General features: G+C 40.2%; 1 protein-coding gene across 1 annotated transcript; it reads left to right on the top strand.

The window, feature by feature from the left end:
* The first annotated feature begins 5,329 nt into the window (after positions 1-5,329).
* LOC106980926 (zinc finger protein 420-like) lies at positions 5,330-36,066 on the top strand. The gene is made up of 4 exons (XM_053213972.1): positions 5,330-6,286; positions 9,040-9,166; positions 9,668-9,760; positions 33,479-36,066. The coding sequence occupies exons 1-4, from the start codon at positions 6,272-6,274 to the stop codon at positions 35,893-35,895; spliced, it is 2,652 nt and encodes an 883-aa protein (XP_053069947.1). The 5' UTR covers positions 5,330-6,271; the 3' UTR covers positions 35,896-36,066.
* The last annotated feature ends 16,011 nt before the right edge of the window (positions 36,067-52,077 follow it).

Below are 52,077 nucleotides of genomic sequence, written 5' to 3'. Positions count from 1 at the left end.
TTAAGTGTCCCTCCTTGGCTTAGGTCATGAACTAGCAGCTGGTTAGTTTGAGCCCCACATCGGGCTCTCTGCTGTCAGCACAGGGCCCACTTTAGATCCTCTGTCTCCCTATCTGCTCCAACCCTGCTCGTTCTCTCTCTGTCTCTCTCTCAAAATAAATCAATAAAATTTACAATAAATAAAAATTAAAGGTTCATCTCTGCTATTAACTCCTTCCTAGTAGAGGTCCTTCATCTAATTTATTCTTGGTATATGTATCAGCCTCAGAAAAGAAGGACATTTTTCCATTGCCAGCAACTTAGAGGATGCTAGAGGATATTTTGTTAAGTTAAATAAGCCACATACAGAAAAATATATATACTGTATGAAATCACATACATGCAAATCTTTAAAAAGGCAAAATTATTAAAGATTAGCATGTTTGTTGCCAGGGGCTGAGGATGGGGGAAATGTTTAGATGTTGGACAACTGGCAAAAGGCACTACTAATGCAGGATGTGTGAGTAGTGAATGTTTAAACCTCGGTGAGTGTGCTCAATACTAGTGTATTGTACCCTTGAGATCTGCTAAGAGAGGCTATTGGAAGTGTTCTCGGCACACACACGTACACACACACACACGTATTAACAATGGTAGATGAGGGATATGTTTATTGGATAGATTGTGGTAATGACTTTGTAAGCAGGACCCAAGGGTACAGGAGCACCTGGTTCCAGTGGCCCCAGACAGACCCAGTTCTGCCACTCATGGCTGACCAAATCCAAGGGCAAGACAGAGGACTTTTGCTGCCTCAATTTTGACCTCAAACTTCCTCACTGGGTTCCTTCCAGCTTGTCTCCTGGCTCAGGAGGAAGGCCCTGAGGACGAAGTATCCCTCAGGGGAACTGGAACTACCCCTCACGCCTCAAAGACTGCCCTGAGCCAGAAAGACCCCACCCTGGATTGACTCCAGGACAATGACAGACTTCACTGTCTACCTGCAGGTCCTGACTCCTTTTGCCCCTCCACCCACCTCTCCCCTTTTCCCTTCCATACACCTGGAAGTGTATCCAGCACTTTGGAGACAGTCCTTGAGACGTTATTCAGCCATCTTTGCAGTGTCAGCCTCCCTGAAATAACTTCCTCTCGTGTTTCGCCACCTCTCATCTCTCTGCCTTTGGATTTTGTCAGTGGTAAGTGGCCAAACCCGGTCTGTGTGGGACCCCCGGAGTCGGCAAGAACACCGGCGAGATGAATGGTGATAAAACAAGAAGGAGATTTTCTTCACGGAGGCCAACACTGAGAAGAGAGGTGACCAACATCTCAAACACTGTCCCCAACCTGCTGAAAATCCTTCCAGGTTTATATAAAGAAAATGTAGGACGAAGGGTGGTGGTGCATGAAGGTGGTGAAGGCCAGGCCAATCACTGCACTGCTGTCAGTCATGTGGGGTCTTGCTGGCTCAGGGCAGTGCCTGTTGCTGGAGGGGGTAGTTTCCTTTCCCATCCTGGGATGCTTTGCCTGCTGGGGCTTCTTCCTGAGCTAAATGTTGACCTGGAGAGAAGAATGGAATCAGTTAGAAAGTACAGACCAAGGTCAAAATAGCAACAGTTGAAGGCACTGCTGGGTCCTCTTTCCATTTCACAAAGTCTATGTCTATTTACTTTTTAACACTTGACTGACCTCTAGATGCTCAGAAATGGAAAGCAGGGTGATGAATGGGTTGGCTCCTGAAACTCCCATGGAGCAAGAATGTCCTATCCCCTTTTGGGGGTGTCAGAATTCCTGTCCCTTTCCAGTTGTTCAGGCTGAACTAAGAAATTGACATGAGACTGGGTGGCTCAGTTGGTTGAGGGTCTCTTGATTTTGTTTATGAGATCAGGGTTTGTGAGATCAAGCCGCACATCAGGCTCTGCTCTGACAGCACAGAGCCTGTTTGGGATTCTCTTTGTCCCTCTCTCTCTGCCCCTCCCTGGTTCTCACTTGTCTCTCTCTCTCTCTCTCTCTCTCTCTCTCTCTCAGTCTCCCATTCTCTCTCTCTCAAAATCAATACACTGACGTTTGTAAGAAAATTGAGACTGGCAAAGACTATCCTTGTAAGCTGTTTCTTTTCAAAAGAGTCAATTGACATCAAAGCTCAATATAGACCAAGTGAACTTCAGCACATCTATCCATTTCAGTTCCTCAGGCTGGAAATGTCTATTCATTATTGACTACCACCAGCTTTCTTTTTATGTGTATCAGCTGACACATCCACCTGCATTTTCTTCTGTCCTAGGCAGTTCACTATTACACTTATGACTGAAAATACTTGAACATGCTAATGGATTTCCTTGAGTATTTCATCTGTCAAGACATCAACATTTCTCCTAGGATACAAGACACAATGTTCACCACTTGATCTGCAATGTCTGCATTCCCTAAATCCTAGCTTTCCCTACAGCTTCACCTGTGGTCAGTTGCATTACAATTCAGAAACAATTTCCCTTACCCCTGTTTCTTGAAGGACCTTCTAACCTTTAAACTGTCTTTGTGCAACAGTCTTCAAACTCCGCACCCAGATAAGTTGGGAAACTATAATGTCTCATATTGAAAGATACACATTCAAAGATAATTTCAAGTGTTTCTTCATTATTACAGGGAAAACTGTTATATTACTGCTAAGACTCTGGCCTTATTGCTGGAACCATTAACAACATAATTGTTAATAACAAGCTGCTTATATGATAATTATGAAAGGTTTCATTTTATGCCTGTAATTTATTATTTTTTACTAGATAGATTACATTTTTTCTTACTTTAATTAATTTATTTTGAGAGAGAGAGACTTCCAGCACAAGAAGGGGAGGGGACAGGGAAGGGAAGACTGAATCCCAAGGAGGCTTCACGTCATTAATGCACAGCCTGATTGGGGCTGAACCTCAAACCATGAAATCACCTTAGCCAAGATCAAAACTCAGAGGCTTAACCGCTTGGGCCACCCAGGATTCCCTAGAATACATTACTTTATTCACGATTTTACTTACAACGTCACTGACATGTAATTGAACATAACACTCCTGGAGACATGAACATATAAATGACTGACAGGAAGAACAACAGACTACATTTTTCTCATGAGATGGGGAGTTTGGGTATAAAGTTTACAAAGATGCTCCCTAGGACAAGGATGCTTGGGGTAGCTGTTATTTCAGGAGACGATCTACTTGTGGTACTACTCCTACAATAGGTTGGCCCCTCAGCTTGCACATGCATAGCAGGAAAACCATAAATGAGTCCTAAACACAAAATATCTGAGGTGTGAGGATCATCATCCTGTCTAGAGGATGTGCGAGTCTGCAAAAGAAGTCTTAGGAAGTTTAGGAAGAGTAAAATCATACAAGTATCTTATTTTGGCCACCATGGGCAGAAACTAAGTTATTCTTTGCTTTTAATGTGTATTTATTTGAGCGATAGAGACTGAACAAGTGTGAGTGGTGGAGGGGGAGAGAGGCTCCATACTCACTGTGGAGCCCCATGTGGAGCTTGACCCATGCCCATGAGATCAAGACCTGAGCACAATCAAGAGTTAGACACCCCACCAAGTGAGGTACCCAAGCACCTCTAATTCCATTTTTAGTTATTTTAAAACCTCATCTACTGTTCTCCTGAATGGCTCCTGCACCACTTTGCATTCCCACCTACAGTGCAACACGGTTCCCCTTCTCTTCATCCTCACCAACACCTGTGGTTTCTTGTGTTGTCAATTTTACCCATTCTGACACATCTCATCAGTGGAAAGTGATATCTCATTTGTGTTTCCCTGGTGATGAGTGATATTGAGCATCTTTTCATGTGTCTGTTAGCCATCTGCCTATCTTTCTCCCAAAAGTGTCTATTCATGTCTTCTGCCCATTTCTTAACTGGGTTGCTTGTTTTTTTGGGTGTTGACTTTGAGAAGTTTTTTATAGATTTAGACTTTTCATTCAAGTCTCAATTACTATGTCATCCCCATCTTTCCAAATGATAGGGTTAAGTTTGTCCTTTTTTGGTAAAGTACATACACTTTGAGCTAGAAGAGAGAATTTTGGAATTGAATTTTGGCAAAAACCAAACAGTCCCAGAAAGCCTCAGAATTGGTACTTAGTGGTAGGTTTTTGATTTTCAGGATGCCTTGAAACCTAGTCCTTGTTCTGACAGCAAGTGCCTTAAATACCCATGCTGGTTTTGAGCAAACTGCAATTTTTCTTTGGACACTTGATGTCTCTTTAAAAACCACAAGTTTTCACAGGTGTATGCTGGTGTCATGCAAAGAATCTTGAGAAGGGGAGCAGAGAACAAAATTATGTACATACTATAACAAAGGAGAGCCTGCAGAAAACTTACTATCATCCAATAGCCTGAAGATTGTCATCCATAGGATGAACCCTCTGTGGGACCCTGAGGCATTACTGCCCAGGTGTATTGACTTTCCTCCCAAGTAAAGGTAAAAAGATACTGGATATCCCTGTCAAATGGACTATTTTGAAAAGGACTACATGGGCCAGTTTCAGGGAAAAATTGGTTTTCAGTAGGAATCGATGTCATTAGGGCATGAATGTTGGGAAAAACAGGACACAGACAGATACGAATGTTATTTATTGCTCAGGGGTCCTAATCAAACTTCCATCCTCAGCCTTCGGGTTTTCTCACAGGTACAATAGGGGTGACACAGGACTGGAACAACTCCCCTCCTGATATACCCTTCCCTTGCCAGGACTCTCCTTCCCAGGAACCCCCTTTCCCCCAGGACCCCTCCTCTTCCCCAAAGGAGCTCCTCCACCCCCTGCTCTCTGCCCCCTCACCCAAGGCTACCATGGTCCCAGGTCCTGGCCTTCATAGCAGCAGTGGCCCAATATGGCTTGAGCATGACCATTGATCTAGGGCCTAAGCCTTGTAATCCACTATAATGTGCTTGATGCCTCGTTCTGTTTCTTTATTTATAGGGTAATAATTCCAGGCATAGATTTTGAGGGATCTATTTGAAACTCAATGAGTGATGCCCTGTGGACTGTGCCAATATCCATTGAACATTTTCCTCACAAGAAGGTTGGTAGCTCATCCAATAGGACTAAATGATCAGTTCCACTAACCTCACCTCAAGTGCCATCAGAGACAGAGCATAGAAAACACGTTGAAATGTCATTTATCTCCCCTTGTTTCCAAATGTGGTTACTACTGTCAAATCCTAGATTTTCCCCCTTTTTGGGAAAAAGAAATTTTGGCATGACATTTTCCAAAGAAATCTCAGTCCAGTAAAGGAACTGCAGCAAGTGAATAAGGAGAAATGGATGTGTAATGCTCCAAAGGCTTAGACACAAAGGAATAAGTTCATAGACAGGGACCCATTGGTATTTATTGAAGACCTGTATTCTTTGAATTGTTTTAGTTCTCTGAGGCAGGAGCTGTTGATAGCATTGGGTTGGAGCATTAAGAGTGTAGCTCAGGTGTCAGTAAGGACAAAGACAGGTTTATTCCCAGGGCACAGAGTAGTTTCTCCAAGCCAACTGACAGGGAGGTCTAGGAAGACACCTGTGGTTCCTTGGAGCCCTGTCTTTGGGAATTAGGAAGACATGGAAAAGGCTGGCTAAAAAGCTGAAGGTGTGTTTGGCTCTTAATTTTGTAACTCTCTTTTTTCCAATGTCCAGAAACTCTGATCACTGGGGAAGAAATGGGTTTAAACCTGGACAATAACCAAAGCCTTCCTTACTGCTCCCAATGGTTCCCAATGGGATCGCGTGTGGAGTTTCAAAACTGACCCTTGCTGTTGGCCCCCTCCTCAGATTCTGTCGATTGTTGTGGTGGGAAACAACAGTGTTGACTTAATTAAGGGCTCCAGGTGATTCTCCCTGAGGCCAGAGTATGTCGGCAAGGCTTCCCATTAATTTATGAGATTTGAGTGCAGGCTTTTGCTCAAGGAGAGGTAATGGGGTCTCGTCTACGTGAGTGTCAGAGGATTAGGTCTGCGCAGCACACTGTTCCTATGCTGTAGCAGAATTTGTGGGTGTCTGCGGGAGTGGAAGCCACTGAAAGTATACAAGGAAAACTCAAGAGATTGGGCTCCAAGTACGTAGTCTCCGTTTCTGAAAAGCTCCTGACACAAAAAGCTCGGAAGTTTTGCTCCTTGTGCATTTCAAGGTCCCGCCTGCCAGTGAGCACTTTTCTGTTGAAGACGTTCTATTGGTGCCTTTAAAGGCATTTTCTCTTGATGTAGCTGAGATTTGTCCACAAATACCTTCTGAGAAAGAAATCTAGAGGACAAGGGGAAAGAAGAAATGGCCAGCTCTCAGGTAAGCTTGGTGTCCCAGGTCAGAGGCTGTGTCACCTTTTCCCCCTAAAATTCCATGCATTTAGAAATCACAAATGTTGATTGCTCTGTGTTTGGTGTTTCTGCCGTAGGTTTTCACCAAAGCTTTAAAACCTTCTCAGGAAAGATAGTCAAGGTTAGGTCTTTAGAACTTTTCCCCCATATAAGCATGAATCTTCTCTACATTCTCAAACAAGGCTTTCACTAGGACATCAAGACTTGTCACTTTGAAGTAAAGTCCTGCAAGTATTGCAAACATTCCCTTTAGGACAGATCCAAAGGGGAAGTTGTTGAGTCCAAGATTCCAGTTGCTGATGGGGTCTGGTGCTGGGATTTCAGTCGAGGAAACTGTTCCCCTTTAGTTCCCCATTTAGTACGTCTCTGTAGAGCAGGATGAAGAAAATGAAAAATACAAGGCCCCAGTATCTTAGGAGTCCTCTTGAGCATATGAGAGTCCTTCTGGAGACCACCCTTTTGTTTTTCCCTCCCACAGCTGTATAGTATATAACCAGTCACTCTTCACAACCCCACTGTGGCACGTGGTGCCCACAGGTCCTCTCCTTGTGCCATAATAAAGCCACTTTTTCGCAGTAAAAAATTGATACAAATATACACAGCCTTGATATAAGGTCCAGAACAACTTGGAAAGTTAAAAAAGCGGGGGGGGGGGGGTTGTCTTGGTTTGTAAAATGTGAAAAAGATACTCCGTTTAAATATACTAGACATTACAGGACAGGGAAACAGCCATCTAAATGTGGTGTTTCTCTCATTCAGATGGGGGCTCCCAAATGCGTGTCAATGATCCTGTGGAAGCCGAGGGCATGAGCAGTGAAAAGAATTCACCTATGGCAGAATAGGGTGATAGATTTGTGAATACACCTCAAGGGAGTGGTGGGCAGGGCAGCAGAGGGGAGGCTCCTGCCTTGAGGCAGTGACTTGGGGCTAATTTTGCAGGGGAAAGATGCGTATGTATGCTAACTTACAGAATTTGCCCTCATGTGGTAATTCTGCCTGGGTTGTAATGGGTTACAAATGGTTTGTAAGTACCCATTTGTTAGTTCGTTAGGGCCTATAGATATTTTAAGGCAGGTCACCTGTTGGGCCTGCCTCTCTTCAGCCAGGTGGGCCCTGTGGACTCCTCTACAATCTGGTGCTCAAGCCTGTTTGCCTCAAAGCAGCCTCTACTGAAAGTATATGTGATTGAAGTTTGCATAAATCCACTGTATTCTCTCATAATTAGACTGACATTCAGATTTACTGTTTGGGGGCCAACAGAACACACCAGGGATCATGTGTCCTTTGGTATGTCTTAGGCACTGATACCAATTTGTTTCCTTACACTTCGTGTTCACTTCTTTAACTGGCCTGGTTCACTCTGCCAGATTTCTCCCCTATAACGTTGATCTTTCCCCCCCATCTTTGCTAAGGATCTTAGATTTACTGAGTGATGTGCAGAAGTATCACATTTCAGCTGGAAACTTCTTTCTTCTGGGTTTCTCTTTGCTTGTAGTTTCTGGTGAGGAGAACCAAGTCAAAACAAATGTAGCTTCAATTAAATTTCCTTACACCTTGAAGCCCATTGATAAAGGAATGTCATACTCTGCCTGTCTCAAGTATTTAATAAAAATTAAACATTGAGGCATGAAAGCAGCTATGATTTCCTTGAGGAAGGGCATATCCTGCATGTCTCAGGTGCCTATCATTGGCTGCAAGGTGTAAGTAAATTTAATTGAAGCTACATTTCCCCACGTGAACGAATTACAGCCTTACATCTTTAAGGTTGTTAAAGATGGAAGGTCTCCTCTTCAGTAGCTTCTTCCTGCTGAATCAGTTCCTACCGATGAGTGGAGGTTGGCCAGTTGAGAATTTAGTAGGAGTTGGAAAGGCAAGGCAGCTGTCTTTAGAGTTGATGACATGTGGGAGTTTCTATGAGTAGAAAGTCATCTGTCCCCTTGATGTTCTGCCACCAAAAGAGTCTCATCACCAGGTGGTGATGCTTTATATTTTCAGAAGATGAAAACAAGATTCACATACTTGACATGTTTGTGTGTTAAAATCCTCAAATGTAATAGAGTCGTAGATAGAAAGTGCAGCACGTGAGGTCGTCACACACAGGAACCTTGATTTGCAGCCAATAAGCAGATCAGAGGGAATAACTTCCAAAGGAGAGTTGCACAGAGCAAGAGGGAGGGGCGTGATTACTTCCTTTTATTTAAGATTTTGGTGGACAATTAGGAAGTGGAGCCATGTCATTTTCTCTGAACTGGGCATAGGGCGGCACACGTGCCTTAAGAGAACACTTCTGTACATACGCTGTGTGTTATGCAAATGAGGTTTGTGCTCCCCCTTAGGTGGAGATTTTGGTATTACACGGGGGTCAAGGTAACTGTCCTCACTCCATGAGTTAACCCAGTCGTCCATCTGCATAGGTATGAGTCGGGTTAAGCGCAAAGTTGCCATGCCCAAGCTCTTCCTTAGGGCAGTCGTTACATTTTGTTGTATGTTTTCTGTTTCCATGACAGGAGACTCTGCCCATAGGGTGTTTTGCCAGAAGTAAAAGATAAGGTAGAAAAAAGAGGTGAAGTAAAATGGTGGAGTATGGTCCGTGGGTACAAGTAGGTAAGCAGTGAAGAAGAACTCTTGGAGTCTAGCTGGTGACATTAACTCCCTCTTGCATCTTAGGTACCATTATGAACTCTGCCAATGGCCACTTCGTAACTGTGGTTTTTATTGCAGACACTGCTGACCTTCAGGGACGTGGCCATCGAATTCTCTCAGGAGGAGTGGGGATGCCTGAATCACAGTCAGAGGGAACTCTTCAGGGATGTGATGTTAGAGACCTATGGACACCTCCTCTTCTTGGGTGAGGATATCTGCTTCTAGATTTCCCAAACCCCACTCGGGTTTTGTTCCTTCCCTTGAAGAGTCTCTCTTGGAAGCTCCCCCTTTATATGACTGGGATTCAGATCCCTGCAGCAAGGGATAGAAATGGGGATTTGTAGACCTAGAGAAATATCTTCATGATATTTCCCTTTCAGCTTTAGCCTCCTATCTTTTAAAGGTACCATCATCATTTTTGTAGATAAATGGCAATTCTAAACATTGAGTGGCATAAGACGGTATGGCCCACATCTTAAACTCCAACTTTTACTCCTTATTGTATTGGTAGCACTGGGAAGGCAGGTCATGATGTGAATGTTTGAAAGTCCTCCTGCATGTTGTAAAGGGACTTTTTCTTGTGCAACAGTGTTTGGGAAATCATCTTTTAGAATTCTCCCATGTCCCTTGTTGTCTGCTGAGTACATTACCAGGTCAAAAGGTAGAAACTCCAGCAATAATTATATTCCTTCGTTCTGATAAACAGGTCTTGTGTCAAAACCAGACCTGGTCATCGTTCTGGAGCAAAAGAAGGAGCTGTGGGGTGTGAAGAGAAAAGAGACAGTAGCCTCACACCCAGGTAGGTGGGAGTGATGCACACAACACAGGTGAGGTCCAAATGTGAAGGAGGAAGATGGATCTTACAATGTTGTTCAGGTAGCTCTCCTTGAATGGAAATTCATTTGCAAAGCCGAGTTTTATGTCTTTCCCTCTCACAGAGGGACATCTGCTCTCTGACACATCATGTCTTTGATTCTCCGAAGAGTCTCCTTCAGCTCCAGGGAAGGTCCATCATATCCATGGTGAGGACCTCCATAATCTGAGAGCTTCTCCATTGCTGTGAGAGCCCTAGAAGATCTCTCTGTATTTCTGAGGAACTCTATGCTAAGTCATTTCTAAATTCTGTTTTGCTGCTTGCGATAAGTGTGTGAGGGTAGTGGTGGGCACATTGGGTTTGAGGCAGACGTCTTGAGAACACTGGAGACAGAGATCTCATGTTTTCTGGTTTAGGATTTCGAAAGTTACAGAGGATTTAGTCTTAAGTGTGCAAAATTGAGGCTCAGTAATTTCATAAGATCACAGAACACCTCCCTCAAATGAGAAAATCTAATCCTTTATTTCACATCAAAAGTTTATGTGTCTTTGTAGTAATTAAAATTTGAAAAATCCACTCTGTGTTCCACTGCTCAATGGTGAAATAATTTAATGTATCTATGTGTTTCATAATTACCTATATATTAATGCCATAAAGGAGCTAGAACATTTACAAGTTAGAACCCACAACCTGTAATAAAGTTTCCATCATTACCTTTATTTCCTAATAATTGCATTATTTTATAATTTTGTATAGTTGAAAGTTCCTGTGACTTTTTCACATGTGTCTTCACTTTCTAAAAACTTGTATATGAGACGCATCTCTGATTTTTTAAATCAGAAGTTCTCTATGACCTGGGTATGTGCCTTATAGGAAATAGAGGGTGCCTGAGTGGCTCAGTCAATTGAACATTGGACTTGGGCTCAGTTCATGATCTCACAGTTGGGGAATTGGAAGCTAGCATGGGGCTGTCTGCTGTCCATGTGGAGCCTGCTCTAGATCATCTGTCCCCTCTCCCTTTGCCCCTCCACTGTTTGTGTGATCTCTCTCAGTAATAAATAAACTTTAAAAACAAAAGGAATTGATGTAAATAAATACTTAAGTCCATATTAAAGAAATAAAACAGGATTGTTCATAAATGTAATCTTACCTCAGGAAAAATTAATCACGAGATAATTCTCCCACTTTCCTCAGCATGTATCTGAATGTCATCCCAAATATTTATTTGATTATGAAGTGATTGTCACTATATATTCCAACTTTGGCAGTGTTTGTTGATGTAAAAGGAAAGGTTTTTTTTAGTCAGCTTGGTTCTAAAGAATGGATTATACCCTTACACTCTGTGTAAGAAGAGGAATATCTTAAGAAAATAATACCTTTTGTAATGTCTTTTACGTGCTTATTTGTAAAAATTTTCAGTAGTTGATTTTAATGAATATCTTTCCTGTGAACTGCCAATGAAGACATGACAACAATTCAAAAGCTTCTTTTTCATGGGTCCGTAGTCGCAGTTTAAAATTATAGTTACATAGTACATTTCCTTTGAAAGGATTAATCTATTTCTTTCATGTAGACTGGTTGGAGTTAAATTTTGTCTGATTCTGGCTTTGCATTCTATAATAATGTGCTTTCTTTTGTATGCAACATTCCACACATGAGTTCGTTGTAGTTTCATTTACTTGTATATCTTGTTACAGGATGTCAGTGTTCATCAAGTACATTTTAAGACCATGTGAGTTGAAGTCAAGTATGAATCAGCCATGCCTTTTACCAGTAAAATTATGTATGTACTTCTTTGTATAAATATGACCCATACATAATTTGGGACTCATCATGTTTCTCTCTTTCTTTTGTTAGTGGTCAGTGAATGTTTTATCATGTCTCGGTGAATTGTCATAATAATAGACAACTAATGTCTTGGTCAGTTGTCATAATAGACCATTAATTTCATCTTATATTTATTGGTGACTTTATATTCTCCTTGCATGAGAGAATCTCTTTTATGAATTGAAAGTAATTGTCCAACATTCTATATCTCCAGAGTACCTGGGTGACTCAGTCTGTTAAACGTCTGCGTCTTGAATTGGGTTCGGGTCATGAACTCAGGGTCATGCGATTGAGTCCCATGTCAGGCTATGAGCTGAGAATGGAACCTGCTTGGGATTCTCTCTCCCTCTCCTCCTGCCCTTCCCCTGCTCTCTCTCTCAAAAATTAATTAATTAACAAGTAATAATAATAATAGTAATTCTCTACCACTGTATCAAGTTTAGATTTTTTTTTATTATGCTCTTTTCCATAACTTTTATTATGAGGATTTTTTTCTTATAGTTTATTTGAATTTTATTTTTTTTTACTTACATCCAAATTAGTTAGCGTATATTGCAACAATGATTTCACGAGTAGATTCCTTAATGCCCCTTACCCATTTAGCCCACCCTCCTCAACACTCCCTCCAGTAACCCTCTGTCTGTTCTCCATATTTATGAGTCTCTTATGCTTTGTCCCCCTCCCTGTTTTTATATTATTTTGTTTCCCTTCCTTTATGTTCATCTGTTTTGTCTATTGAAGTCCTCATATGAGTGACGTCATTTGATATTTGTCTTTCTCTGACTAATTTCGCTTAGTGTAATACCCTCCAGTTTTATCCACGTAGTTGCAAATGGCAAGATTTCATTCTTTTTGATTGCCGAGTAATACTCCATTGTATAGATATACCACTTCTTCTTTATCCATTCACATCATGGACATTTGGGCTCTTTCCATACTTTGGCTATTGTTGATAGTGCTGCTGTAAACATTGGGTGTATGTGTCCCTTCAAAACAGCACACCTGTATCCCTTGGATAAATACCTAGTAGTGCAATTGGTGGGTCATAGGGTAGTTCTATTTTTAGTTTTTTGAGGAACCTCCATGCTGTTTTCCAGAGTGGCTGCACCAGCTTGCATTCCCACCAACAATGCAAAAGAGATCCTCTTTCTCTGCATCCTTGCCAACATCTGATGTTGCCTGAGTTGTTAATATTAGCCATTCTGACCGGTGTAAGGTGGTATCTCATGGTGGTTTTCATTCATATTTCCCTGATGATGAGTGATGCTGAGCATTTTTTCATGTGTCCGTTGGCCATCTGGATGTCTTCTTTGGAGAAGTGTCTATTCATGTCTCTGCCCATTTCTTCACTGGATTATTTGTTTTTTTCGGTGTTGAGTTTGATAAGTTCTTTGTAGATTTTGGATACTAACCCTTTATCTGATATGTCGTTTGCAAATATCGTCTCCCATTCTGTCCGTTGCCTTTTAGTTTTGTTGATTGTTTCTTTCGCTGTGCAGAAGCTTTTTATTTTGACAAGGTCCCAGTAGTTCATTTTTGCTTTTGTTTCCCTTGCCTCCGGAGACTTGTTGAGTAAGAAGTTACTGCAGCCAAGATCAAAGAGGTTTTTGCCTGCTTTCTTCTCGAGGATTTTGATGGCTTCCTGTCTTACATTGAAGTCTTTCATCCATTTGAGTTTATTTTTGTGTATGGTGTAAGAAAATGGTCCAGGTTCATTCTTCTGCATGTCGCTGTCCAGTTTTCCCAGCACCACTTGCTGAAGAGAAAGTCTTTATTCCATTGCATGTTCTTTCCTGCTTTGTTAAAGATTAGTTGGCCACACATTTCTGGGTCCATTTCTGGGTTCTCTATTCTGTTCCTGCGTGTCTGTTCTTGTGCCAGTACCAAACTGTCTTCAGGATTACAGCTTTGTAGTATAGCTTGAAGCTCTGGGATTCTGATGGCTCCTGCTTTGGTTTTCTTTCTCAAGATTGCTTTAGCTCTTTGGGGTCTTTTCTGGTTCCATACAAATTTTAGGATTGTTTGTTCTAGCTCTGTGAAGAATGCTGGTGTTATTTTGATACAGATTGCATTGAATATGTAGGTTGCTTTGGGTACTATTGACATTTTAACAATATTTGTTCTTCCATCCAGGAGCATAAATCTTTTTCCATTTTTTTGTGTCGTCTTCAATTTTTTTCATAAGCTTTCTATAGTGATTTTCAGTGTATAGCTTTTTCACCTCTTTGGTTAGATTTATTCCTAGGTATTTTATGATTTTTGCTGCAAATGTAATTGAGATCAATTCCTTGATTACTCTTCCTGTTGCTTCATTGTTGATGTATAAGAATGCAACCGATTTCTGTGCATTGATTTTATATCCTGCAACTTTGCTGAACTCATGAACCAGTTCTAGCAATTTTTGGTGGAATCTTTAGGGTTTTCCATATAGAGTGTCATGTCATCTGCAAAGAGTGAAAGTTTGACCTCCTCCTGGTCGATTTGGATGCCTTTTATTTCTTTCTATTGTCTGATTGCAGAGGCTAAGTCTTCCAATACTATGTTGAATAACAGTGGTGAGAGTGGACATCCCTGTCTCATTCCTGACCTTTGGGGGAAAGCTCTCAGTTTTTCCCCATTGAGGATAATATTAGCATTGGGCCATTCATATATGGCTTTTATGATCTTGAGGTGTGATCCTTCTATCCCTACTTTCCTGAGGGTTTTTTATCAAAAAAAAGGATGCTGTATTTTGTCAAATGCTTTCTCTGCATTTATTGAGAGGATCGCATGGTTTTTGTCCTTTCTTTTATTGATGTGATGAATCACGTTACTTGTTTTGCAGATATTGAACCAGCCCTGCATCCCAGGTGTAAATCCCACTTGGTTGTGGTGAATAATTTTTCTAATGTATTGTTGGAGCTGGATGGCTAATAACTTCTTGAGGATTTTTGCATCCATGTTCATCAGGGAAATTGGTCTATAGTTCTTTTTAGTAGGGTCTCTCTCTGATTTTGGAATCAAGGTAATGGTGGCTTCATAGAATGAGTTTGGAAGTTTTCCCTCCATGTCTATCTTTTGGAACAGCTTCAAGAGAATAGGTGTTAACTCTTGCTTAAATGTTTGGTAGAATTCCCCTGGAAAGCCATCTGGCCCTGGAATGTTGGTTTTGGGAAGATTTTTGATTACTAGTTTGATTCCCTTAGTAGTTATGTGTGTGGTTCAAATTTTCTATTTCTTCCTGTTTGAGTTTTGGTAGTGTATATGTTTCTAGGAGTTTGTCCATTTCTTCCACATTGCCCATTTTATTGGCATATAATTGCTCATAATATTCTCTTATGATTGTTCCTATTTGTGCTGTGTTGAGATCTCTCCTCTTTCATTCTTGATTTTATTTATTGGGGTCCCTTCCTTTTTCTTTTTGATCAAACTGGCTGATTTATCAATTTTGTTAATTCTTTCCAAGAACCAGCTTCTGGTTTCATTGATCTGTTCTACTTGATTTTTGGTTCTGGTAGCATTAATTTCTGCTCTAATCTTTATTATTTCCTGTCTTCTGCTGGTTTGGGGTTTATTTGCTGTTCTTTTTCCAGCTCCTTAAGGCATAAGGCTATGTTGTGTATCTGAGATCTTTCTTCCTTCTTTAGGAATGCCTGGATTGCTATAAAGTTTCCTCTTATGACCACCTTTGCTGTGTGCCAGAGGTTTGGGTTGTGATGTTATCATTTTCATTGGCTTCCATATACTTTTTAATTTCCTCCTTATCTTCTTGGTTAGCCCATTCATTCTTTAGTAGGATGTTCTTCAGTTTCCAAGTATTTGTTACCTTTCCAAATGTTTTCTTGTGGTTGATTTGGATCAAATTTAGAATTTTTATCCTTAATTGTGGTGCTATTCCCATGACATGATTTGACACCATTCTCATTAACTTGTGTGTCCTCTGTAGTATTTGTGGCTTAATAAAGATTACTTAAAGCAACTTCAAGGTATAAAAACTCGTTTTTTAAACTGATACTCTAAGTTGTATACACAATCATTCTACTTTTCATCTCCACCCCTGTGCCCACCTTAACTTACTGATGCCACAAATTCTATCTTTTCATAAGTACTTTATTACCTACACTTATGATTTTTATACTCTTTTTTTAAGTTTGTTTCTTTTTTTTATTTATTTAGAGCAAAGGATCAGGGAAGGGTCAGAGAGAGAGTGGGACAGAGGATTGAAAGAAGGCTCTGATAGCACAGAGCCCGATATGGGGCTCAAACTCATGAGCGGCGAGATCATGATCTGCGCTGCAGTTTGATGCTTAACTGACTGAGCCACCCAGGCACCCCTGATTTTTTTATACTCTTACTGAAAAAAGTATTGTAGCAGAAATTAAAATGACTTGTTCTACCTCATTACAATGCGACAGGTTTCTATAATTGTGTAGTTTTTTTAGATTTTGTAATATGTTTTTATTTTTGAGAGAGAGAGACAGAGAGTGCAAATGGGGGAAAGGTAGAGAGAGACAGACACACAGAATCTGAAGAAGACTCCAGGTTCTGACTACAGCACAGAGCCCGACATGGGGGTAGAACTCATGGACCTTGAGATCATGACCTGAGCAGAAGTCAGTCACTTAATCAACTGAGTCACCCAGGCGCCCCAATTGTGTATTTTTTATATTTAGCAGAGAGCTTTATGTTCTTATGTGGTTTTAGTTACTGGTTACAATCCTCTTATTTCAACCAGAAGGATTTGCTTAATATTTCCTGTAGGACAGGTCTACTTGGAAACTTAGACTGGTTTTTACTTGGGAAAGTCTCCATTTCTACATTCATGGAAAACAGTTTGGCCAGGTAGGGTATTCTTAGTGGACATGTTTTGAACTTGCAATACTTAAATACTCAGGCACTTTTTCCTATAAGATCTACTAATCATCCCACTACTAATCTTACAGGAGATCTCTTGGACGAGACAAGTTGCTTTTGTCATGCTGGTTCAAATTTCTCTTCTTGCCTGTGAGTTTGATAGGGTTAATTATAAGGTGTCACTGTGTCCTTTGATTCTTAGCAGGTATTGAACACAAGAGTACTTTAGGTTGTCTGATTCTTTATTCCACTTGATCAAGTCTGTTGTTGGCCCCTTAGTGTATTTTTAAATTCATCAATTGTACTCTTCATCTCCCAATTTCTTGTTCATTGTTGGTGATATGTTCTGTTTCCTTGGCTTTACATTTTGGTCATGAATAGTTTTCGTGCTATCATTTAGTTACCTATCTATTTTTCTTCTTCCTCCATGAGCATCCTTATGGTGGTTACTTTGAATTCCTTGTCAGGCAATTAATACTATTTTATTAATTTAGGACCAGTTTTGGAGATATATTTTGTTCCTGTAATTGGAACGTGATTTCCTCTTTCTTTGCATCCCTTGATATCTTTGGGTGACATTTGGTAATTAACAAACAAACAAAAACAACCCAAACAAACCATAAAAACATAAAACAAAACAACACAAACGAAGCCTCTGGGCCCTGGATGATGGACTTGATTTGTAAAGAGGAACACAAAATATAGTAATTCTGGGGGCAGTGACACACATTCTGGGCATTTGTCATGTCTGAATTTCTGTTAACTGCCAAGTTTAGAAATGCGGTTACTTTTTAGAGCCCGTGATACCTTCCTGTCTCGGTTTGTCTTCAGCTCTGTAGTCTCTCCCGTGTTTGAACAAATGCTCCCCTTCTGTCTGAGCAGCCAACACAGAGTATCCAGAGGATGCTCTCATTCCTTCTGATTTCCGTGTCATGAATGACAGAAGGGAACCCCTCAGGACAGCGAAGAAGCCAGATCGTCGAACATACATTTGTTTCTGTCCTCAACAGAGGGAATACTTTTCTCACTGTATTGCCATGGAGTGTCAGGGAGGGTGAGCAGATGTTGTAGGCAAGTGTCCATGTGACTCTTCTTCATTTGTACTTGACTGTGTGTGCTGTATTCTCCTAATGGGCTTCTGGAGCCCTCAAAAAGGTCCTTTGGTCTATTTTTGTCTCCATGGAGGAGCAAAGTCCTGGTGCTTCCTATTTCTCCATGCTGGTCATATCCTATCATGGGTATTTTTGCACATTTCCATACTTACATATATGCATGTCAGTGTAGTAAGTGTGATGACTGCTTTTGTATCTGTTAGTTGTATCTTTCCATAACACCCTAGGCTTGTTGGTAGACAAACCAACAAGAGTCCTTTGGTACAGTGATATGAGAAGAAGTGGACACTGTGGTCGTGACTATATATACTTAAGGGATGATGGGCAAGGTGATGGGGTGCAGTGAAATGCAGAATGTTTACTATAATGGGTATAACCAAACAGGAACAATTACCTGTAATGAAATGCTACTGCTAGAAGAGATCAAGGATAGAAAACCTTCTGGGGAAAACCCCACCTTAAGTCAGTTATTTGCAGAACAGTGTCTTTGAAGCAGTAGTCAAAAATCCATTTTTAAACAAACATATTCTCTGGAAGGACGTTTCAAAATGCTGAAAAGTCATCTCGTCCATACTGAAAATAGTCACTGGAAGTATTTCAAATATAAAGTTGGATTAGCCATTCCCTGAAATATTCTGAGAGTTAGGCATTTGGAAAGGAAGATAAAAATTCTAAATGTGATTGATTTGAGAAGCCCTGTTTGGAGGGTTCATTATACTTCCACCAACACGTAATCCCCCTGTTCCCAAGGCTCTGATTTTGATAAACACAGGAGGGTTTAATCCATACATCACTGTTCAATAGTTACAATAAAAGACTTAATTTGGAGCAAGTATTTGTGTGCTGTGATCTTAGGAAGGCCTTGAGTTGAGCCCTCTAGCTTCTATAATTACTGTGTGTTTATAGTGGAGATAGAAGGTACCAAGGCACTGAGTGTGGGAGAAATATGGATCCAGGGTGAAATGTTAATAGACATGAGAGAACTCCATCTCCAGAAAACCAGTATAAGATTAAGAAATGTGGAAAAGTCTTCTATGTAAGCTCAAATCTGATTGTACATGATTGTATCCACACTGAAGAGAAGACTTACAAATATAATCACTCTGGACAGCTTTTAACTAGTCTTCGAAACTCACTCAACAGCAGAGATGTATTTCATAATGGGAAGAAATCTAACAAATTTATACAATGAGGCAAAGTCTTTACCACTCAATACGCTTCTACCTAAGGAGGTACATACTGGGGAGAACGCTAAATAAATGTATTTAAATATATATAAACACACACACACACGCTCGGCAAAGTTGTTAAGCCCAACTACAAAATTTCTGAACATCAGCGAGAGTACACTGAATGAAACCCTACAAATGTAGAGAATGTGGTGAAGCACTTAGTTTGTAAGCAAAACTGTTCAAAATGAGATAATACATCCTGGGGAGGTAACTTACAAATGTCAAGAATATTGGCAACCTCTTTCCCTGGAACTGAACCCTTCCTCAGCATCAGAGAAAACATACTGGATAGAAACCTTAGAAATGTAATGAACGAGGAAGTATTTTGGGTTTTAATATACACCTCAGGAAAAACCAAAGCCTTTATAAAGGATAAAAACTTTACTAAGATGTAGACATTTGGCAAAGTATGGAATGAAAAGGCAAATCTAAATAAAATGAGAGAATTCACCCCAGGACGCAGTAAGTCAATACCACTTTTCAGACATGATTCTAAATCAGAGTGTTTATGGAGAGGAAAATCCAAAGTTGAAACCTGGATATCACTTCCATCAGTGTAGGCATAAGGGGCACTAACCCCTCCATCGTGGAAAATCTGAGCATCTCTTGAGTCCTTGGAACTTAAAACCATACCTACTATTCCATGGAAATAGCCTATTGTTGACCCCAAGGCTTACCTACAACATTACCAGTCAATCATCCGATTCTTAGTTGTCTGTGGTATAAATGGTATTGTTAGAATTAAGGAAGCTTGAGAAAACAAAAGATTAAGAAAACTATAATGAAAACACATTTACAGTAGTGAACGGGTTTATATTTTTTGAAAACCTGTGTATAAATGGACACACACAGTTCAGATGCATGCTATTGAATGGTCAGGTGTATTTTTAAGATGTCTGAAAGGATCGAGGCAGAATGGATGTCTGGAGAAGGACAATCATTCTCAGTCTGTCTCCTTTTTTCTATTGTCCATTTTTGAGGGTTTATTTAACATGGCATATGTTACTAATTTTACCCATAAATCATCTCATGCTATGGCTTTAGTGCTTCTGTGCATGGAAAATGATTTGATTTTTGTTGTCCCTCAGACATGAGGGACTCTTTTATGATAGGAAATTCATGTTTACCTATTTTTTCCTGGGAAGATTAAGGACTCTGGTATGTCCTACATAGGAAGGAATCTTACATGCGGATGCTGTTTGTGATGGATATATAAGAGTGACATCAGCCACCAAGAAGTGTTCAAGGCATCATGTTTTGCAAAAAATGCTTGACAGAGAAACGTTCTGAATTTAAATATTTTGCCAATTCGTGTGTAGAAAAAATACGGTGGTAGCTCATAAACACCTGAGTATAGCGTCATAATAGCAATTGTTACAAGTCAAGAATATTAGTTATGTATCTGAAATCAAGAGATTTTCACGGATATCTGAGGAAAGTATAGCTAACTCTTCTCTAAAGGGGTGAAAGATGATTGTCGATCTACTTTTACTCAATAATTAGCCTTAGTTTGAACAACATGGAAAGTACAACTCACAAATGAATACATTAGAGGAAAAAGAGTGGTTCTTGAAAGATTGTAATGTGTATTTTGACCAAGGATCACACAGTGATTTTGTAGTGGTTTGTTAAAAGTCTATTTGAAGTTAATATATATTCATTAATCATCCTGAATGGATTTGAATATGTTAACACGGATTTATACTGAAAGAAGTGGTATCCTAATGCAACCTTAGCCTGCCCCATCTTCATCAAGGTTGCAGGTAAACAGGAACACAAAGTACGCTTGACTCTTGTACAAGATGAGTTTGAGCTGTGTGGGTCCAACTTATAGGCAGTTTTATTTATAGTACAGTACTGTAAATATAACTTCTCTTCCTTTGAATTGTCTTAATATTTTCTTTTCTTGGGCTTCCTTGGTGGTAGGAATACCATAATAAACACCTATAACATACAAAGTATATTTTGATTGACTGATTTTCTTGTCAGTAGTAGGCTATTAAAATGACGTGTTGGGGAGTCAAACTTGTACACAGATTTTCAACTGCATGGGTGGTGGGTACACCAAACCCCTGCCTTATTCATGGGTCACTTGTACTTGTTTAAGCAGTGCGGTGCTATCACTAATAATTTTTTTTCCAGTGGCCTTAAACCTCAAATTCTTTGAACTTAATTTTCCCAAAGTTTACATATTATATCTTTTCTTCCTTTTTTAAGTGCTGGGGCATTAGGTGCTTTTAATAAGGATGCTATAGGAGTATTATTGAGAATGTAGCTGAACAGTTTCCTGATACTGCTGCCTTGCAGTCCATTTTGTATAACCAGGCTGACTGCAGGGGTTTCAACTGACTCTAGCTTCACCCAATAGCAAACTCACTAAATAATAGCCCCACAGTCACAAGCAAACAGAAGTTCCTGATAGGAGTTCCCAATCATCATTTGTGTAAGAGTGCCCACTCTCAGTATATTTGCCTGTCACATCCTTTAGAGAAGGCCCCTACAGAGAGCGTCTGCCATTCTCCACTCATTTTGATGTGAATTGTGCATTCTAGACTTAGCCCAGGAGCTCCACAGCTGTCCAACCACGCACTCCAAAAAAGACATCTGTCCCAATTCCTGCCATTCCCTCTGCCTGTGCTCATCCTTGACCTCTACATCTTGCTCCCCATGACATATTATATACATACTCCATGGTCTATCAGTAGTCATTTATTTCTCTTTGGTTTATTGATACTTGGCTCACGAAATGATTCACAGTTTCTACTTAACAAGGGCTAACTGAACAAAGTTACTACAAATATAAGACCTCTCTACCGAACTCAATCACTATTTAAAGTCTTAACCTACATGTTTAGTTTAGTTTTTTCCTTCTGTGGTTTCTGTGAGCATATGGAACACAGATGTTTATGGTTTTGATAGGCACAGAAGGCAATATTTTATATTAAGTTAAAGAATGATTTTGGAATAACAGTCAATCGAGATTAAGGTGTAAGTATGTATGCAAACTAGATCGCGTGTGCATATGTGTGTACGCAAACCTAGATCTTCAGAAGGAATGGGAATATTTGTTCAAATGAGGATATTCCAAATCTCAAAATTGATGATTTCCTTACAACCAAAAATGTTACGAATTAAAAAAAAAAAAAGGAATGCTTCTCTACATTGTTTGTATTGACTGTATGTGTCCTATATCTCTATGCATCTTGGTTTGAGAATTTCCCCATGCAAATCCTGTCGTGCCTGCCTGGCTATTACTCATGTAGGATGTACTCTGTTTCCATGTTCCAGAGTTTATAAACTGTTGCTTCTATGACTTGTGCAGTGATTTTAAGATTAGTTTGCATGAAATGACATGGTGTTCAGATGTTATTTGAATATGGCAGTAATTCTACAGGGAGTATATTAAATTCCATGTAGTTTATTTGATACATTTCCTTCCTTCTTGATTGGAGAAGAACACTGAAGAAAACTTCTTTAGATACTATTCTTTTCCCTTCTCAGGAGTGACCTCATCGAAGTTACTCCCTTTAGTGGAACAATTTGATGAGGTGAAAACTTGGAGAACAGTGAGTCATGGGTCATTTTCACATTTATTTGAAAGGAAACATGGACAGTGCTGAGAGTTTAGTAGATGTTCTAACTGTAGGAAGAAAACAGTATTGCATTAAGAGTGATGCTGCAGCTCAAGATAAGAGATAAAAAAAATCTAGGCTGAAGCATTGGCATGAATTCTTCATGTGGGGAAGGACATTTGTCCTAGGCTGCACGAGTGACTCTGAATTATAGAAGGGTAAATTTTATTCATTTTCTTTCCAAATCCTCTCTAGTTCTTCTGTCTCCTCATCTCCATTCCAGTGATGTAGCCATCACAGTTGTTCTTTCCTGTGTTAGGGAGACTTCCCCCTCCCACAAAACCATGCTGGTGCTTCTTGGTTCTTAATGGTTTAGAATTTTTAAGTTTTTAAAAAGTATATTTAAGTATCAGAGAGAGAGAATTGTAAAGGGACAGAGAGACTGAAAGAGGGAGAACCTCAAGCAGGATCTGCACTGTCAGCACAGAGCCTGATGCACAGGGCTCAAGCCCATAAACCGTGAGATCATGACCTGAGCTGAAGTCAGATGCTCAACAGACTGTGCCACCCAGGTGCCCCTAGAATTTTTTAATATAATGGAACACGTTTGGTAGTTGAATCAACTGAGCCATCTCTAATATTGCAATACATTGTTGACACCACTTCAATGGAAGGAACAGGAAAATACCATCAATTGTACACAGGATTCCTTCAGGCACTTGGTATGGAGAGAATTATGAGGACAGATAAAACATGAGGATAGTATACTTTGAGAGGAAGATAGTTCCTACTAAAAGCAAATATGAGAAACTCCTGAAATGTGATGAAAGCTCTGACAAGAAGCTCCCTTTGGTCACTGCAAGGTCTTGAAAACTTCTTGTGATGAACAAACGTGACAGAGATGGGGACTTGTGAATCAACGTGGTGTTTTCTGGGATCGAGGGAAGTCTGATTCTTTCCTCATGATTTATTGAATTCTGTAGTGGTACTGTGGACAAGATGATGTTGGATGCCATAGGTGTCTGTCCTTTCCCAGGCCCAGTTTTGTGGAGGTTGATGGAGAGGAGAACGTTGTGGGCATACCTTAAAGATGTCACATGCCAGAGATGGTGTCTGAAGAGGAAGAAGGCTGCTGGACACTAATAGTCAGAACAAGCAAGGCATGTGGGTAGTTTCCTCAAAGCACTGGCATTGCAGGAATATAAGCCCAACATAGGTCTGATCCAGTGTTGATGGGTGTTCTTCCAAGGATCCTGACCCACAGCTGGCAGAGACCTCCCTCCAATCCACTCAGCCCTGTGTTGAGTCGAGTCTGTGCTCCGAACTGTGTGCAGAGCACTGATTGCTTGGGAAGCTGGTCACCAGTCACTGGCACTGAGCATATTTCTGCTCTAAACAGCCTACCCAGTTTTTAGGCTAGATGACGCTATGATGTTTCACAGCCTGGGCTGTCCTTACACCCATTTGGACCTGAGTGGGAAGAGGATTTCTATCAGTTGTAGAAACCAATAAAATAAAGTAGGGTAGCATGTTCTACCCACATTTCACATTGGCTCAACGGAAGGACAAGAATTCCTTTTCAATACCTGTTATTTTGGGGTATTGAGATTTCCCCAGTGATGTCTAATGTGAATCGTTGCCAGCTGAGCTTACTATGAGAATTACTGAGTGGGAACTACCTCTGTCACCATTTTTATGATGTCACTCCTTTGTGATGAATGTTCTTATCTCTCATGGGCTAAGAAAGGTTTCCCTATACACATGTATTTATATTTGTATACTTAATACAAGCGTACATGTGTGTATAAATATGCACACACACACACACTAAGATTGTTTATCCATGGAGTAGAATATTAAAATAGTGTAACTTGATATTGAAAAATAACACTGTTAATACAGTGACAAAGTCCTTCCTTTTTCTTCATTAAAAATTTTTTTTACATTTATTTATTTTTGAGAGACAGTGAGAGATAGAGCACAAATGGGGGAGGGGCAGAGAGAGAAGGAGACACAGAATCTGAAGCAGGCTCAAGGCTCCAAGCTGTCAGCACAGAGCCCAATGCGGGGCTCGAGCCCATGAACCACGAGATCATGACCTGAGACGAAGTCAGACGCTCAACTGACTGAGCCACCCAGGAGCCACCAAAGCCCTTCCTTTTAAAGATTATTCTATATGATATATTGCTTTGTTGCTTGTTTGATTGGTTATGACTACATGGTTGTTGTCTTTTGATTCTTTTCCTATTTTTATCGTCTTCTTGTAGGTATAGTTCTAGGAAAATTCCAATGTACTATCTTCAAAGTTTTGTGCTACCAGGAACATATTGTTTACTTGGTTGACTTCCACATCATTCAGATTAGTCTCATGGACTCTGGTTTGAAGGAGCTTAAACTGAAAGCTTTCAAATAAATTCAGTTTTTAATCTTCCTCTGTATGTCACTGTCAAATGAGCAACAAAACATCATGAAGGAAACATATTTTGGGTACTGTTGTGGATATCCAAACACAACCATACATTTGCTTTATTCAGAATTGTTCCTATTTCTTGAGATTGTGTTGTCAGCTTATGATGTGGGCCAACATTTCCATGATTTTCATCAAGTACAAGCCCAAGGAGTGTGTCAAGTGCGTTCATAAGATCAATGTTTCCTCCATATCTTCACCAAAATTCAGGGCCATCTGAAGTATTTTTGTCCTGTGATCACTCCACTGTTTCATTTTATATACTCTCCTCCATCTATTATCTCCGGGTTGCTCTTCCAAATATGCCCTGTTGATGGTTTGTGAACACCTGCGAATTCCTACCCTTTTCTCAATTAGCAGCTCTTTCATTACAATGAGTTGTGATTTCATGGTATCCAGGACCTGCTTTGCCTGGGTAAGGAGAACAAAATCCTCTCATCTTCTCTGATACATGTATATCCTATGCTTTTGCACAGTTCAGGTGTGTCTTCACCCATCTCCCTTAGAAAGTTCACTACAGAAATTTAAGGTAGATCATCATGGGTATTAGGATTTCTTTACCTGGTTGAATGTAAGGACACTCCCCTCCCCACCCCCCACCCCCGGCTGGGACATGACAGAAGTGAATGCTACAGGCCACCTAATTTTTCTTCATTGAATCATGTTAATCACAGTCTTGGAATATATTTCCTGACATGAATTGAATAGATTTTATCCCATTTCCTGTGTTCGATTCATCAGTGTTTGATGAGATGGTGGACATGAGGGAAAATGAGGCTGGAGCCAAATTTAGCTAAGGTCAAAGTGATAGGAAAATATTTTTAGGAGATGGTTCTCTATGGGTTTAAGCTTTTTCATGAGTCATGGATACAAGCATTGAAAGTTCTTATTCTATGCCATTCCACTTATGTTTGTGTATAAAAAAGCTTTGGAATATAATGATAGTATCTTGCTCTTAGAGGATAGGTTTGTTTCTTGGACACGAAAACACGTGTCTGCTTCATCGGCAAAGGTTTGAGCAGATATGCTAGATATTCTTTGAAGATACTGAGTTTCCTATGTCCAGGGTCTCACAAACCCACGGTATGTGGAGCATCTACCTGTAGGAGTTGGGGGTGGTGGCTGACAAGTGATATTAGAATGATCAAGAAGTTTATGGTGTTAGGTGTGTCATGAGTCATAAGATCCTTGGGGGTTGATCTAGGAGTCTCCTATCTTCAGCCGGGATTGGAAAATTGTTACAGACCAGCTGGTTACATTATGGAATGTGTAGAATCATGGAATTTTATAGTTCTCGAGATTCTCCATGGATTTTATCAAACCAAAGTAGATATTCATGGGTCGGTTTCTCCTCTTGTTTGTGCATTTGTTTTGTTATTTACTTGTACATTATGTGAAACAACATAATATTCTTTCGTTGACTTATGTCACATAGCATAATACTTTCTAGGTCTATCTATGTTGTCACAAATGGCAAGAAAGGACAGCAAACCAGAAATACCTGGTTACCAGAGTGGAACAGGGAGGGAGCATGGGCAAAATGGATAAATGGGATAGCGAAGGACAGGCTTCCAGTTAGGGAATTAATAAGTCATGGTGATAAAAGACACAACACAGGGAATGCATTCGATGTTATTATAACAGCACTGTATGGTGACAGATGGTAGCTCGCTTGTGTTGAGCATAACTAACCCTGTAGAGTTGTCAAATGACCAAGCTGTATATCTGAACTGCTGTAACATTGTGTGTCAAGTATACTTGAAGAGAAAAGAGAAAACAAAGTAGTTACCAATTCACCTGTACATGTATAGGTTAAACCATTTTGTTAAGAAGTTGTCTGTAATGAAAGCTAACCTACTCTCCAAATCATGCTCATCCTAGGTGTTCATAGTAAGATGCAGACTTAGGAAAGCTAATTTATCTTTATCAAAATGGAGATAAAGGTAAATTGCTGGAGGACAGGCAGGCCATGGGAGAGAGGAGAGTGTGTCCCGCTGAGTGGAAAGGTGAATAGGAGCATCTAGAGGAGTCTGGAGTCCTCACTGGCTGAGCATCCCAGGAGATACATGAAGAACAGTCATTTCTGTGAGAGCTTCTCAAACCGCTTGCCCTGCCTTGTGCTCTGTTTCATCTCTCCTCTCCTAAAGTGCCTGTCATAATGGGCACATGTCTTCTGAAGGCTTTTCTGTGTAAGTGAATTCTTTTGGGAAAACGCCAAATTGCAACTACACTTTATGTCCATGCTCATTTTAGTCAAAGTCAGATTTTGGGAAGAAACCTGAGTTGAAAACACAAGAGATCCTGTAGCATGAAGCTGTGGGAGTTACTAAAAGGACAGGGAAAACTTGATATTTTTAAAGGTTATGGAATTGATAGGCTCCAAGCTAAGAAATGTAACATTGCAATCAGAAGCAGTTGTACCTGCATCGCTGGGTAAAAGAGCCAACTACTTCCAAGAATATGTTTGGTATGGTGACGAGAAGAAGGAGAAATAAAAGTGGTTGACCAAGTTCTCCATGCAAGGGTGGAGGCAGCTTGAATGAAAAGAGAAGAGAGAGAAGAACCTTAGGCTCACCTATTTTGTCCTCTTCCCCATGTTTAAGAATCCTTTGAAACTGTTCATTTCCTGTGATGCAGGCCTGGAATTTTATCTGGGGCATATGTTCTACAGCCTAGAAGGGACAGTGTGCTTCTGATTATAGAAGTATTGTGTGGTTTTGTTTCATTTTGTAAATACACGTAGTGCCCATGACTGAACTCAAGCTGATTTCCATGGAGACTTGATTCAACCTGTTGGTTCCACTTGAGGTGTGGGAACCAACACTTCCCTCTCTTCCCTCTCTTCTCTCTCTTTTTCTACCACCTCAAAAGGATTCACATTTTTACCATTCTTTGGTTAAACCTGAGAGACAAATGAGGTAAAGTAGCCATAGATTCAGCTGGCATTAAATAAACTCTGCCTTTACTCTTCTATGTGACAGGATGAATACCATTTGTATGGAGAGGTACCTGGCTTTGGGCACACTGAGGGTGGAATACAAGGACATCATCCTGAGAGAAAAACATTAGACATCAGTCAGCAGGAGAACTGGGGCTCCTATCAGTATGTTTTCATGTTTACTTTTACATTACGATTTACTTACTTGCTGCTCTGGACATGTATTTCCCAGCAGTTATTATATGTCCTTTTAAGAATGCTAGGCACCTGACACAACTGTGAACCATTACGGATCTCTGCACTTCATTTGCTCTCTGCTCTCAGCAAGATCCCTCCATGATAAGTTAATATTTTTTTCCCATGTAACGTTAAATTCCTTGGGAGGATTTATTGAAAGATGTGCATAAATCACGCCATTTAATCTGGACTGGCTTCTGTGTTTCATGTTTTTAGTCTCTTTAGAAAATGAAGGCTCTTATGTTTGCTGGAGATACTAGTGTAGAAAGTGGAAATTGTAAATCAGTCAGGCCTTGCTGCTGAAAATTCCCATTGGATTCTAAACTCATGTCACAGGTGGACTGTTCCTTATCACTTCTCTGTTGTTCTAGGAAAAAAAATAATTATGCATCATATATACTCAACTTCTTAAATATTTAAAATATAATTCAGCAGAAAAGATCAATGGGACAGAACTTTGAAAACCCTAGGGGATTCACAAACAATAGCTATGTCAGTTGTACCAATGTGAGTGTTGAACTCTGTGGTTTGTTTGGAGGACACAAAAAGCTTCCACCACAAATAGATCCGTATGTTTTAAGCCCCTGAAAACATTTTTGGTTTCAATGACGAAAACAGTTTAATTCTATCACATTTGTTTTTTTATTTGATTTGTAATTTTCGTATTTTGTGTTGTTTCTTTACTGCTCTCTTTGGGTTGATGAGTTCTGTGGTTCAGTCGTGTTTGTGTTACTTTTTTCACTTTGGAACCTACTCTGAACCTTCTTTTAGGGTTTCCTCTGTATAGTGGTCTGTGTGTTCCAATAGACAAATTAAAAGTCAGGCAATCTGGGCTAAAACTCAAGCTCCACTAGGACCACAGTTTTTCCAAGATATTCTTGTGAAAGATGAAAAACACATATAACGTTCACATCGGTCACCGTGGACTCATGGGGGAATTTATGAAAAAGTGTTAGAATGGTTTGTAGTGTGTAGTAAATGTTCAAGAACACTTGTTGTTACTGTTCATGAGGTTATAAGTTGTAATTTTCCCAACAATCTTTACGTTCAAAGTCATCATGATTTCTTCTTTTTTCTTTTCTTTCTTTTGTTTGTTTTTGTGTTGTTGCTTGTTTGTTTCCTTTGTTTTGTTTTGGAATTTAAAAGCATGTCTTTGAACCGAATATGTTAGCATCACTTGCAACTTAAAGACATATGGAAACTCAGACATCAGCCTGAAATCCAAGTCAGAATATGAATTTAATGAGATCCTCACCTCATTGTCCTACACGTTAACATTGGTGAAGTACACATGTAGCTCAGCATCACTTGTCCATTATTCTAGGCCTGTCTTGATGTCTCTAGGATGTTATTTTGATAACTATGGCTTTGCAGTATGCTTTAAATTAGGAAGTGTTTGCCACCAAGTTGCCCTTCATTTCTGGGATTATTCTGGGTATATGTTACCCTGTGTCATCCATATGAATGTGTGGATGGATTTTGATATATCTGCCAAAAAATGATATTGGAATTTTGATTAAAAATGCATTAAGTGAGTAGAGCACTTTGAGTACTATTAACCACTCAAGTATTAAGTACTCCAGTCCAAGAACTCGGATATGTTTCCATTTGTTTCTTCTTTCAATTCCTGCACAATATTTCGTAGTGGTAAGCTAGGTTTGACTTTTATCATTATGTTAAAGTATAAGCATTTTTTTGTATGGAAACACAACTAATTTTTTTTAACATTTATTTATTTTTGAGACAGAGAAAGACAGAGCATGAATGAGGGAGGGTCAGAGAGAGGGAGACACAGAATCTGAAGCAGACTCCAGGCTCCGAGCTGTCAGCACAGAGCCTGACGCGGGGCTCGAACTCACGAACCGCGAGGTCATGACCCGATCCGAAGTCGGCCGCTTAACCGACTGAGCCACCCAGGCGCCCCACTAATTTTTATGCGTTGCATTTGTAGTCTCCAAATGTGTAAAGTGTGTGTGAGTTTTATATATAGGGATTCTTCAGAGGGGAGGAAAATGGCAGTGGAGTAGCAGGACCCTAGGCTCCTCACATCTCATAAACATGACTGGATAACTGACAAATCATTCCAAAAATCTCAGATATGTGCCTGAACACTGACAGAACAAAGTCCCCATCTTAAGGGAGAGGAGAGGCCACACACACTCAAGATGGTAGAAAGCTTAAAGACATGGTTTAGGGAGAAAAGGATTGTAGTGCTGCAGAAGGCAGGGAGCCACAGTCAAGGAGAAGGTCACCTGAGACAGGAGCACACACAGGAATGCATAAGGAGAACATTTCCCCAAAGCCATTGGCTGGGAAAATGAGAAGGACTGAATTTCATGAATTTTGGCAGCTAGGCTATCTTAAATGCTGAAGTTTTAAAGATCATTAGGCTTGGCTGGGATAGAGCCAAGAGGGCACTGTGCTGCCTCTGGAAAGAAGACAGACAAACAACCTGGGGTCACTCAATGTGGCAAAGTCCTCTGAAGAATGCCTGGAGCATACAGGGTGGGAGATTATTCACTTCACTAGAAGCACCGCGCTGACAGGCAAAATTCTCTGAGATGCCTCTAGAGGAACTAAAGACCTAGCTGGAGCCCCTTCTCTCCCCTGCCCCTCAGCCTAAACACAGAGCCACCCGAGGGAAGTAGCTCAGTAGAGACCCTGGATGTCTGCCTACCTTACTCCAAGCTCCCACCTCCCTATGCTCTGGTGGGCCTGCCCTTCTCTCTCAAGCCTGCCTCATTCTCAGCAAGGTCGGTCCCTGCTCCAAGAGACCTGCACAAGTTGCTGCCCACACCTCATTTCCTGACCAAACAGTTCTGGAGGGCCTCAGTTCTGGTGGAGTTGATGTCAGATCTCAATTCACAAGCAGACTGCAGTGCATCTAGCTATGACTTACCATGTTCAGGCCAGGGACCCTACACTGTCCATAGCAATCAAGGAGAGCATCTACAGGCCGCTGTCTAAATGGTCTATGGGACACATAACTGTCTTTTCTAACATACAGAGGAAGGCAGGGCCTTAGACAAAATGCCAAGGTGGAAGAATTTATCCAAGTCAAAGAAGAAGATATGGCCATGAAGAGAGATTTAAGTGAAATGGTTGTAAGTAACATGCTTGATGGAGAATTGAAGGCAATATTCATAAGGATACTCTCTGGGTTGAGTAAAGAATAGTGAGAACCTTACCAGGGAGCTAAAACAGATAAAAAGAATCAAACAGAGAAGAACAGTGCAATGAACAAGATTGAGGGACACTTGGGTGGGTCCTTGAATTAAGCATCCAACTCTTGATTTTGGCTTAGGTTATGATGTCACAGTTTGGGAGATAGAGCCCCAACTTGTTCTCTGCAGTGACTGCCTCTGGAGTCTGATAGGGATTTTCTCTCCCTCTCTCTCTGCCTCTCTTCTTCTTTCACTCTCTGTATCTCTCTCAGAAAATAAACAGGTTTTTTTTTTCAGCAAAGAAAAAAAAAAAAAGATTGGAAACAGGCTTAGCAGTGAACAGCAGGCTGGAAGTACCAGAGGAATGACTTTGTCACCTAGAAGAAGAAAAAAATGAAGAAAAATAATGACTCTAAGCAAAAGACAGGAGAAGAATCATGCAACAGTATTGACTCAGGAAACTCAGAGACTCCATCAAATGTAATAATGTTTGCATGATAGGAGTCTCAGAAGCAAAAGGGAGAGAAAAGGGGGAAGAACCTTTATTTCAAGAAATATTAGCAGAAACCTTCCATAATCCTGGAAGGAAACAGACCTCCAGATCCAGGAGTATCAAAATAAATAAAAGCAAAAAACCAAAAAACTATATGCTGCCTCTAAGGACTCATTTAGACATAAAGCCACCTGCCGGTTAACAATGAAGAAATGAATAAACACATACCATACAACTAGATATCAAAAGAAAGTCAGAGTGGCAAAACTTGTATCAGACAAACCAGACATTTTTGTTCTTCTATTGTGTGTATCCTGCTTGGTGTCAGAGTATTGCTGGCCTCACAGGATAGTTTTGAATGTGTTCCTGCTCTTCCTCTACTTGTAGGATTTTGAAAAGATTATCTTTAATTATTATTTTTTAAATGTTAGTTAGAATTGACCAATGAACGCATGTGATTTTTGGCTTTTCTGTGCTGAGAGATTTTTTATTTTGATTTCAACATTTATTCTTCTTGTAGGTATAAGATTTTTGATTTCTTGGGTTTAAGGTTCATAATTCAATCATAGTAACTTGTGCATTTTTAGGAATTAAGTGGAAGTCTTTTTTTTTTTTTTCATGTTTCTTTCTGAGAGAGACAGAGTGTAAGCTGGGGGCAGTGTGCAGAGACAGGAGACACAAAATTGGAAGCAGGCTCCAGGCTCTGAGCTGTCAGCACAGAGCCTGATGCAGGGCTCAGACTCCCTATCCCTGAGATTAAAACCTGAGCCAAAGGGGGACAATGAACTGACTGAGCCACCCAAGGGCCCCAGTGGATTTCTTTTCTAAGTTATTTGATTTGTTAGAATATAGTTGTATATGTAGTTGAAGCATTACCAATTTTGTTATTTTTCTTGTTACATGGGCATTACTTTCAATGTTATGTTACCTTTTTATTCTGGTCTCTATTTCATTTATTTCTGATGTTTCCTTCTAAATAAAATAATTTCAGATTTTGCTTTGTAATTTCTTCCTCTACTAAATTTCAGCTAACAGCGTTCCTTTTCTAGTTCCTTTTGGTGTAATGTTGTTAATTTCAATGTTTTCCTTAACTGAAGCATTTATGGCATTAAAAAATAGAAAACTTGAAAGCAGTATAAAACCTAGCAGAAATAACTCAAGCAATGACCAAAATAATACAAAATAAAAATAAGGATCCTTTAGGGTTTTCTATAGATCGTGTCATCTGTGAACAGAGATAACTTTTTTTATGAGTTTGTAGCCTTCTTTACAGTAGTTATTCCTTTCATTTGGTAACCTGGTAATGCTGGTACCACAGAGTATTTTCATATTTTCCCTTATCTTCACTCCTTGGAAATACTCGAGGAGATTTAAAATACTTTGTCATGAAATGCTTGTTTGAATGATCCACTGAATTTATCGGACATAGCACCTTTCCTTGTTTGGAGTTAGTTTTTGGTCTTAGTTTTACTTAGTTTTTGGTCTTAGTTTTACTGTATGCTATTTTGTTGTTTCAGTTTTATGTTTAAGTTTCCTTCTGTGGTAATTTTGGCCTCATGTGGTACTTTTCCTGATCATTCGAGGTATAGGAAAATGATTTGTATGATAACATGACAATACTACAGAATTACCTATTAGGCTATATGGTCAGTGTATTGTGTGCAAGTTTATGTGTCCATGGAGGAATGAAGTCCTGATGATTCCTTCTCAAACATTTGACCAACATTTTCTGATTGATTCTAAGGTTGCACAATAGAAGTCTTCAGTATATTCATCTGAGAGTAGTAAGTAGGATGATTTTACTTTTCTGTTATTTGATATCTTTCAGCTGTATCTTCACAATGCACCCAGAATTTCCTGCCAAAGCCGTGCTTAGAACTTTCTCTCCAAAAAGTGCCAATGGGTGAATATAGTACCCTTGAGAATTTACACTTAATGATAGACTGGCACAACGATGGGGAGAGTGAAGGGCATCAAACATACCATGACGGACATTTCCAAATGGAGACATCTGCCCATGAGAAGAATCTCACTGCCCCATATGGTGAAGGATATAAAGCATTTTGCAAACCCTCCCCTTTTAAGCTAGCTACTTCTACAAAGCAGTGTGTTTCTGTCACCAAAAACTCAATTCAAAGATTCAAACATAAATATTTGTCGAAAGAAAATTTGGAAAATCTGGAAAGTTACCTCATTCAGATGGAAAATAAGTATTTGAACCAATTTGAAAATAAGATTGGATTGACCTTTCAGACAACTGTTTCTGGAAATAATAGATTTAAAAATGAAGATGAAAGTGTAACGAGGTGTCAATTTGAGGGGCATGTCAGAAAGGAGTCAACCCTACTCAACTACGAGAATATTTTCAATGGGTATAGAATTGCTCCTTGCAGTGAATCTGAGAAAACATTTAACCAGGGCTCAAATGTTAACAAATATCTGAGTACTCATTTGCCAGACAACCATTTTGAATGTGATAAAGGTGAAGAAGTTTTGTCTCAAAGATCTAAACATATTATACAGAAGAGTATGCATATGAGAGAAAATCCTTATAATACCTGTGGGAAAGATCTGAAGGAGTCCTCCAGTGTTGGTGATCATCAAACAATTTGTGTGGGAAAAAACACATACACGTGTAATAAATCTGGAATTGTGTTGAGTCAGTCACGAAGACTAAATGCACATAAGACAATTGGTCCTGGAGAGAAAAGGTACACTTGTAAGGACTGTGGCATAGTCTTTCATTGGCACTCGGCACTATCTCAACATCAACAAATGCATGCTGGAAAGAAATTGTACAAATGCGAAGAATGTGGTAAAACCTTTAAGGACTGCTCATCACTAAATAGACACAGGCAAATCCATATCAGAGAGGGACTTGACAAATATCGGCAATGTGGTAAAGACTTTAGCAGGCACTCCTACCTTCTTAGACATCACAGCATCCATACTGGAGAGACCCCTTACCAATGTAAAGATTGTGGCAAAGCCTTTAGCCAGCGCTCAAACCTTACTCGACATCTCAGAATTCACACTGGGGAGAAACCTTACCAATGTAAAGATTGTGATAAGGCCTTTAGCCAGCACTCAAACCTTACTCGACATCTCAGAATTCACACTGGGGAGAAACCTTACCAATGTAAAGATTGTGATAAGGCCTTTAGCAAGCACTCAAACCTTACTCGACATCTCAGAATTCACACTGGGGAGAAACCTTACCAATGTAAAGATTGTGATAAGGCCTTTAGCCGGCACTCACACCTTATTCAACATCACAGAATTCATACTGGAGAGAAACCTTACCAATGTAGTGAGTGTGGCAAGGCCTTTGGCCAGCACTCACACCTCACTCAACACCACAGAATTCATACTGGAGAGAAACCTTACCAATGTAAAGAATGTGGCAAAGCCTTTAGCTTTCATTCAAACCTTATTGAACATCTCAGAATTCATAGTGGAGAGAAACCTTACCAATGTAAAGAATGTGGCAAGGCCTTTAGCTACCACTCAGTCCTTATTCACCATCACAGAATTCACACTGGAGAGAAACCTCACCAATGTAAAGAATGTGGCAAGGCCTTTAGTCAGCATTCAAAACTTACTGGACATCTCAGAATTCATACTGGAGAGAAACCTTACAAATGTAAGGAATGTGGCAAGGCCTTTACCACGTACTCAAACCTTATTCGACATCTCAGAATTCATACTGGAGAGAAACCTTACCAATGTAAAGATTGTGTTAAGGCCTTTCGCCGGCGCTCACACCTTATTCAACATCATAGAATTCATACTGGAGAGAAACCTTACCAATGTAGTGAATGTGGCAAGGCCTTTGGCCAGCACTCACACCTCACTCAACACCACAGAATTCATACTGGAGAGAAGCCTTACCAATGTAAAGAATGTGGCAAAGCCTTTAGCTTTCATTCAAACCTTATTGAACACCTCAGAATTCATAGTGGAGAGAAACCTTACCAATGTAAAGAATGTGGCAAGGCCTTTAGTCAGCATTCAAAACTTACTGGACATCTCAGAATTCATACTGGAGAGAAACCTTACAAATGTAAGGAATGTGGCAAGGCTTTTACCACGTACTCAAACCTTATTCGACATCTCAGAATTCATACTGGAGAGAAACCTTACAAATGTAAGGAATGTGGCAAGGCCTTTACCCAGCACTCAAACCTTACTCAACATCACAGAATTCACACTGGAGAGAAACCTGATAATGTAAAAAGAATGTAAGTCAGTGCCTGAAAGTGGTGCCCAGCCCTTACGGGACATCAGAAAATTCCTATTGGAGAGTAACCATACAAATGTAAAGAATGTGCAAGCTCTCCCTGCAAGTCACAACTTACTCCACATTCTAGTTATCACATAAGAGCCAAAGTGTGAAATGGAAAGTGGCCACGCCTTTACCTGGAATTCAACTTTTGCTCGATATCACAAAAGACACCCTAGATGCAAACCCTAGAAATGTAATGAGTGAACAAAGACCCTCATTTTAAATATACACTTTAGGAAACACAAGAGAGTGCATATAAGAAAGTAACTGGAAAGGTAGATTTACAAAAGTATTTCATTGAACATCAAATGTGAATCATGTTACAGAAATCAAATAGAAAGAAGTATATCTGTCATTTCATTCAGACATTGCTTCAAAATACAACGAATAATACGGAGTTAGACACTTAGAAAACATATATGCTATTCTGGTCCTAAAGATCCAGTGGATCGGTTTTTGCATAGGTATAATTAATTTCAAATTGTGCCTTGGTTTTTTTTTTACTTACATTGACCCTCTTTGGGATTTGTGACTAGCAAATATTCATGTATTTCTACTCTCAAATCACTACAGATTATTCATTTATTCCTAGTGGGTGTGTGAAACCATGTGACTGACTGTTGTTGCATCAAAGGTATGAGATGCCCTTCTTCATTATGCAGGACTCAGGCATATCGAATTTTCCATGGAAGATAAAGGACAATATGATGTACAACATCTGAAACAAATCTAAATGGAGATGCTGTTTGTGGTTATACCACTGATGTAAGTTGTCATGAGACAGGTGTTGAGAACACCATTGTCCATTTATTAACTCTAAAAACTTCCTGAATATTAGAAAGAAAATGTTTTATGTTAAGGTCTTAAAGGCAAAAGAGGTGGCAGTCCAGTGCACTGATAGATCTTTACAACAGCAATAGTCAGAGCACATGAGTTGATGTGGCTGCAATGAAGACATCTTCACAGATGGCAGCCAGAGCCTAGCTAACTCTTCCCCCAAATGGCATAAATTGTACATCCACATCTCTCAACAATTACCTCCGGCCTGATATTTATGGAAATCACTACTCCCCTGTCATTACATCAACACATGAATGCTTTTTTACCACTTGTATTCTATATTTTGAACACGATTTGTTGAGTCGAGTGGATTTGAAATGCATAAATTGGTCTGTGTGAACTTAATATATTTTAATTAATAAAATATAATTGTTTTTAATGTGTTAACATGGATGTGTAGTGAATGAAGTGTGATCCAACCAGCAATGTTACCACATCCTCTTGTATTTAAGGTTGTAAGTAACTGACGGAATCTATAACTCTTTTCCTAACACAACGGCATAACATACCCAGTAATCCGTTTTCTCCGCGGCCTTAGGATTTACATAATGTGCCATTATTTTTCCTCTCGTTTATCCTTTATACCATTTTCTCCTCTTTGTGAATACTGTGATATTATTATGGATATATTATGGGGTCTAGAGGGGTACTGCTGACCTTTTACCTAAGGTCCCCGTGAAACGCTATTTGGCATTCATTTTGCACAGCCAGTCCATTTGTTTTTAAGTTTATTTATTTAATCTGAAAGACAGAGAGCATAAGCATAGGAGGGGCAAAGTAGTAGGGATAGAATCCCAAGCAACTCTGCTGTCAGCACACAGCCAGACACAGGCTTCAGACCCATTAACTATGGGATCAAGAGCCACATGCTTAACCTACTGAGGCATCCAGGTGCCCCTAGCCAGGAGTTTTACAGGGTCTTGACTGACACCAGCCCCTCTCAATAGTACATTCCCTAGACAACACCCTACAGACTCACAAGATAATGTAACTTTTGATAAGACAGTTTTAATCTGCCCCTGTGACCAAGCGGGTCTGCTTTCTCCCAGTGCTTTCCCCTCTGTGTCCCCTACAGAAGGCACAGAGGTTGCTTACACCTGTTTTAGTCTGATAGTGAAATCTGCGCTTAGTGAGGGCTCTAAAGCATGCCATCATGGCAGCTAAGACAGCTACCTGCCAGTCTTTGGGGGGTGGGTGTTGTTTTCATGTGCATATGAAGCAAACATGCACATATGCTAGTACTGGGTGTGTAATAGATACCCCATAAGTAGGAGAGACAAATTCCAATAGTAGTGATAATGTAGCCCCAGATGAGACATAGAAAATATACAAGGTAAAGAATTAGCATAGTGCATTCTGCATGTGGAGGAAACACCTGTCCCAGGTTACACAACTGAGAATGCATATAGAAAGATAACTTCTGGGGCGCCTGGGTGGCGCAGTTGGTTAAGCGTCCGACTTCAGCCAGGTCACGATCTCGCGGTCCGTGAGTTCGAGCCCCGCGTCAGGCTCTGGGCTGATGGCTCGGAGCCTGGAGCCTATTTCCGATTCTGTGTCTCCCTCTCTCTCTGCCCCTCCCCCGTTCATGCTCTGTCTCTCTCTGTCCCAAAAATAAAAATAAGAAAAAAAAAAAAAGAAAGATAATTTCTACTTGCTTTATTTCCCAGTTGTCTCCATATCTCCACTGCTGTGTTTGTTCATTTTTGGTGCCAGATATGTAGACATCACAAACATTCTTTTGTGCCTGTGTTGTGGTGAGAGTGTCCTCACTAGCTGCTTAGTTGAGATGAGAAAGATGTAAGGCTGTAGGTATTCAGACCTGTAGCACTGGGATGAGGGGTGGGAATATAAGTAAAACATGATGAAGCCATCATCCTCAGAGAGTAAGATAAGACCTATGAAAATAAAACGTGAAGAACTCTTTCCAATGCAGGGAGGTACCTGGAGGTGGTTCCCTTGAGTCACCCAGGGTCCTAGGTAGTTCTTGGTGGTGTCATTGGATGAATAAGTGTCATGGAGATAAGGAGTTGGCAAATATGGTGGGTTTCTGAAGATTGGGGATGCCCTCCTTTATCTCCATGATTGCACTGAATTCCTTTGTCTTACTGAGGCCCAGAAGCTGTCAGATGACAATGATTACTGGTTTGCCCAGGGCTAGATCAGAGGCAGTGGATGGAGGAGGGGTATTAGATGATGCAAACATTTTGGGCATAGCTTAAAATATCACATGGCAGAGTCAATTTTGGAGATGAAGAAGACTTCTGGACACTGTAATGGGATCAGCAGGACGTGTGCTGTGGTTGTTCAGCACTAATATCCCAAGATATAACTCCAATGAAAATGAGATCCAGTGTAGATGGGTGAAGACAATTCATTGTTGTGAGGGACCTTCCTGTCATCAGTCAGTTCCAAGATGAGTATAATTCTGTACTCTTGCTCTGTCCATGGCCCAGATTTGTTGGAGCAGCAGTTCAGCAGTGACAGGCAGTGAGCTTTCCTGTCCTTTCCAACAGTCCAGCACAAGTGTTCACTGACTCCTGAATGAATAAAGATTTGGTGTGTATGTGAATGTTAGTAGACACAAAAAGGTATGAAACCTTGCCATTTTTTAACATTTATTTGTGAGAGACAGAGAGAGACAGAGCATGAGTAGTGGAGGGGGGGGGGGAGAGAGGGATAGAGAATCTGAAGCCAGCTACAGGCTCTGAGGTGTTTGTTAGCACAGAGCCCAACGTGGGGCTTGAACTCATGAAGTGCGAAACCATGACCTGAGTTGGAGTCAGAAGCTCAACAAACTGAGCCACCAGGCACCCCTGAAATCTTGGCATTTGTATGAATGGGTGGTGTTACAGAGTGTTAATGCTAAGTGAAAACAGTCAGAGAAAGACAAATCCTATATGATTTCACTCACATGTGGAAATCAAGAAACAAAACAAGTGAGCAAAGATAAAGAAAAATAGCAAAAGGGAGAGGCAAACCAAGAAAAAGACACTTAACTATAGAGAGCAAACTGATGGTTACCAGAGTGGATATGGGTAGGCAGATGGGTTAAATAAGTGATGGGGAATAATGAGGTCCCTTGTGAGTTGAGACCTGGGTGTTGTATGGAATTGTTGAGTCAGTATATTGTCCACATGAAACTAATGTTACACAATATGTTAACTACCTGGAAGTTAAAGAAAAACCTCTGGGAAGTGTTTTGTTGTTTATTGATTGAGGAAACTTTTCCTCGTAGGTTAACTGACTGCAGCAAGTGCACAGAATATAACTTGGTGAACAAATGGAAACATTTATCTCTTCTTCCTACCTGGTTCTTCCAGATCTCAGAAACTCTCTATTCTTATATGTTTATTCTAATACATGTGTTTGCGTAATTTCCGTAAGAATCGTTTCTCCGTGTGACAAGACGCAGTTGGAAACACTGTTAGGTAACCAAGACTTTGACTAGAATGTCATAGCTGAGAAAGACCGAAATCGATTCAGAAATGAGGAGACGGCTATAAGGATCTCTGATGGACTTCATGGACCCAATCAAGCCCCCTTGGAAGTATCAGCATGATTCCTTGCTTACAGAATCCCTGGAAGCCTTCCCAGGTGAATCAAGAACTTTATTTCCTAATAGATTCAATAATCTTGGCATGTTTTGGAGACCTCAAGAATATAGGAATTCACCCAAATCTGTAAGTGTTGCAGGCAAAACCTGATGGCAAGTATTTGGCTTCATTTCTGCCCTTGAGAAGCTACTAAAAGTTTAATCTAGTGACTTCTTATGAAAAATTACAGCAAAGCTGGTTTTAAAGAGTCTATCGGTCAAACCTCTATTGTGGCTGCACTTATGTAAATAAGAAGGTCAAATTTTTTTCTCCAAATACACTGAATTTGCAATCCCATTACTGTTAATTTGGCTCTACTTGGTAAACTGAGGATGATTATAGACAAATATGTTTCAATAACACATCTTTGTTGATTTAGACTTTAATAGTATTCATCATAAATTGTACCAGATCCTGATTTCTTCTTGTGTCCTCCAATGGCTGGCTAGAAATCCTGAGAAGAAAATTTCTATTAAATCTGCATTAAATTTGAGAGAGAGAGAGAGAGAGAGAGCACAAGCGAGGTAGGGGCAGAGAGAGAGTGAGAGGGAGAATCCCAAGAAGTCTCCCTGCTGTCAGTCAGGGCAAAGCTCAAGGCTGGCTCAATCCCAGCAACTGTGCAGTGATGACCCAAGCCACAGTCAAGATTCGGGCACTTAATGGACTTGGCCACCCATGGGCCCACCACCCCCATAAAGTAGTATTTTGATTTTTTCCTACCTTTCTGTTTTGGAATCATTTGAGAACTAAAACTGCCTTCTTTCCTGAAGCTCTGGAAACTTTATATAAGTACTTGATGTAAAGAAATCGTCATAATAGCTCATGTACAGACAATCTCAGTTCTGTGGCTGTATAGGCCACTGAAAAGATTACCAGAGGCATTTGAACTATAAACCAGGAAGATCCTTCAGGTTGCTCCTACTTGCCCTTACTGTATCTGAAGATGATTCAAGTCTGACATCTAGACGTCTCTGCCTCTGGCTACCCTGAGAAGTCAGGAACTGGCTTAAGAGTTGATGTCATCATGAAGCATAGTTGTCTTCTTTGGTTTTCATAGAAATGCCTCATTGAATAACATTACGTGAACCACAGGGCTAACTTTGAAAAGGCACCTGCATCAAGGCCTCCTAAAATGAGTTTGACTAAACAGATCTACCATCAGAACTAAAATGCTGGATCCATGACATGAAACAATGTAGGTCAACTTTTAATATGTGCAGCTTCCAGGGAAGTTTCATATGGGGGAATGGAAGGGGTTTAGGACAGCCTTTCCAGTCCCCTCACCCCCAGAATGGCCACTTTGTCATGCAGATACTTTGACATGAAGGTACTTGAGAACCTGCTGGTTCAGGAGAAGCTTTTCCCCCTTAACCATGCAGAAGAATCTAAGTTGGGGAGTCTTCCCAGAAAAAGAGTTATTAACAGAGCCAAAGTTATCTCAGTGACCCATCTGTAAGGTAGAACAAACATCTAATTACCAAGTATGTGCTCTTCTGATCGACCTGTGAAGTGCATTGCTTTCCTCTGAAGCCTCAGGCCCCTACCCCTTTTTCCTTAGTTACCCATGATATTTGGACCTGATGTTGCTAGACAGTCTTTGGAATTTCCATGTTTGTGTGGATTTCCTGTACATATGTGTATTAAATTTGATTTTCTCCTGTCAATCTGTCTCATGTCCATTTGATTTCTCATCCAGCTAGAAGGACCTTTGGGGAGACAAGAATTCTTGTTCTCTGACAGAGGGTTTGACTTTAATGCCTCATTTCCTGTCACTCCATTTCATGTATAAAAAGATGCTGGGGCAGTAGAAAGTACTTCCACAGGAGTTCATATTTTTGAGCACAGTTTTTGTCACTATTTCAGCAGATTCCTTATTTATTGTCAGTGTGGATACTAGCTTGTCAGTGTTTTCCTTAAAAGTTTCTAAAGAGTACTCAAAATATGTATCCCGCTCAATTTGTCTAGCCGATTAGATGGCTCTCTGAAGGTGGGTGATTAAGTACACAGATGAAATGTTTCCAGGGACCTCACTTAGGCCACTTGAGCATTGAAATCATCCTTAGGATCATTTTCTATTTATTTAGGTTTTTGCAAACATGTCCTCGGTGTGTGTTAAACATGAGTCCCACCAGATTGTTGGAAGGTGGTTCTCCATCCTTTTTCCTCATTGTGATGGCTTATTCTGATTCCTAGTGGGATTAGATGCTCAGCACTACTTTAGGAGTTTCAGCTGTGAATGATCTTGCTTCCTCAGGCATCATTCTGGAGTTGGTTGATTGTATTTTGTGTCTTGGTTTTCTCTGGACTTAGCCTGCCTAAATTCACAGTGCTACAAATGTTACAGGGCTCATTTGTCTATTCTTGCTGTGAGAGTGCAACTAAATTATTTGTGTTGTGAATGGGAATCCTTGTAGGATGGCTTTTGGGTGCTATTGACTCTGCCCCTGTCTAATGATGGAGCTAATACCCTTTGTCTTTGGATTCATTCAGAATCTCATCTACAGAATGTATCCAGCATTTACATTGGAAACACTGTGAAGAAGTTGAAGTTTCTAAGACGAAGAGTCATTTCTGCCACAGACCTGCAATCTGTGGTTTCCTGACCATAAAGTTTATTGTGGTCGTGCAGTATTACCAACAAATTTGTCTTTCTTTTAGTAGAGTCCCAAGGGAACACCAACTGATTGTGTAACATGCAGCCTCACAGGCTGCACGTGGGGAGCCAAATCAGCAACACTTGCCCATTGCTAGCCAAGAAGCAACTGAAACATCACACACAGAGAACTAGAACCAGAGAGCATCTCAGATGCTGAAACCTGCTATAAACAGAAGAGGACCAGTCCTCAGGAAAATGAGTTGATGATGAAACACCAACCAAGTAATTAAGAAAGTTCTTTACCAAGACAGTCCTTTCAGCCAGATTCCTTATTTCTCTCACTGCAAAATGAAAGCACCATAGTCAAGAGACATTTCACATTTTCCTTCATAGTCTTCTCAAAGGTAACTTTTTGGTATGCTCCGTCATTTTAAGCTAACCTTTTGTGGGGCAGCTGGGTGGCTCAGTCAGTTAAGAGTCTGAGTCTTGGTTTCATCTCTGGTCGTGATCTCACAGTTTCATGCATCTGAGCCCCAGTTGGGCTCGGCACTGGCAGCACAGAGCCTGCTTAGGATCCTCTATCTCCCTCTCAAACCCTCCCCAACTTGCACTGTCTCTGTCTCCCTCAAAGAAATAAACTTAAAAAATGATAAAAATAAAAATAAACTACCCTGTGTGTGTGTGTGTTCCTGACAACCTAATTCTAAATTTTTTTGTGTGCCTTTAATATAGAACAATTGTTTTGATGTGAATTTTCCTGATGTATATATTTTTAGGTTGAAAGCAGATGCATAGAGGTTTGGGACAGGTGACATTTGTGGTGTGTCTATATCACAACAAATGTAAAAGTGTCACAAATATTAGCGTGCTAAAAACTCCTTGCATTATAAATGCATTACTTCTGGTTCTCGATATAACGGGATATACTTAAAAAACAATGTATATAGAGTGTGTCAGCATTTCGTAGTTAGTTTTCTTGAGTCCATTTTTAATACCACATATTGTTTAGGTTGGTGACTTCTCTTCAGGCCAATACTGTCCAGATGATATATAATTGTAAAATAAATTTTCAAAACTGACCATTCTTCTGCATTCAAGAGCAAAGCACATACATGCTTGTGTAGAGCTCAGAGGTGCAATACATTCCTCTTGAATATTTGGGAAAACATGAAGTCTTTTCAAGAACATCTAAGAAACAGAATAATCCTAGCCTGCTGACACTAAGGAAAAAAAACTTGCCTGAAACTCTGATTTTGTTTCTTAGCAATTTCTGTTGCTTAGAGAGCTCAAGGGCATGGTTTGGTTGAGGATCACTGAGAAACTGGATGTCCTTGATTGGAGACCCGTGAGGCCATGTTAGCAGATGTTACTTGATAACTTCTGCTGCCACTTTTCCTGATACCCCAGAGGTGTATTCCTCAAAAGACTTTGAGTTACAAAAAATATCTTCTTCTTTTTCTTAAAGGATTTATTAGGTGCATTTGGTAGCTCAATCTGTAGGGTAGTGCTGATTAACTGCTTGTAAGCTAGTGGGGTTACATTGCTATCTCTTGAGCTTCGGCTGCATATTCTTTGGCTGGCACAGCTGGGACTGGGGTCAATATGGCCTGTAGTGTGCATCCTCTGCTCAGGTCCTGGTCTCTGGGTGGTGAGTTCAAGCCACACATTGGGCCTCCACTTAAACACCAAAAAAAAAAAAAAAAAAAAAAAAATCTCTTGGGCCTACAGTGTATCAGTTGTCTTTGGCCCCAAAATCCTTCATGCCAAAGTTACTCATCTTGGGGCAACCTAACCTCGGCCCCTAGGGAACATTGCTTTAAGGTATTCTCTGCATACAGAGCTGTGTATCATGTTAGATAAACTCTAGGTCAGAGAATCTTGGTAAAATCTTGTTTTCCATTTGTTGGTTGTTTGGCAAAATACTGTCATAAAAGCCAAAGGAATTATATATTTGGTCTCAAATTATTTTCATATTTATTGTTTTGCATTAACTTATAAAGAATTGTTACAAGGCTGTCTAGTGACTACTTAATGTTTAAAATGGATTGTTGTCATAATTCAGATACCAGTAGAACTTGTACTTGCCATAAGAGCATTCGATTCAAATTCTTCAAATAATAGCTTTTTTAGGAAATGATTTTCAAGAATTCTACATTGCCCTCTCTCCTCTATCTACCGAGGGCATGTTGGGCTGGAAATTTGAGAATCTCCAACACAACTCATATTCCTATTTTTAAAATAAATGGATTTTGTTCTATCTAAACCATACCTGGTCACCATTTTGGAGCAAAGATGGAGCCCTGGGATGTAAAGACAAAGTGTTTTACATCCAGATTGGTGGGGATGAATCAGCAGATGACACAGGTTTGGTCCAAAGGTGAAGGAGGAGACTGTACCTTGCCATGTAGTTTGAATGGAAATGATTTTCGAGAAGCTTCAGTTCATTGATCTTGCTGTCACCAATAGACAATCCTAACACTCACCAAGCTTTTACATCCTGTGAGATTCTCGTTCTTCTCCCCTGCTCGTCCATAATATTCAAAGTGAGGGGCAAAGAACTTTCCATAACCAGTGAGGGTCTGCAGGATCTGTCTACTTTTCTATGGCTCTTGGGGGTCTGGGGAAATTTGTGCAATTTTCTGAGGAACTCGACACTAAGCCATTTTCTAAGTTCCATTTTGCCCTCATGACAGAAGTCACTTTTTACCGTATTTCTTAACAAGTAGGATATTCTAGTTTTATTTATGTGAAGTTCCTGTGACTGTCTTCTATATATATTACTCAGCATGTTTAACAATCATAGTGTTTCTTTATGCAGAAATTTCTTACTCTTGTTGCTGTTGCTTGCAAAGGACGAATAACACCCTTGGCATTTTCTGCAACAGTGAGATTATCTCTTAATAAAAAATTCTCTAATGTCATTTAAAGGCTTATCATAAAATTTTTCTTACCACCCATGTCTTTACTTCCAATTTCGGTCTCAGTTATTACAACCCATTGCTCAGTAATAATTGATTGTCTGAGAAATTTATTTCTTTAATGTTTCTTTGTTTTAAGAGAGAGGGCAGGGAGGGGTAGACGAGGGTGGTGTAGAGAGAATTCCAAGAAGACTCCTGGCTCTCAGCGAGGAGCCTGCTGTGGGGCTTAATTCCCACAACCACGAGGTCATGTCCTGAGCAGAAATCACAGTGGGACACTTTACCTAATGAGCCACACAGGCACCCCTTCTGAGCAATTCGTGTCATATAACATATGCTAGTGCCTCAAATGCATGGGGTTTTTGAGTGTACAGTCTCAGTTTATACTTAGATGAAAGGATCCTTTTAAAATAATAAATGTTTTATTCAGATTTTTTGTTACAACTACTCTTATTGTTGTTTTGTATTTCAATTAAAAAAGCTTCCTTTTTTGTGAATGGAAAATAGCTTTATTTTAAAATATCTTTTTTTTCCCTCCAAGTTTTTATTTAAATTCAATTACTTAACGTATAGTATAGTATTGGTTTCAGGCATTGAATTCAGTGGTTCCTCACTTACATACAACACCCAGTGCTCATTACAGATCCTCTCCTTAATGCCTGTCATCCATATGGCCCAGCCCACTACCACCTCCCTTCCAGCACCCCTCAGTTTGTTCTCTATACTCAAGAGTCTTTTAAGATTTGCCTCTTTCTCTGTTCTTATTGTATTTTACTTTTCTTTTCCTTCCCCTATGTTCATCTGTTTTGTTTCCTAAATTCCACATATGAGGGAATTCAATTGTCTTTCTCTGGCTGACTGAATTCACTTATCCTAATACACTCTAGTTCCATCCACATTGTTGCAAATGGCAAGATGTCCTTCTTTTGGATGGCTGTATAATATTCCATTGTGTATATATATCACATCTTCTTTATCCATTTAACCCTCCATGGACATGTGGGCTCTTTCCATAATTTGGCTATTGTTTATAGGGCTGCTATAATTATGGGGGTGCATGTGCCCCTCAAATCTGTATTTTTGTATTCTTTGGGTAAATCCTAGCAATGTAATGGCTGGGTCGTGGGGGGGGTTCTCTTTTTTCCCTTTTTGAGGAAACTCCATATTGTCTTCCAAACTGGCTGCACCAGAATGCATTCATACCAACAGTGAAACAGTGTTCCCCTTTCTTGGCATCTTCACCAACATCTGTTGTTTCCTGAATTGTTAACTTTAGCCATTCTGACAGGTGTGAGGTGGCAACTCACTGTGGGTTTGACTTGTATTTCCTTGATGATGAGTAATGTTGAACATCTTTTCATATGTCTGTTGGCTATCTGGATGCATTCTTTGGAAAAATGTCTACTCGTGTCTTCTCATTTCTTATCTGGGTTATTTATTTTTGGAGTGTTGGTTTTGATAACCTGTGTATAGGCTTGGTTTACTAGCCCACTAATTGAGCTGTCATTTCCAAGTATCTTCTTCCAATCTCTAGGTTGTCTTTCAGTTTTGCTGATTGTTTCCTTCGCTGTGCAGAAGCTTTTTATCTTAATACTTCATTTTTGCTTTTGTTTTCCTTGCCTTTGCCAGCATGTCTAGTAAGAAGTTTTTGCAGCCGAGGTCAAAGAGGTTGTTCCCTGTGTTCTCCTGTAAGATTTTGATGGTTTCCTGTGTCACATTTAGGTCTTTGATCTGTATTGAATTTATTTTTGCGTATGGTATAAGAAAGGGGTCCAATTTCTTTGTTTTCTAAGTTTAATTATTTATTTTGAGAGAGAGGGAGCATGAGCAGGGGAGCGGTGAGAGGGAGGGAAAGTGAGAAGGAGAGAGAGAGGATTCCAAAAAAGATCATCCACGCCAACATCACAGAGCCTGACACAGGGCTACCATCCATGAACGACGAGATCATGACCTAAGCTGAAATCCAGACTCAGATGCCCAACCAACAGAGCCACCCAGGTACCCCAGAAGATGGTCTACTTTCATTTCTCTGCATGTCACTCTCCAGTTTTCCCAACACCATTTATTGAAGAGACTGTCTTCTTTCCTTGAATATTCTTTCCTGCATTGTCAAAGATTTGTTGACCATATGGCTGTGGGTCCCCTTCCGGGTTTTCTATTCTGTTCCACTGATCTACTTGTCTGTTTCTGTGCCAATACCATACTGTCTTGCTGATTACAGCTTTATAACATAGCTTGAAATCCAGAATTGTGGCGCTTCCTGCTTTCCTTTACTTTTTCAACAACACTTGGCTATTTATGTTTTCTTCTGGTTCCATACACATTTAGAATGGTTTATTCCAGCTCTGAAAAAAATATCAGTGTTGTTATGTTCGGGATTGCATTGAATGCATAGATTGCTTTGCAGAGTATGGACATTTGAAGAATATTTGTTCTTCCAAGCCATGAGTATGTAATGCTTTTCCATTTCTTTGTGTCATTTTCAGCTTCATTCAGAAGTTTTCTATAGTTTTTAGAGTACAAATATTCTACCTCTTTGGTTAAGTGTATTCCTAGGTTTTTTGCGGGTTTTGGTGCAATTGTAAATATCTTGTGGTTTTTGGTGCTATTATAAATAGAATTGATCTCTTTCTTTATTTTTAAATTCTTTTTTTAATTTACATCCAGGTTAGTTAGCATATAGTGCTTTAATTATTTGAGGAGTAGATTCTAGTGATTCATCCCCTATGATAAACCCAGTTCTCCTCCCAGCAAGTGTCCTCCATAATGCTCATTACCCATTTTGCCCATGCCCACACTCCAACCCCTCCAGCAATCCTCAATTTGTTCTCTGCACTTAAGAGTCTCTTATGTTTTCCCCCTCCTTGTTTTGATATTATTTTTGCTTCCCTTCCCTTAAGCTCATATGTTTCGTATCTTAAATGCCTCCTATGAGTGAAGTCATATGATATTTGCCTTTCTCTGACTAGCAAATTTCGCTGGGCATAATACCCTCTAGTTCCATCCATGTAGTTGCGGATGGCAAGATTTCATTCTTTTTGACTGCTGAGTAATACTCCATTTTGTGTGTGTGTGTGTGTGTGTGTGTGTGTGTGTGTGTGTGTGTGTTTACACACCCCACAACTTCTTTATCCATTCATCCGTCAATGGACATTTGGGCTCTGGAATCGATGTCTTGGTTTCTCCTGCTGCTGCTTCATTACTGGTGTATAGTCATGCAAATGATTTCTGTGTTTTGACTTTATATCTTACAACTTTGATGAATTCATGTATCTGTTCCAGCAGTTTTTTTGGTGGAGTCTTTGGGGTTTCTACATAGAATATCATGTCTTCTGTGAAGAGTGATAGTTATACATCTTTCACGCCAATTTGGATGGCTTGTATTTCTCTTTGTGGTCTGATTTCTGAGGTTAGGACTTCCAGTACTATGTTGAACAAGTGGTGAGAGTGGACATCCCTGTTGTGTTCCTGACCTTAGGGGAAAATCTCTCATATTTTCCGCAGTAAGGATGATATTAGCTGTGGGTCTTTCATATATAGCCTTTCTGGTTGTGAAGTATGTTCCTTTTACCCTTCCTTTTTGAGGGTTTTTATCAAGGAAGGATGTTATATTTTGTCAAATGCTCTCTATAAACCTTCTTTATAAAGATAGTAGCCACTACATTAATTAATTGTCTTTTTGGATTTTCACCTATTTTTTATACTTTTGGATAACAATTTTCACCTGAGTACTTTTGAAGAGACTGTAGGGTTTTTTTTAATTTTTGTTTATTTACTTTTGGGAGAGAGAGGGAGACACAGAATCCAAAGCAGGATCCAGGCTCTGAGCTCTCAGCACGGATCCAGGTGTGGATCTTAAACTCACACACCCAAACATCATGACCTGAGCTGACTTTGGACGCTTAACCAACTGAGCCACCCAGGCACCCAGAAGACTGTATCAGTTTTAATCCAAATAGGAATCAGTCAGATGTCAATTGTCAATAACATTATATGTGTATTTGTTGTGTCAATATTACCCATACATTTTCGGTATGACTTACCTTGTTTGTTTCTTTTCATGATTATTTGTCAAAGGTTGTTTCACCCTGGGTAGGCTGTCATATGGTATTCTTGTCATCACCTATTTGTGGGTGAATTTATATTCTCTTTGAGAAGCAAACAGGTTTTGGAATTGAAAGTAATTTTTTTTTACCTTGGGTTGGTAATCTTATTTTATGTGACTTCTTCCTTCTAAAACCCTGGGAAATGAGTATGATATGTTCATTTATTGAGGAGGGTTTGGTTGCTGGGTGAGCCTTCCTGGGAGTAGAGATTGTTTCTCTTCTTTTGCATTATCTTAAAAATAATATTAAGAATAATATTGGAGGTGAGGGCACAAGTATACACAGCAGAGTGGGAGATAGTAAAGAAGGCTGCAATAGAGGCTCTGAGGAAATTTTGATGAGTCAATCATTTGCATTTGTGTATTTGGTCAATTTGAATGTGTGACTGTCAATGGACATCTCAGAACCAGAAGATAGATGCAACGTACTACCTTGGGAGCACAGTTTGAACCAGAAAAGTGAAACTGACTCCCCAAACTGTAAGTCCTTTCTCTCCTCTATGTGAGTCTGAATGTCAGAAAAGTATGAATGCCAACTTGGGCCGCCCAGCAGGTATAGTAGTCAGGAACTCTGTTCTCAGAGCTGTTTTAAGAGGGGAGGATCAGAGACTAGCAGTGGAGTTGTGGAGAACAATTTCTGGTGTAAGAGGTAATTTTTTACAGAATCTGAAGGGAGAAGTCTCTGTTAGGGTCTGCAAGCCCCATGTAGGCAGAGGTACTATTCCCGACTCATATTCTGGGGCAGCTGAGCTGTGTACCCACAACATTAAGCCTGAAGTATGAAACCGGCAACTGGGGACGTGAGAAGTTCCACTGGAGAGGTGGCACTGATGGTTGGCTTATGAGTTTCTACTACACAGGGTGGTTCTGGGTAGCGAGACCCCACTCCCCATCCTTCTCTGTGTTCCTGTGCATTGTGGGAAGGTCCTCATCTAGGTCCTGGAGGGCTTCACCTGCATTCACCTTGTGCACATGTGGGAAGTTTTGGCAACAGGAAAGACAGAATTGGGAGAGGACATCAAAAACTCTTGGTGTGATAAGGGTGTCTAGGTGACTCAGTCAGTTGAGTGTCCATCTTCGACTCTCAAGTCATGATTTAGCAGTTTGTGGCTTTGGGCGCTGCTTGGGGCTCTGTGCTGACAGCTCAGAGTCTGGAGCCTGCTTCAGATTCTGTGTCTCCTTGTCTCTCTGCCCCTAACCCATTGCACTCTGTCTTTGTCTCTCTCAAAAATAAATAAACATTAAAAAGAAGAAGAAGAAAAACTCTGGGTGTGGTTACAACATTGTTCAGAGGGAGGACTGGTCTGGACATAGACTCTGGTGTCAGTTTATCAAAAATGTGAACTCAGGTGTGTGTGGGCTTGGTTGAGATGGGATTCAAGACTAGTGCCCTGGAGACCTGGGATGGTGGGAAAAGGAGCACATGAATGCAAGTTTTGGCCCTGGAGGAGCTATTGGTGCCACCCATCCTCTGTGCGCATGTACATTTGTTGGGGAAACTCTCCTGTGCAGGAGCTGTGGAGAGCCTTTGCCAAAGTGAGGTCTAGGCGAGGGAGGGCAGAGTCACACTGGTGTCCTAGGTGCATGTGCAAAGGGAATGGTGAGAGGCTGGTAAAGGTGTCATGCTGAGTCTTCTGCCCAAGTTGCAAGTGGGCAAGGTGTTCAAGCCATTTGGGAAAGAGATCAAAATGAAAAGGGGTACTGTGTAGGGTTAAAAGATGAACTGATGTACATTCCAATTTTCAAGACTTAATTTGACTCATTTGTCTTTCTTATTTGAACAAGATAGACATGTTCCATCTGTAGGAAGTTGTGGTAAGGTTTTTACAGAGATGATGTGGAAACAAAGCAAGTGCAGGGTCTGATTGGATATATCTTAAGCATTTCCCTTCTTTTTGGGAGTCCTAATTGACTGCAATTATTTGCTCATATTTTTTTTTCCATTCAAGTGCAATGACTGAGAATTAAGTTGTGGTTTCATTACAGAGGCTGCCATGGCATTAGAGCCTCCTCAGGTTATGGCTTCCCTATTTAATTTACTTCACAGTGGAAACACATTTGGTAGGATACTACCAGATTTATGTTTTTTG

This window comes from Acinonyx jubatus, unplaced genomic scaffold (genome assembly GCF_027475565.1).
Source record: "Acinonyx jubatus isolate Ajub_Pintada_27869175 unplaced genomic scaffold, VMU_Ajub_asm_v1.0 scaffold_55, whole genome shotgun sequence".
NCBI lineage: Eukaryota > Metazoa > Chordata > Mammalia > Carnivora > Felidae > Acinonyx > Acinonyx jubatus.
This window is presented reverse-complemented; position numbering and strand designations above follow the sequence as displayed.

Excerpts from the sequence above, each read along its gene's own strand:
- LOC106980926 (XM_053213972.1), top strand. Across the intron at positions 9,167-9,667 it reads TGGACACCTCCTCTTCTTGG|GTCTTGTGTCAAAACCAGAC; the intron begins GTGAGGATATCT and ends TCTGATAAACAG. Across the intron at positions 9,761-33,478 it reads GACAGTAGCCTCACACCCAG|CTGTATCTTCACAATGCACC; the intron begins GTAGGTGGGAGT and ends GATATCTTTCAG.